This window comes from Lathamus discolor, chromosome 6, assembly GCF_037157495.1.
Source record: "Lathamus discolor isolate bLatDis1 chromosome 6, bLatDis1.hap1, whole genome shotgun sequence".
NCBI classification, from domain to species: domain Eukaryota; kingdom Metazoa; phylum Chordata; class Aves; order Psittaciformes; family Psittacidae; genus Lathamus; species Lathamus discolor.
Genome location: NC_088889.1, coordinates 61,371,140 through 61,435,492, shown reverse-complemented (window position 1 = coordinate 61,435,492; position 64,353 = coordinate 61,371,140). Strand labels below are relative to the sequence as shown.

The 64,353-nt window shown below is 40.5% G+C and overlaps 1 protein-coding gene across 2 annotated transcripts; it reads right to left on the bottom strand.

Annotated features, from left to right (window-relative positions):
• Nucleotides 1–24,292: 24,292 nt before the first annotated feature.
• On the bottom strand, nt 24,293–59,422 carry EHF (ETS homologous factor). Of its 2 annotated transcripts, none has more exons than XM_065683150.1 (9): nt 59,308–59,422; nt 40,618–40,717; nt 37,890–38,135; nt 37,528–37,587; nt 35,039–35,107; nt 34,879–34,947; nt 31,805–31,864; nt 29,184–29,379; nt 24,293–27,783 (listed from the first exon to the last, which is right to left on the bottom strand). In XM_065683150.1, exons 2-9 carry the CDS (start codon nt 40,712–40,714, stop codon nt 27,684–27,686), a joined length of 897 nt encoding a protein of 298 aa, XP_065539222.1. In that variant the 5' UTR covers nt 40,715–40,717; nt 59,308–59,422; the 3' UTR covers nt 24,293–27,683. The 2 variants fall into 2 exon arrangements, with proteins under 2 accessions (XP_065539222.1, XP_065539221.1); XM_065683149.1 differs by having other exon boundaries at nt 59,313–59,422.
• Nucleotides 59,423–64,353: the final 4,931 nt, after the last annotated feature.

The window sequence follows — 64,353 nt, the reverse complement described above, 5'->3', positions numbered from 1 at the left end:
CAGTAAGGCCATATAATACAACTCAAAGCTTGTGCAATGCACGTCCTAAAGAGAGCTGCTCATTCAAACTCATCAGTAGAGGCTTGCTTGCTCCTCCACGAGCATGGCATGAACTCACTCTATTTTTCAGAAACAGTATCTGTATATATAAAAATAACCTGTGCACAGAAAAGCTACTAATAAAAAAAATAAAAGAATTATAGTAGTACCAACAAGGCAGGGCCTTAGTTTTTAAAGGATATGTGTACATAACAGAGGCAGCCACTACATCAAAAAAACAAAGTATAATCAAAGCATAAGACAACTTTGATAACTGACAGTCTTACTTGCGGACACCAAATGAATAAAGACACCTCCCTGTTCACTCCTCTCTTCTTCCTCCCAAGAAGGGAGGTTCTGCAGGCATGGTGCCTTGTTCGTATAGGACCTATTAGTACAGGGTCTAGCACAATTTCAACCCTCTTCTAATTGAGATCTGTAAGTAGTAAAATACAGATTAGTGTTGCTCCTAATTAAGTACATCTGTTTCCACACAGAGCACTTTTCTGTCAGCTTGAAGGAACACCCAGGACCGGCAAAACAGACGCCTTGAATTAGCACAGCAGTCATACGTGCTGACATGTGTAATGTAAGCAGATTGTCCCACTTTTCCACCCACTGAATTCCTGTTGCTAATCTAATTAATACCCTCTGGGTTTTTTCAGATAGTCACTTGGCCAGTGACAGAAAAGAGAAAATGCTTGGGTATCTCATGACGTGTACCTGCATTTTGTCTGACCCATCTCCTACACACTTTCTTTTGTTTCTTTCCTCCTTTATCTTTCTCCTTGCTGTTTACCCCTTGCAAACAGGGTGCCTCTGCTTCTTTGGAAGCAGCATATTGAGAAGTAAGTATTTGGAAGGAGTATCGAGATACAAAGAAGCTGTTTGAATTGGAAGCCCAGTCAGCGTATCTATCTCTCTCTTTTTGCTACATTTTTCAAGGTATTGCCGCTGTTCTCCTATGCCCCTTCACCTTTTGCATCACTTCTCCCACCTTCAATAGTACCTGCTTCTCACATTGCACATGAAGATCCAAATTCCACCTAACTCAGCTGGAACAAATAAAGAAATTGGGAAGACATTCCCAAAAGTTAAGTAAGGTCCACTAAGTGAATGTAGGAAATAAATCCAGTTACTGTACTTTAACCTGAATTTTGATTATTTCCATGGCAAGGAAACAGCCATAGTATGACTAAACAGATTTGTATGAAAACATAGCCCTCATATTATAAAGAGGTCTTTATTTAAAGAGGACTAGTTTAGCTGTGTATTTGCTTTTATGCAAACCTTACTCTACTAGAGCAGAATTATTTAACAGAAAGGCTTGAGAGATAAAACTTGAACTGTACCAAGCCAAATATTTCACAGAGCTCTTGTTATGTTGAAACAACTTAACATGCTGCTAGCAATAAATAAAATATTTGCATTCAGTCAGACAGAACAAAATTAAGACCAAGGACCTGAATTATTTATCATCATAGGTCTTTCTTAGACTAGAACAAAACCACTCCCTTTTTAGTTGCACCATGCTATTTTCTCTTTGGGAAGTCACTAGAGGGCATCGTCACCTACCCAATCTTGCTGTAGACCAGGTCAGAGCTTTCCTACCCTACCCTCCGAAAGCTTGCTTGTGAACAGGATGGGTACCTATGCTCTTGCCTGTAAGATTGCCATGTAGAGAGCACTGAAAACTCATCTTTCCAGTTGCTCCACAGCCCTAGCAGAGGGGAACCTGCAAGGCACCAGGAAAACGAACTACGCTGGATCACATCAGAGAGGTTACAAGAGTATTTGGCTCTCAGCACCCTTTAACATTTAACACACACAACCGGGGAGCCTGGAGTACTCCCATGGTTAGAGCTACCATCTGCTTTGTAACCACCCCTGCACAGCAGCTCCCTCTAAACTATCTCTTGGCACTATTGAACAGAGATGTCCATCAACTGATTGACACTCTTACTTCTTTGTAGGGTTGTCTGTAAAAAAGGTCACATAGCGACTTCTCAAAATTGCCAGGCAATTTGGGAACATGAATGCTGAATAGAGCACGAGAAGATGATTTGCTAGACTGAGGGCAAGAATAATCTCCCACAGATTCACTGTAAATGCATCTATTCTGCAACACTTGTACAATAACCTAGGTCTCATTTATACACTAACACTCGTACAGTAAGCATGACAGTGGAAAAGTCTGAGTGTTCCATGAACTATAAACAGAAGGGAGAAGGCCCAGCCACTGACTTGAGTATTTGCACACAACTGCTTTACTCCTATTCTTTATCCTGTTCTCTCTTGCTTCTCGTGCTTCCTAGAAAGTCCCGGGTGGGTCATCTCCATGGCTTCGTATTCATCACCATGAGCACAACAGGATTGCTTAATAACATCACTGCTTGGACAGCTTGGCTAGAGGTAAAATGTGCACATACAAACTGGGAGCTTCTGAGCCCTTGAATCTGATTACAGGAGAGTTTCCTCTCATGTTGCACTGCCTACATTTTCAGAATCAGTTTCTTCTGTGGGTGAAGAGCTGTAATGCCTTGAGAAAGGTCTTCATCCCTCAGAGGACATGGAAGGAAGCACCCCCTTTTTCAGGAAACAAGGGAGTTCATAGAGTCCATGGACAAATGACATGATGGCTTATTGCATACAAGATACACCTATGTCTCACCAGGGTCTTCCAAGAGCAGCTTTGGACCATCTCCAAAGCCTGGAGCAGTCAAAAAAGCACCTGAAGTTCCAGTGTTGGAAACACCTGTTATACAGGAACAGGTCTACAGGTCATAAAGAGTTTGTGGCATTTTGATTTTTACCTGGGGTTTTCCCTTCAAAGGGTAGGTACCTACAGCTGTTCTATTCAGGCTGACTCCCAAGTGTGTGCTTTAGTTTGGAGGGACTAAATAAGCAGAAGATGTATAGCATTCCTACCCTGCGCTATTAGCACTGTGTACCCACTATAACGTGCCAGAGCAGATTCATCATCTAGTTAGCAAAATTGGTCAAACGTTGAAAGCACAACAGGAACTGGAGGAGTAGAGCTGGAGGGGACATAGGTACTTATCGCTAAGAAGGTGGAGGGAAGGTAGGGAAGAGAAAGAAGGGGGAAACATTGGAGCTAAAGCCCAATTAAAGGGGTAATATATTTATCATTGGGGCATAAATGATCTTCTGAGATGCACTGTCTGAGACCTGGAAAAGATGACACTTTTGCATTAGAAAAATTGAAGGAACAGACTCATACGCTGTCATACAATTTTGGGTATCAGAAACACCAAACTCAGTTAAAAACCTCTGTGAAAATTTCATGGAACTTTTTGTGATGACAATCATTGATGGTTCCATGGAACACTAAGAAAAAAATCATTGTAGAGCAGAAGCTTACTTTTTCCTACATATACCTAATAATGAAGGTTTCCCTGGGCTTGAAAGAGTGGCTCCTGCCTTTCTGTGTACATACAATGGGAGGATACTTAGTGATTATTATTCACTAAAGCTCCTGTACAAGGCAAAGGTACAGAGTGAGTCACCTTAACAGAAACCCACCCATTCCCAGGCCTACAGCTCTTACTCACAAGCCAGCATTTAGATATGCAAATACCAACACATTGTTATCAGCAGCTTGTCCAATAACATTTCCTTTGTTTCATCAAAAAGGTGTATCAGTTTTGTACAGTTGGCAGTGAACATGCAAAGAGGAATTTCAAAAAGCAAGACCAGCCAGAACAGCAGCCTCTGCCAGTCTGATTGCAGGCATTGCTGATGTCAGATGATGCATCAGGAGCTTAAGGTGCTAATGACTTGTTGATGTGCTTGACATTATGCAGCTATCCCTTAGCAGGTATTTTCACGGTAGGTATTGTTTTTATAAATGTTGTATTACTCACAAGCTGGAAGTTTCAAGGGAAAATTTTGAAAGCAGGATGAAAGCTGGAGGGGGCAGGGAAGAAGTTTCAAGGGAAATCTTGTCTGAATCCTCACATATACTTAGTCAAATACACAGAAACAAAAAAAACCTTGTCCCTGGTCACAAGCTTGTTACAGAATCAGAAATATAGGACACCTGGCTTCATCTTCTCACCTACAGTCATTTGTTTATATTCATGTATACATATATATATAATGAGACATAGTCCTTGAACAGAAGTTGAAACATATTCAAAAAAAGAGGAGAGAATTTGAGGTAATAGATCTAACTAAATTATCATCCTGAAATCATCTGACTAGTTTATCTTCTCTGTTTTGGTTGGTGTTTCTTTTTTTGTCTGTCTTTCCTTTGGAGACAAGACAATTTTTAGAGCCTAATTAACATTTTACATGAAGATGCGCTCCTTTCATTTTGGAGAATTAATCACATTTAATCTGCAGACACTAGCCATTATAGCAAATCTGTCTGTCCATCGTGACAAATAGATTATGAGAAAATAAATGGAAAGTGACATTCACATTATCCTGAGAGTGGTTTTGGCAGCAATTGACTGGCTTTTCTAGTTACTACGACTTTAACCCATCATCACTTTTTCATTACAAATACCCAAGTAGTTGAGTGGGTTAGGTTGCCAAGTGGCTTTTCCAGGCATTTATTATGACAGTAATGTTGTTTATGTTTGAAGTTATCAAACCCCTTCTGAGTGAATTGCTTTCTTAAACACAGAGTATCGTGCTGTTAACTAGAGACAGGCTGCGTGGCATAGTTTTGGAGTCAAAGCTCTTTAGGCAGGGAGGAGTACAGATCCAGTTGCAAATGAGAGAATTCATTAGAGCATTTTGGGTTGCAATATCCAAGGAAATTTGTTTCAATAGTGAAGGTACTGGAAAAGATGACATATTCTTACAAGAGACTTTGCGTAAAACATGAAATATGTGTAACTATACGAGAAGGCAACTGAGCAAGAATACAAATGCAATGAAATACGGCCAAGAAAAAAAGGAAAGGGGGAACTACGAGTTCTTTCTAGATGAAAGGATTAAGAAGTATGAAAAGATTTCCATAAGCAAAGAAAAAAGACACAACTGTTGCAATTTGTAGAATTAATGCAGAAATAGGGCTACTTTAAAGAGCGTGTGTTCTAGGGTGATTGATATCAGCTAAATAAAGCTAATTAAAGATATAAAGGACTGGAGCAGTAAAACCAGGACTGAGCTATTCAACCAAGTGCGATAGCTTTGCATGACTGATTATTCATGAACTACTCCAAGGTAGTTAAGAAACATAAAATGTGATTAATAACCTCTAGAAAGAAAACAAGCTATTTATTAAGAAACCTAAATTTATGGTGCTCCTAAAACTAGTATAAATATTTGCATTCCATTCTTAAAACATCTTTAAAAATGAATACACCCATCCACATAGTGCACACATATATATACATACCTATATTTCCTAACTAGCAGTTAGAAAACAGACACCGATGTATGAAATCTAAACACATATTCCAAACGTATTTTGCAATTAGTTATAATTTCTACCAAATTCTTACCATGTATATTTATGCAGATCAACTCTAACAACTAAGTAATATTATATTAGCAGATCTTTAAAAATGAGAAATTATGTACAAAATTATTCCCTGATCAGGCTGAAAGCTCCTCTTCACAGATACGTAATTGAGTAGTACACTAAGTGATGACTGCAGAGTGTATTAACAACAATTCATTAACTCTTCACATGCAGTAATTGCAGCTCATTTACTCCATCAGTTAGCTGCTAATACTGCACTGTAAGTGGATATAAGTGGGGGTTTAACTCGAGGGGGGTTAACTACACTATGAACTACCAAGTCATTGCATAACATCTTGGAAGTCCCTAATTACAGCTCAGGATTCGATAATGAACCAAACAGCTATAATCCTGCAAAACAATTCATTAACAAAAAAAAACCAGAAAATAATTCTTTTTTATTTATTTGGGCACCACTTCAGGAAGAGAGGTAAGTGTTCATTTCCATGTAATTTGGGGGTTTTGTTAAATCTTTTATTTTTCTTTTAATTTCCTCTATCCATTCTAAGCATGACTATTTATCTTGGTTTGCTGGTTGTTTTGCATTGAAGAGGTACAGTATGAAAATACATGTAATTATAAAAAGTCATGCCATTATAAGCACTCTTTATTGTAAGCTTTAAAGTAACATGAAACAAACACTAAGGAATAGCAATTCAATAGGTTCTGTAATAGCAATATCAAAGGTTCTGTAATAATGTTGCTTGACTATCAAATGCTTTCATGGATATTGCTACAGTTGCCAGTTTATTTGCAGTTGAACTATTCAAGTGTTATGTAGAAGTAATTTTCCTGGAATTTCCAGATGAATCAAACACTAAATGTAACAGACTAGCTTAAACATGGATATTGCAGCTTTTCTTTCAGGATAAAAGCACAGCATAACTTCTGCAGGATCTGTTTCGGAATTGTCCCATTGTATTTAGGCTTTCCTTCATCCTATGTTGCTCGCATTTTATTGCAGAAGGAAGAGATATTTTTAAAGTATGAAAGCACCAAAAAAAAAAAAAAAAAGAAATAAAATCCAAAACCCAACCCAACCAGCTAACCAAATGAAACCAAACCCCAACAGTCTAAAACACCTTCACATTCACTTCTACAATTATTTTCCATCTTTTTTCCCTCCAGTATTTTATGAATAATCTACAGCACTATTTCTGACATTCTTGGATTTGTTCTGATTGCAGCTACAAAGTTCCCAGAAGCAAATAGAAGTTTATATATAAAAATTCTTTATGTCAGATGGGTATAGAAGTTACTTTTCAAGACACAGTGGTCCTTTATATGATTGCGGCTATGTCTAACTCCACTGCAGTCTTGCCTACTTTTCTTTGCCACCAATTAGCAGCTGCAGTTAAAGGAAAAGGACAGATTTTGCAAGGACTCTTCTATGGGGAGTTCAGCTTTCTCTCCTTTCCCTGGCTAAAGTTTTTGTTTCTCTTACTACAGCCTGGTGATAAGTAGTCATAATAAAGGCATATATTCTCATTTTCCTCCTGGAAATTCTGCAGAATAATGTCATGGCTAACTGCTCTGTAATAACTAAAAAAAAACCTATGAGCTCTGCTACAGCAACATTATTCTTTTAAATTCAGTAGGATGGATTACAACATGCAAAAGGACTCATGCACAACTTGAAAAGTTTTCTACTGGACTTTGCAGGATTTCATCCCTTCATCTTTTCAACACAACTTATCCACAATGCTTAAACACAGTTTTGAATCCCTAAACATACTAACAGTTGTACAACAGTGTCAGCAAAATAAAGGCAGACCTACTTCCAGAAAAACATGCATAGTTATGCAAAACAAATTAATGGTATGCTCATATCATTAGATGTGGAATAAACTTGTGGAGGTTGTCTAAACTGCATGTCTATGAAGCATCTAGAGACTAATATAACCAATTCCAGAGCCACTAACCTCACGTGGTATCTGTTATTCGGACAACTGAACTTCCCGTGTACTGAGCACCTGCTCTGAATTATCCTCCAAACCGGCTTTGTTTCAAGAGGCCTTTGTAATAGCAGAACAATTAGCCTCAGTCTTTTCATACTGCAACATTGTCAGCTCAAGAGAGGAAGATAAACAATGCAAATGATGACTGGAGGACTCGGGGAATTTAATAAGCAGAAATACCACATGCAAACTCTGGTGGGTAGAGAGATTCCTCTAATATGTATGAGTGTTGGTTTTAGAGCAAGATGGAGTGATCTCATTGGCATAAATTATTGCCTAAGTGTGGAACATTCCTCTTTGACCTGCTAGATTTGGACAGCAGGTTCATGGGCTGACATGCAACGCTGACCCTGAAGCTATTCTGCGAATACTGAGAAACACTCTGGAAACAGCCAAATGGTCCTGTTTTTAGCTGGAGTCAAGGCATTCAGGCTGTATGATGCAAGCACTTGTGCTGCACGATAAAAAGTGTTTTTGGCATCTAATATACTCATTGTCTGGTTCACATAGGCATTCACTGCTATTGCTGTTGTGGCTAATAGTAGTAGTGCTAATATCCAGAGTAGCAGCTGACAATTTCAGCAGGGACTGAGCTTTGTGGAAAAAAAATCAAAAGCCACAATCAGCCTAAAAGAAGTTACACTAGATGTAAAATCTAAAATGTGTAATTTGAAATTGTATTTAGTGACAGCTGAGGGGGTCATGAATCACTACTACACACTGCCAAGTTTCAAGGCAGAGTAACACAAACCAAAAGTGAAAGACCGATTTGTGTGCATATATCAGCCAATGAGAGCATTGGAAGCAGATACTCTGCCTCATTGGCATCCCTAGTTGCATTTTTATTATTACTGTTTTGTTTCAACTTGAAATTAAATCTGAAAAGTTACAAAAAAGGAAAAAGAAAAAAAAAAAGAAAAAGGATTTTTTTCTAGAAATAAATGAATGCATAATGCTTGTACAGCTGAGAAAGACGGTTTTTTCCTTATAAACTACTTGCCAAAATACATTTTGCAGTGAAATTATTCTTCCTCCCATTCTACCTTCCCTTCTTTCATTAAAATCACACTGAAATAACATTCTTAATCCCCAAGAAGCATCAATATTTTTGTTGCAAAGTGTTGCACAACTTGTGGTATGGACTAATGCCATGCATTAACCATGAAGCAAGGTTTGACGTAGCTAAAGAACATCAAGTACAATACCGCATTTTATCAAAATCAAACAGCAGAACAATGCACACAAGGCTCTTGCAAATATACCAGACCCATCAGATTTCAATCTGATAAAGTCAATACAGGGAAGAAATATAGGGTACAGTCTGTCCTCGTTAACAGAGAAATAGGCCCAGCAGTTCCATTCTCCCTCTGCAGCACTGCTCTTAACCCAACAGGCTTGGGGACCAGCCTCTTCTGCTGGAATATCGTAGTTTGAAGACCTGTGCTCCTTTCACCCTCAGAAATGCCATAAAAGGGACTTACCCAACTTCTCCCCCAGGCAGAAGGACCACACAGCATCTTGGTTTTTTGGGAGTGCCTCCCGGGAGACCTTCAACATGGGACTGACTTGTCCCCAGCTCTCCTGGCAGCTGAGAGAGAGGCACACACACACGGATAAGCAGCTATCAGAGGCTTAACATCCACCATATGGTTTAACATGGTTTAATGTGTCCCTTCCAATGAGGAAGAAATGTATTAAAGAAGAATGCAGGGTGCACCACAGGGAGAGCAGCCATAGAGGTCTGGCCATCAGTGTTGAAACGAGGCAGCTCACCAGTGCTGCAGCCATCCCTCATCTTCCTGCATGGGTGTCAGCACCAGGAGCACCATAGACACTGGATGCACCCCAAGGACAAGATCAGGCAGCACAGTGCAGATGGACCCCAACTGCTTTCACCAGGCTGGCAGGTCTGGCTGTGGTTGTACAGAGCACTACATGGACTAATTGACCCAGAGGTTTAGCCCACTTCCCAGGCAGGTTTGGCGGTTGGCCACACACTCCCAGATCAAATGCCACCCATACCTGAGCAGGCTAAATGAAAGCTACCTCTGGGGAATCTGCATGCCCAGATGACATATTCTGTTATGACATGGGGTGTCGACACTGACAAGTTAGTGGAGTCCATGTAGCTTTCATTGTCCCATTACAGGGACAAAGGACCTGATCAGAGTGCAAGCCAGTCCAAACACCAGAAATAACATAGAATCACAGAATAGTTTGTGTTGCAAGGGACCTAAAGCTCATCTAGTCTCAACCCCCTGCCATGGACAGGGCACCTTCCACTAGACCAGGTTGCTCCAAGCCCCGTCCAACCTGGCCTTAAACACTGCCAGGGATGGGGCAGCCACAGCTTCTCTGGGCAACCTGTGCCAGGGCCTCACCACCCTCACAGGGAAAAATTTCTTCCTAATATCTCAATTTCCCCTCTGTCAGGTTAAAGCCATTCCCCCTTGTCCTGTCACTACAGGCCCTTGTCAAAAGACCCTCTCCACATTTCTTGTCACCCCTTTAGGCACTGGAAGCTGCTCTAAGGTCTCCCTGGAGCCTTCTCTTCTCCAGGCTGAACAAGCCCAGCTCTCTCAGCCTGTCTCCAGAGCAGAGCTGCTCCAGCCCTCGGAGCATCTTCATGGCCTCCACTGGACTTGCTCCAAAAGCTCCACGTCCCTCTTGTGTTGTTGCCCCCCAGCGCTGGATACAGGACTGCAGGGGGGGTTCTCTCCAGAGCAGAGGGGGAGAATCCCCTCCCTTGACCTGCTGGTCACGCTGCTGGTGATGCAGCCCCGCACATGGGTGGTTTCTGGGCTGCAAGCACACGCTGCTGGGGGGAGCTTCTTGTCACTTAACACCCCCAAGTTCTTCTCCTCAGGGCTGCTCTCAAAACATCACTCTTAGAGCAGTGATCCATCTAACGATGTAAGAGATGAACCCTGATAATTAGGGAGCTACAACAACCTTGGGCAGCAAGCGTAAAACCACCTGTGAGATGTTTTTGCTGCACTGGGCACTGCACACAGACAGTTCTGCAGAGAGGCTGTGCCAGGTTTGTGTCTAGCCTGCTTCCAGCACCCAGCCTGGCTGCTCATGATGACCCAGGGCACCCCAGCACTGCACCCTGCCCTGAGCTGCAGCCAAGCTGAACCTGCTGGCTCTGACACAGAACCTTGGCACATCACAATGCTTTTCTAAAAACACTTTGACTGGCATCATCAGGTTCCTCACATTTTCCACTCATCTGGGGGGAGATGTGTGTGATGCATGCTGTGGAAGGGCCGCCAGGCTACATGAGTCCCTTCAGTGGAAACCACTGGGTTTAGGTTACATTCCCGAGAGTCCCACATCTTCACGGTTTGCATTCTGGTGTGTGCCTCCAGTGCAGGACCCACGTTGCTGAAGTCAGTAGTCTATTTGTGAAGTGAAACAGAAGTGCTGTGAGAAATTATGTTTGGTGATTGCTCTTTCTTACATCTTTAAAATGCTCTTCATGTACCTTTGAGGATTTCTGTAATGTTTTTGGCAAGAGTAAGATATGCAAAACTTTTTTTCTGCTCTATTTCATTAATTAGTAATATCTAACTCTGCAGCCTCGTATATTTAAATCCACATCCATAGCATAACTTGTGGTCAAGATGCCAACCGTTCTTCCACATACATTTAATTTGCCTGGATGAAATGCTGATTCAAGTGGACTTCATAAAGAAGTAAATCGTTTAAGCATGGAAATGAAGCTGTTGCGTGTGAGAGATCTTCTCCAGTCATCTCATTAGTGCAGTTTAATCTCCACATCTTTTCGTTGGTCTGATTAGGCATATCCTGGTTCCTATTAGGCATCAGGAAGAGAGCAAGTTACCCTTAGAAGATAGCAGTGAGGCTCAGTTCTTGCTTCCTGACACATTCAAATCCCACATAATTTCATGTGCCTGAGGATGACAGTAGCAGGTGCCAAGTCATTCTAGGTATCCAAAATCCTTTTTGCTGTGGTCTAGCAAGCTCAGTAAGACATATCTGTCTTGTTAACTCTTGGGTCACCTTCTCTCTTTTGATTTTGCCCTGAAATTCTCCAGACACCAAGGTAAGGAAAGGTTTGTTCTAGGTAGTAGGACCAACTCAGTAAGTACTAAGCAAATTAGTCATTAGAACTTACCTATAGTTGCTACAAACATATCTGGTCTGACACCAGAGCCAGCATGTTTTGCATAGGTCTTTTACTCCTCCTGGAGTGCTGTGCAGAGCGTGCTGCTTAACCATGAGCAGTTTGTCTACTGACACTCCCAACATAGGCATCACATATTCTGCTTATCCCAAACCTAATGGCAAACAAAAAGTTTTCATTGACTACAGAGGATCTTCAGATCATTAGTCTTAGTAGGCTGCAGCCAGTCTTTTGTTACTACCTCCCTAAATACCAAGGCTTAGAACTTTGATGCCAATGTATTTTCTTTGTCTCAGCAGTCATCAGAGTGGCTATGTCTCCTTTTCTTGTTGCTTTGTTGATAGCGATTATGGACATTCCGTGGCGGGTAAGATTTCTTCTTTTCTTTCTATCTACTTTGTAAGAACTCAGCTGAAGACTGAAACTAGGGAATGGAAGCATGTTGCAAAAGAGATGAACTATTCATGATATGTGAAAGGAAAAAGAAATAGCATGAATTCCTTTAACTTGTTCCATTTCTTTTGAAACTGTTTCTTCCACATATCTGCCTTCATATGAGACTCCTTTGTCTCCCACTGGTCAGCAACTAGAATGGGACTGGTGAAAAGTTTTAATTTTCCATGGGGAGGTAAAAGACAACTTGGCAGTTGATTGACTGGATTATGTGTCAAACCAAAAATGCCTATATCACTTTGTATTTTACAGGTTTTGTCATTATTTTTTTAATGACTATTATTCTGCTAAAATCTTGCACTATTCCTTTACCACAGTCCAGTTTACACAGAGCAACAAGTTTCCATGAGTTTTTTCATTTTGTTTTTTTGTTTTGCTTTTTTAAGAAAAACCCAAAACAAAGAAGAGATCTAAGATCATGCCAGTGCATCCCTCACCCAAAGGAAAGATCAGCTCAGCTGCACTTATGTAATTCCCCAAAGATATTTGGTGTAACTTGTTCTTACAGATGTCTACTGTTGGGATTCCTATCCATACTATCACAAATCTCTTGCGTACATCTAACCCGGATTTCATTTGCTATAGTTTAGGCTTGTTATTTCTCGTTTTGTCTATACTGGAAATAGGGAAAAGTTTATCTCCTTTCTTACAACTTTTTACGCATTTGAAGACTGTTAGCATCTTTCTGTAAAATAACCCCAATTTTCTAATCTTTCCTCATAAAACATGTTACTAGATCTCTGGCTCTTCTTGTTACAGTTCCAGGCTCCTGGTTTTGTTTTGTGTGGTTTGGGGTTTTTTAAAGTTCAGTGTCCGAAGCTGGACATGACATAGCCAGTCTCACTGCTGCTGAGTAGGCTGGAAGGTCAGTACTGTTATCTCACAGTTGTCACACCTATTATATTCTCATCTATTTTTTCACAACAGCATGGCACTGCCAACTCATGTTTAACCGGCAATGCTATGTTCCTTTTTTCTACAAACAAGCACCCAGTAAGTCATTCACCACCACGTATTTGTGTAACTGTTTCTGCAGCGTACTGAGCCATTGATCATGTTTTTGTCCGTCTGGAATGGCCTTTCACTTATTTCATCTGTAATGTGTCATCATCGTTTTGATGGCTGGCATGACCTGCAAACTCCGTAAATTGGTGTTCCAACCCCCTTGCCATAGGCAGGGACACCTCGGTGACATAAAATTGACAGGCCCAAAGTAGAGTTAAAGGTTTATGAACAAACAACTCCAAACACCACTACCTGAGCTGTCTCATCTGTGGATTATACCGTATCCCTTTGGCAAGCTATTATTGCTTTCTCTGTATTAGTGCAGAAAATAAAGGTGCATAATAAACCAGAAAAGCATTACTCTATATTATTTTCAAGGCATTACAGAAATGTTTTCAAACATATCACACTCAAGAAATAATTTACTGAGACAAGGAGTTGCAGCTAGATCTCTGACACATATACATTTCTCATAAGTCAGCTTTCTGCATGCAATGCTTCAGCTGCAATTACTTGAGGCCTTAAGAAAAATTGTGTCTGGAATACAGCATGGCATAGTGATAAATAAGGAGAGCCTCTGTCTGAAATGGGTGATAGAAACCACTGCAAGATCCCTGCAAGTGATGAAAACCAACACGGCACATTTTACATTCCCACACAAGTCCCTTCATAAGTAACTACGTAGCACTCCACAGAAGTATGAGCGTACTGCTCTGTTTATCAAAAGCAGGATCTATTTAGAAGAAACGTATTTACAATTACACTAAAGGAAAAAAGAATAAAGCTTCCAGTTCCATTATCTTAAGGCAACAGTTACATTATCTTAATGCATATAGCATGGGGAACAAGCAAGTGGAGTTAGAGGCGTGTGCACGCCTGAAGGGCTACAACCTCATTGGCATCACAGAGACGTGGTGGGACGCCTCCTATGACTGGAGTGTTAGAATGGAAGGATACAGACATTTCAGGAAGGAAAAGCAGGGGAGATGAGGAAGGGGTGTTGCTCTCTACGTCAATGACTAGCTGCAGTGCACAGAGCTCCACCTGGGGATGAATGAGAAGCCAGCTCAGAGTTTATGGGTCAGGATTAAAGGGAGGTTAGGCACAGGGGGCATGAGAGTGGGCTTCTGCTGCAGGCCTCACTATGATGTAGTGATAAGAGAAGGGGTAATGATTTAAAGTGGAAGAGGGAGAATTAGATTAGATATTAGGAAGAATTTCTTAACTGTGAGGGTGGCAAGGCACTGGCACTCAGGTTGGATAGAGCTTTGAGCAACCTGGTCTAGTGGAAGGTGTCCATGCCTGTGCAGGAAGGTTGGAACTTTTAAGGTCCCTTCCAACCCAAACCAGTCTGGGATTCTATGGTAACAACTGGAGAAAGAATAAATAAATAAATAAATAAATAAATAAATAAATAAATAAATAAATAAAAATCAGAGATTGCCAATGAGAAAATGAGAGGTCACATGCTGGAGTGATTAACACTTTTGGACTTCAGAGTTAAGATAATAGGCTTTCTCTGGGAAACAACTTACATATGATCACATGGGTACATTTTCACATACAGGTAATGATGCAGGTCATATTTATGATTTATGCTTTATTCCATTTGGCAGATAGAAAACAAGATACTCAAGAACATGTCCAAATACTAAAACTTTAACACTTTCAGCCCTATCCCTTTCCACTGCAAGGCACCCTCAGTACACTTGTCTGCTTTTTCAGCAGAGCGTGACAGGTACGTGAGGATGCAGATAGCTACCTCAGACTCTCTAGCTATAAAGAAGTCCACTTTCTGCTAACCCAGTATTTGGACCACAGATCTCTTACAACTTTGCACTTCTTATCTGGGGCTAGACTGAAAGGGTAATTGTAGCTATCTTGCTTCAACAACCCCTGCCAAATTTACTCAGCAAGAGTCATATTTTATTTCTTGACTATTCCTGAAAGTAAGTAACATCTCCTACTCCTCACAGAGCAGTTTCCATCTCCCCTTTTTTACCACCTGAGTCAGAGAAGCATTGCTACGACTCCACTCGACCGCTGTGCCCTTGTTTTTGGGAAGGCATGTATGCAGAACACATGCCTGACCCAGGCATCACACTTGAACGCAGACATATAGTTGCTCCTCACCATCAAGTAAAAGATGTGTCATTCTGCCTTGCTCCTTTGGACAGATTTGTAAACCCAAGGAATAATCTAACCCAAAGAAATCAATTGTCTGCGATCGAGCCTTTGCGGTGTTGTGATGATCCACTCCACTTGTGGTTTCTTCAGGTTTTCTTTCAACCAAGCCCTTTGAATGGACTGGGGAATGAGGTGTGGGAACTGACTGAGGAATGGAGCTGTGTGGGTTGATCGCACAGTATTTTATTTTATAATAATAGCTAGCATATCAGCTGAACACATACAGCCAAATCATAAAAGTTTGAGATGGAAAAAACATCTTAGGTCACACCTACCATATCCCTCTGCCAGTACCAGATTGTTATCTGCAGTTTATTTTGCATCTTGTTTTTTCATGGGTTAGGCGATTGCTCACTGCCTCTGAAAATCAGGCCCTACTGGTGCTTGGTGATTGGGCCTCAAACACTTCCCTCAGGAGGCATGAGGTAATTGTTCTCAGATATTAATATGCAAATGCAGCATCTAGAGTTCAAAAGGACTAGATGCATCACGCTGCAATTTCAGTCATTAGACATAATGGTTTCTAATTCTGATTGTGCACTGCAGCAGGGTGAGCACAGCACAGCTTTGCAGCCCAAGCACCTCCAACTACACAACCAGCCCCTCAGAAGGACAAACTGCCCAGCCAAGTCCTTCCCAAAACTCATCTTCATGGTTTCTCCTATTCTTCATTATGTTCCACCACTTTTAACAGATCTCTTCTGCTTGGTGATATACTCCCTTATTCCACTCCCCCACCCAAACGCATATGTCGGTAGGTTTGATCCTCTTTCTTCCCTTACTCCCAGACCATACATACCGCCCAGGCAGCATGGATGTCGGAGTTGCAGAGATCCCTGTGACTCATGACCTCTTCACCATTCTGAGAGCACTCACCAGCGGGAAGCATTTTTCCCAAACTAGCGCCTTGTGTTACTAGCTCCTCAACAAACTCACCCTTGCCCCTTAGCAGAGAAAGCTTGCGGTCATCCCAGATTCCCATGCTTTGTGTTAAGAGGGGGGGCAGAGGGGACAATTCCCCAGTTTCACACTGCCATACTCACTGGTCCCTAGAGACCTGTGCTTTCATGGGCACACAAAAACATTCTTCAGGCCAGGGAAACATTGTGGCAAAAGTAAAACACAAAACTTACTGTACAAAATTCAAGGAAAGGTGTTGCTATATTTATCTACCGGTCCTCTCCATAAAGCAGGTGACCGCTTGATGTTTCACAAATTGGCTTATGCCCTTCTAACTGGAAATAGCTTCTGAAGAGATAGGAAGTTGTCTCTCTCTCCTGCTCTGACTACTGCAGGTTACTACCTTCTCCCTTGAGTTGAAACTGATTCTGTGACCCCAGGATGTGTAGATGAACAAAAAAACCTTAACCTCTCTCATTTCAGACTTCTTTTGGAATTGATCAACCAGCAAAGCCAGCCTATTCACCAGCATTGAGACCAACACAAAAGACACACAGCAACAAGGAAAGGAAGCCAGAGCTGTCCTTTCAGGGAGCATCTCGTATGCTTAAATAGGCTATGACTAAATTAAGCTGCAATCAAGCTTAAGGTATTTCACATGGCAGCTAAGCTGGGACATATGTTCCTCATAAGACTCCGCTTCCAGCCTTGCCGTCTTCCAAGCTGAGGAAAGGCTTGATGGTGTATGTACTTTTTGAGGTGGGGTTTCTGCTTAAAGGTTCTCTTCTTACAGATCCCCTGTAACTTGTCACCTTAACATTGAGCCAAAATACCAACATGTAATAATTCTCCCACAGTGTTGCTGGCTGTTACAGTGCAACTGGTGCTTGAAACGTGAAGAGGCTCTAAAAACGCTGATGGCCCTTGGGTGTAGCCACATAAAGTTATTATCTTGTGAAACCATTTATTAAAGGTGACAGCAAAGCTTATTAGCTGGCTTTGTTCTTAACTTGAGTATAAACAAATGGGTTATCCATGCATAGTGAATTAAATTCTTTCTGCACACCAGAAAAAAAAGGGGGTTTAAGCTCCAGCACACAACTTTTCATTGTATGTGCATTGAAAAATTGCACCTGATGGAAACCAAGATAAAAGGCAGGTCTCATTACAACTATTCAGAGACCAAACTTCATGGCACCAGAGCATACTTGGGATGAGATGGTGCTTGCTCAGATCCTGTGACACTGACAATGGGTCTTTGTATTCTGCCCCCTTAAATTTGATAGTACTGGGCTGCTCCTCACCAGTGTGAGCACACAGCCCAGCGTGTGAATTGCTTTCCTTCACTGACATAATGAGTTCAGGTTTTAGCGATCCAAAGTGTGATTATCAGCCTCAAAATTTATAGGAGTCCTCCAATCTTTCACATTTTAAGCACTGCCCACCCGGATCTCTGTTTCAATAGTAAAATAAACTAAATGCTCCATCTGACGTGTTGGCAGCAGCCAGCACTGGTGTGTATGAGTTGGGCTGACACAATAGGAGGTTTGCTCCCTCACCGACTCCAGCTTGGTCAGAGCTCTACAGAACTGCATCAGCTCGCAGAGCCATCAGGCATCCCCTGAGCCATGGGCACTGCCGTGGCTGGCTGGGGGCATAGCAGTGGGCAAGAGTCAAACTGTGCCTGGGGTAAATCTGGGGGCATGGAAGGGCAAAGTGTGTCCCTCTGCCAGTGGCAGCAAGGTAATAGATTAGATTAGCTTTATCATCTAACCCTGAATTTCCTTGAAAGCAAATATGACTTCTATTATCCCCTCAACCCCAAACCTACTGGAAAAGCAAAGCGTTGTCTATAAGCCATATGTGATCGCATGACAGCTGCTGAATATGCCATACATCCCTGTACATGGTGCCCTTCTTCATTAGATGCCTCCTGGCATGCCAATGATTTCAGCCTGAACATGCTGAAATGTTTCAGTCATGAACTATAAAATACTGAAAAATATTGGTTTGGCATGAATAACTGGTGAATCATCGGCATTTGTAATTGTTTGGGGGTATGGAGGTAGTCTTGGCTTATTTGTATTCTGGTTTCACATGAGAACATTGATATGAAACAGCAGTAATTGAATCTGATAAGCTCTGGTGAGCCTTCCCCCAGGAGAGGAGGTATGATTTAGAGAGAGATACAAGAGTACAGAGGGAACTCTGGAAGGATGCATGGAGACTTGCAGGTTGCCTCACATGGCAACTCATAGATTTTATATACTCCTAAAATGAGTGATCATCATTTCAGGCACAGCTAATTACCTAAGACATTATGATTGTATCTGCCATGAGAAGGATGAAATTCAAGGCGTTTCCTCCCCCCCTCCTTTTTTTTCTCAATTAATTGTCTGTCTGTTTAAGCTTTCTTTGAAAATACAGGGATCTTAGACAGCATAAGACTGCATTCTGTGAGTCTGGTGGCAAATGTTGTTTCTCCTTCTGCCAGTGTTTGTGCACAGGCTTAGTGGGATGACTGTGCTGAGGAGAAGTTCTGTAGTCCACAGGAAACAAGGCAATGTCACACCCATGTTGTGGTCCTCTGTTCTCTCCAAACTGAAATGGCTCAGTAAGAGAGCCCCTGATCTAAGATTTGGGTTGCACTTTTACATTTCCCTGACTTGCAAATTCACAGCCTATACCCATGTGAGCTAGGGCCAAAGGGGTAGGTTGGTCTTAGCCTATGAAAGCAGACTCAGAAGACCAAGGGGCTGATAGGCAAACTCTTTACATTCTCTTTAGGGAAAGAGCAGTTTCTGTTGGTACAGCCAGCAATGGTGTAACTGCCCCATTTGTGAAAAGGGAATGGGAGAAAAGGTTGAAGGCAGGAGCTGAGAAATAGTGAGCAAAGCTGGCAAAACTTGAAGAAGATGCAGTTCACTTTCCCAAAGCACTTCGTGATCTCACTTCATGAGCTGTGTCTCATCATCCTGAGAAAGCTGGGATTGTTCAGCCTGGAGAAGAGAAGGCTCCAGGGAGACCTCAGAGCAGCTTCCAGTGCCTAAAGGGGCCAACAGGAAATCTGGAGAGGGGCATTTAACAAGGGCCTGTAGTGACAGGACAAGGGGGAATAGTTTTAAACTGACAGAGGGGAGACTGAGATGAGATATTACAAAGAAATTCTTTACTGTGAGAGTGGTAAAGCACTTCTCCTTACCCGTTGATTGCTATGGAGCTGTCCTGAAGCCTTCTATAGAGAGCTGTGAAGCACAAGGATCTCCTTGTCACACAACACTGCAGGTCACTTACTGCCCAAAGTTTCCAAGATTCAGAAAGGAGATAAAAAAAGCAGCTTAAAAAGGCATTTGCTCCTCACTGAAATAGACTGAAATGAGGGAATCCTAGTGTGTACCTATACTTAGATAAAAATCTGGGATCAGTCAAGAAGTATCTGCCAATGGAAATAAAGTGATTTTCACAATGAGTGATATTTGCAATAAATAGTCTGCCTGCTAATCTCATTTTGTGGTCTGATTGACTTAATATTGATCTACGTCACTGGAAGAAGAATCTATCTCAGGTTCTAGACCGGCACAAAACTGCAGACTCAGATAAAAATAAAGATACAAATGCAGACAGAAACAAACACAAGACAGAAACAGAATGTTGAACACGAGTTGACAAGTAGCTATGAAGCATTCTTGCTTCTGCAGGGCCAAAAATTACTGCATATGCATAAACCTTCTTTGTAAAAGCACAGGGCAAAACCCAATGTGTTGCTCTTGCGCTGGCCTTGCAGGCCATCTCTAGAAACAGAAACTGTACTTCCGGCACAGGCTGTCTCCCTGTTCCTTGATAAGATTTGAGGGGCAGTGCTGAGATTTTTGTAGATTGTGTGATTCAATGGAACATGTTAGATCAAATGCTCTGCACCAAACAGATATTAAGGGCACGCATCAGGGATGACAGTGTAATGTGGTGGAGGTCTTGTGACAGAAAGGAAGGTAAACAAGGTAGCAGCAATGATCCATCAGGGTGTAAAATTCATGGCGCAGATCCTTAATTAGTTTAATTTTAATGAAAAAATAAATTTGCTTATGTCAGATCTGCTGCTAACAGTAGCACTTAAAGCAAAATATAATTCCAATTGCCAGATGCAGGTGATTTTTACCCAGAAATTTTCATTTATAGGGTTCTCCTTGAAAAACCTCAAACCCGAACAAACTTTTCAGTGACGGTCAGCTGAATGCTAAGCTACCGATACCAATATAGTTAGTGTGGCGTTTTCATAGATTCTTGCGCTTTGTGCTTAAAGTTGCTCACAACTCCACGTTTATCTTTGTAACTCCTAAAACTGGGTAAGTCACCGGAGAAGTACTGAAGTGTCACGAGCATTCCTTTTGGAGCTTCCTTGGACGATTTGTCTGCTTTTGGAGCTTCTCACCAGGTTTGAATTTATATCACTGGCACTGAATAGTTTGCTTAACCGATCTTCAGTCTAATCTTATTAATGTAACAGTTTCTGAAAGAGATTTGGTCAAGCCAGTTCCTGTGGGAACATCCCATCCAGCAGGGTATGTCTACCTGCATATGTCCCAAACATATGTGTCTACTTTACAGAGAAATATATTCAACAGCTGCTGTCAGTAACTAAAATTTCACTGTGTCTCCATCTGCTCGATAGGATATAGAAAATACTTTTTAAAGGGTGACTCCATCTATTAAATTAGAATCACTGCTGATGCAATGACTATAATTTAAAAGGCAGTAATACAATTATAAAAGGAAGATTACTACACAACCTTTCCTCTAAAGTCAAAAATAAAATGGTGAAAGAAAAAAAAGGTCCTGATTTATTTTGTGTTGATTATTTTCCTGCTATGTTGGAAATCTGCCTGGTTTTCAGTAACAAAATTTGCCAATGAGAGCTTTTGAACATGAAAATACTCTTGTAAAATGAATCTTGGCATTAGGCTTTTCCTGCAGAAATAATACAGGGTTACTGAAATTAAAATGTAGATGTAAATACTTGAGCCTGTTTCAAATCTCTCACAGAAACAACCAGCCCTTTTAAACCACACTTAGCTATTCAACAGCCTCATCTCAAGAGAAATAATACCGCACGGTACGTTAACTGACTGGGGCAGATGCACCAGAAACTCAGCTGTAGAAAAAGAAACATTTGCGATCTTAAAAATAATTTTATTTTTCCTTTTCATTTTAGTGACATCACACAGACTAAATTTATCCCCAGCCTCATACAAAGCGCCTTATTCCCAGGAGCAGTATGTATGTTGAATAAGGAATTAAAAAGCATAGGAAGAAGAAGCTGTAGTTTGCCTATTTGTTTTGCAATACCTGCTACAATATCACAGAGCATCCAGCTCCCTTCTTCATTCCCTGTGTTGAGACTGAATCTTACTGCTGAAAATTCAAAACTAGATGAAAGCAGAGGAGGATGTCACACCATTCTGAAGACAGAGGGGAGAAATTCTTCAGCAGAAATAGTGCTTCAGTCACTTTACTTTCATAATTAAATATTTTTTAGGCTCACAAGATTATGCAATGCACATAGGCATATTGCCCTTAATTTCTTGTCCTCCTTACAGTTATAATTAGACTTGTAAACACTAATTTATGTATAACTTTTTGCAACCAGCCTCTGATGGAAATACTATAAATAGACTGACTTGGATGGCATCAAGTTTTTTGGTGCATACAGACTTTGCATTTCCATTGCTGTTCGGTGCAGTAAGACCTGGCCATCTACTTGTTCTCTTTCTCCTGGTGTCGCTGGGGTTTTATTCTCTATTATTTTCTTTGACATTTCCAGCTGAAAATGTTTTGTGAAGGTGCTAAACTTCTGGAGAAAAGCAGTAGAAGCAATTGTCACAAGAAATTCTTGGCTGGCACAAAGCTCGGGACTTTGACTGCATTATGCAAAGCTCTATCGGCAAGGGAGCAAATGCTGAAAACCCTGATAGATAATCTATCTTTCAAATTATTCTAATTCTATCACTTACACTTCTTGGAAGCTATCAGTATTGGTAACTTTTAATCGCTCATCTTTCTGCAGTGCCAGATTTCACTCATTTGAAGAAATTCACACTTGTCCTTGATGCAGACATGCCCTCAAATTTCTATGAATCAGGTTTAAATGTAGGTTGGTAGACTGTTTACAGTATTCCTCTTACTTATTCTCAGTTTACAAAAAATTTGCAAGCTCTGAATTTGGCCTTGAATTTTCATTTCATATGGCTCTAGAATGCAGCTGAAAGCTGAAGTTTTCCTTCATTTTAAGTCACAACAAAAGAAGAGTTTGGAGGGGTTTGAGCATGTGTTTGTTTGCATGTTTCCAAAAAATATTCTTATTTGTCATTTTCTCAAATACTTGCCTCAGCTTGCTTCAAACAAAAGGCCTGGTTGGTTATTTACTGGGAAACCAGCGGTGTTCTTGTTTAAAATTCAGCCTGAATTTGCTTGAAATCTGGTTTCAATTCCTCTTGAAAACTTCCTTGGACCTCTCAGGTTTTCGAACTATGACCACTATTTCAGGGCACAGGCCTGGTTTTGCACGCTAAATGTGGGGGGTGTACCTGTGTTTAAAACTGAAACAAGTTCTCCTGTTTAGGTAGACAATACGCTGGAGTCTCTCTGGGTCCAAATATAGAATGATTCAATATAGTCCTAGCACTTAGAGCCACCATCCTTATTGACATCCCCGTATACAATTTCAAATGCAGTGGAATCACTTGCTTAAAATTATAGCACACTTGCAGATTATAGAGCATGACAATGTGATTTGTCCCATTGCAATGTAGTTTGTGGTTCGCAATTCAAGCCCAACTTCAGACGTGCTGGCAGAGCAACAGGTACTGCTGTCACAGCAGGCACACCACACTGCCCCACACTACCAACCAGCTTGGGATATCCAGAGAGGCAGGGCTACAGCTTGGATCATTGCAGGCCCATTCACTGCACTCTCGCACTGTACTAATGCAATCACAGCCCCCACCCTAGTGTAAATGCCATGTGTGTTCACTGGATTTCTATTAAGTATAGGGCTTTTCACTCTTTTCCTCAAGCTGCAGACCATATCAGGAGAGATGTTCATAGAATCCCAGACTAGTTTGGGTTGGAAGGGACCTTAAAGCTCATCTGGTTCCAACCCCCTGCCATGGGCAGGGCACCTTCCACTAGACCAGGTTGCTCCAAGCCCCGTCCAACCTGGCCTTGAACACTGCCAGGGATGGGGCAGCCACAGCTTCTCTGGGCAACCTGTGCCAGGGCCTCACCACCCTCGCTTCTTCCTAATATCCAACCTAAATCTCCCCTCTGTCAGGTTAAAGCCATTCCCCCTTGTTCTGTCCCTACACGCCCTCGTCAAAAGTCCCTCTCCAAATTTCTTGTCATCCCCTTCAGGCACTGGAAGCTGCTCTAAGCTCTCCCTGGAGCCTTCTCTTCTCCAGGCTGCACAAACCCAGCTCTCTCAGCCTGTCTCCAGAGCAGAGCTGCTCCAGCCCTCGGATCATCTTTGTTGCCTCCTCTGGACTCGCTTCAACAGCTTCACATCCCTCTTGTTTTGGGGGCACCATAGCTGGACACAGGACTGCAGTGAGGATCTCACCAGAGTGGAGTAGAAGGACAGAATCCCTTCCCTTGACCTTTCTGAGTGTTCTTGTAGCCACCACTTAGATGGAAAAGTAACATGAAGGACAGGATTTCACAGTTTTAGCTGCTTTGATTCAGTAAAGGAAATGCTCAGGGTGAGTAATGGCATCCTTAATCAGCCTAGCCCTTGCACACACTTCAAAATACCTTAAAGTTAAATCAGTGCTGAAGTAAGACCTTTGTAAAGTTAGCAGCCAAACAAGAAATGCAATCTAGCTGTGTCGACATAATTGAGTATTCCAGCAAGGCCTGTGAGACATAAAACAGGTTTGGAAATCCAGTATCTTCACAACAAATGGGCTATGCAGCATATTAGTAAATTTAAGCTTTTGGATTTTGTGGTAGTTACATCAGTCATTTCAATGACATATTAAAATGTTTTCCAGTACAGAAAGAATTTGCATTAGTCACTTCCCAACTCAAGGCATAAATAGGTGAAGATAAATATGAATCAGAAAAGTTCTTTCATGTTTTATTTGAATTTATATCACATCCACAAAAATAGAAACATTCTTTAGAACCATTTTGTGATACATAGTCTCCGAGCTGAGATTTACAGTGGCAATAGTGAAATATCTAACTTGGATTTGTTTCCACACGTATGCATTGAAGATGATGTTGTGAGAAGCAAGCAGGAATTATGCAATGTGCTGCAGAAAGGAAGATGAAAATGTAACTGAACATTTTAATGTCTGGGTGGTTCACCAGCCTACATACAGTTTCTCAGGATGTTTTCAGAGTTAGTTGCTCTATTTTTGTGCAGAAAATATAAGTTTGAGAGTGCTCATGCCAACACGTTTAACATTGTGATTTGCATGTAACTATATAAATATAATATACTTTCCAATCTAGAGCTTTATACATATGAAAAATTATGGTACAATAAAAATCTATACACATGGTGCTACCAGTTCAGCAGCTGCTAACTCAAAGGATACATCTAAAAATATGATTGCTCAGCTTCTGAAATATAAAAGAGCAATCAGAAATGCTTTTTGTTTAAATAGTAGTTTACACAAACATTCATCTCTTCATTTTCTCCATTTGCTTAGGTCTGGTAAAAAACCCAAAAACCTCCCTTTGGCTGTTTGTATCTGTCCTTGGCAAGAACTGTAGTTTTGAAAAGTCCTTTGTGTTTGTCTTCGGCAAAGGTTAATATGTTTGTAAAACAGAGTAAATGTTGGCTGGCTTCTATTCCAACTTTGTGCTATTGTAATGCTGAATGACATATACCTAATCTGAAAAGTTCTGCAGAATGGGAATAGAAACTTGCACAATTTCCATGTGCTGAACGACGTGACAGTGGAAGACTGACATTTATACTGCGCCCAAAGTAAATCACCCTCTAGATTTATACAGTATGCTTCCAAATAAAGCTTTACCTTTCAAAACTTTTAAAAGCAGGTTTAGCTGCTGCTCTGTAACCAAGTGGTGACACGTGTCTATCACAAGTTCAATTTTTCTCCCCAGAAGTCTGGTGAGAGGTCTGGTAGAAAGCAGCTTTAAGAAGATATTGCAATCAGTTGCTGTAAGATGTATGTTCCTGAGATAAGGTACAACAGTATTGTGGATTTTTGATGGTACCAATGATTTCAGATTTCGCCCAAGGTGTGGAGGGGGGTGGTGGGGTGTGAAGAGCATGGAGCAAAGGGCTGCAAACAACCATGGGGTGGGGGGAATGAACAGTCTTTAAAGCAGAGAGAAGGTGCTCTCCTTGTCTGCTGTCCTGGTTCTTGTTATATGCACTACAAAATGATGGTAAAGGAAGTGGAATGTAGCTAATCAATCTAAAAAAAAGGAAATTCTTGAGTTGCACAAAAGCAAGCACAGTCAGTCCAGAAAAAAAGAAAAACAAGAGAGAGAGATAGACTGAGAGAAGAAATGCTTTGAAGTACAGAGGCTCATTATTTGATTTGTAAATAAGATGAACCTCTCTCCACCCAGGTTATGAAAAGAAAAAAATGTCGTGTTTGGCTAATTGATGGTGACAGCTCTGGCAAACACGGTGTAGGAGGTGGTGTTATTGTTTGACATGCCCTACATGCGTAGATAACAAGTTAGGCTCTCATGTTTGCCTATACATTGTCTCTAAGCACATTTGATACCCTTTATATTGATAATTCTGTTGTCTCTTGGTTTCATCTCTTTCCTTTTAAGACAAAAAATGGAATATCCTACAACTTCCAGCTGCACCTTGCAGTATTTCAAGATAATATGGATTCAAATCCAGGGGATGCCTGTGGAAATGGGTATTGGATGGACTTAATATTCTTAATTGGCTGCTTTTTTTGTTGTTGTTGTTGTTTGGTTTTTTTTCCTGGACTTCTCAGCCTCTGTTCTGTTTTCCAAGTTCCCCATCCCTGAAAAAGTGGGTTGGAATTGATCTTGGTTTCACCCCTGTTAAAATCACCAAGAAAATTCTGTTTCTCAACTCCCACATCTCATGTCCTCAGTGACCTAGTGAAGTGCTGCCTCCTCTAGCTTTCATTTCCCCATGTTCTACATGTCCTTGGTACCAGCAGGAAGCATTTGTGACTTGGATAAAAAAAAAGCTGCCAGTGAACATTCAGTCTCCACATGGGACTGCTAGAGATGAGCCCAAAATACTGACCCAGATCTGAATGTCCCCAAAATCTCAGTGTCTTTATGTTGGTGGGATTTCCTCAAGCTAAGAATCCCAAGCACAGTTGACAAATACAAATACAATATACAGTTAGACTTGAGAAAAGTAGGGAAACTGATATTTTACATGCAATAGAGCTATGCATTTATCAAAGGATTTTTGAAACTATCTGTCCAAGTGAGACTTGACCTGCCAGGAGGACCATATGACTTGAAGGAACTGGGGAGACTCTCTCTCATGCCATGGGATTAATATAAGTTCTGCTTGCCCACCTCCTCACTGTTCATATTGCATGGATGTGAATGCTTTAATTAGGTGTATAAGAAGGTGGAAGGAGTATTAATATTTTTGCTGGGAAACTGGTGTCTTTTAGTACGTTTGCCCAGTCAGAAAACAGTCATCTTCCTTCAATAGCTTCTGGTCCTGAGATTGACTCTTTTCCTGCAGTTCACCTCAAAGATGTTAGTTAAAAACAAATAACCCTTTTCCTGGGATGAGCTGAATGCCCTTTGGAGGTTAGGGAGGATACTCAGTACCAGGTAAGCTCAGGTCCTAAACTTCTGCCTACAAAAGAAGGTCCCAGTGGAGGAAGTAGGATGGGTTCTCCAAATAAATGCTGACAGTCACATTGCAGCACCACTGTTCTCAGTGGCTAGGATAAGCTAGCTGAAGGGAAACCCACCATCTGATTCAACAAAAGCAACTAGAAGCCAGCAAAACACTCAGAAATCAGAAGGGAGGAACAAGTAATATCGGCCAACGGAAGCTATATACCAGCTGACTATGGAAGAAGACTACTTGGCTCAGAGATGCTGTACTGTTTCCTCCACTTACAGTTGCCTTCCAAAGTAGGTTATCATACTCCCTAAATGCCCTAGTATTTAGCTCCTTCCCTTTCTTTGCATGAGTCGTAAATCACATTATGCCTGTATGATTAAGAAAAAAAAAAAAAAAGAAAAAAAAGAGAAAAACTTCACAAGAAGGGAAAAATAATCATAATTCTATAATGTTAACTTATATCACAGAAAACTGTGTACATTTTTTCCCCATACAGGACATACTTCAAATAAAATAATTTTAACACCAATAATGATAATGTTCCTTCTTCCCGACAGAAGTAGAATTGGTTTTTCACCCTAGTTTGGTACATAAATATAAGAAAATAGTCTTTGAATATTTACATCCAGGTGTTTTAAATGTTATTTCTTAACATATTTAATTCTCATTTTCTCTCCAGCCACGGGCATTCTTTCCAAATTTATACACTAATCTCCGACCATCCACACGCTCCAGGATTTCTCTTTTATAATAGTATCTGTTGAAATAAAAACATAGAGAAAGATTCAACATTACATTCACCTATGGTCCTAAATGGCCATTGCCAACTAGGCAATCCCTCAGCTAGCTGAAAAGTCTTTATTTTCTATTGATACATATAATAGGTAAGATTATCATAACAGAAAGAGAAGAAAAAATTGATGTTTTCTTTTTACTTTATATTAGTTATCTTCTGAGTTGGAATTTCACTATATTTCAGGTCATAGCTGTCATGGTTGAAGTGCAGTCAGTAACTCAGACCCACGCGGCCCGCTCGCTCACTTCCCCCCTTCCTCCCCAACCCCACTCCCGGAGGGATGGGGAGGAGAATCAAAAGAATGTAACTCCCACGGGTTGAGATAAGAGCAGTCCAGTAACTAAGGTATAACACAAATCACTACTGCTACCACCAATGATAATAATAAGGAAAATAACAAGGGAAGAGAATACAACCGCTCACCACCCGCCAACCGATACCCAGCCTGACCGAGCAGTGCACTAGCCCTTCTGGGTAACTCTCAGTTTACATCCTGGGCATGACGTGCTGTGGTACGGAATACCCCCTTGGCTAGTTTGGGTCAGGTGTCCTGTCTCTGCTTCCTTCTGGCTTCCCCTCCTCCCTGGCAGAGCATGAGGCTCAGAAAGTCCTTGGTCAGAGTAAACATTTGAGCAGTAACTAAAAACATCGGTGTTATCAGCGCTGTTCCCAGGCCGAAAGTCAAAACCACAGCGCTGCACCAGCTACTAAGAAGGACTAAAACTGACTGCTACTGCTGAACCCAGGACAATAGCATATAGCTATATTTCTTACACATACTCATGAGATTTCATGGGGGTTTTCTCCAGATAAGTCAGGACCTGAAATCTGACTAGGGGAGAATGTCAACTTCCACTTAAAAATACATTTTGAACTTTTATAGAGTGTGGAAAAATGCTCAAAATGTTAAAGCAGAGAGCAAAGAAAATCCTCGCACAGATCTTGTAAAACTATTTTAAGGTAATGGACGGTGGTCTGTGTAAACAGTGATGGAAATAACAAGGTCTCCAGCCATTACTGGGCCATTTAAGCCTTCACAGTTTAGCAGCATGTGAACTTTCTGCTTGCTACATCCATGTTTCCTTCCTACACTTGTTGTTTGGGTGGAGAGCAAGAGAATATATATTATATACATAACACATATGTATGTTATATATATTATAGCATAAAGAAACATGAGGGGAAAGATAAGACACAGAAGAACATAATGTTACAAACTCAAAATTACTGGGAAACACTCAGTTGTCAAAGAAAGCAATTGGTGCTGCTGAAAATTCATTTTCTAAAATAAGTCAACCAAATTCTCCATTCAGGTAGTGTCTCTACATGCCCCAGTCTTCTGCAGCAACATCTCTGCTCACCTCATAGCCCGGCTGAGTTTCTCGTAAGTCATGCTGCTGTTGTTTTTCTTCTTTCCCCAGAGCTGAGCCACAGCTTCAGATTTTAAAAATCTGAAGACACCTTCTGACCGATCTTCCCACTTGATTAATCCTGGGTTTTTCTCAGGATTGAGAAGAATATCTCGAATGAATTCCCAAAGGTGAGTTCCTCTAGGGTCTGCAAGAGGAAAGGGGGCAAGAGGAAGGAGTATCTAGAGGCTTCCAGCACATGCTTGCCATTTTTATGTCACGTTCGTACAGCATGTAGCCTACAGATGGTCACCGCTTGGTAGGGACAGGCCATAGTCTTGGAGCGCAGGACCCCTACCTCAGAGATAGATAGCCAAATAACACTGACAGCCTTTACACTGAGGTTGGAGGTAAGTGTCAGCCTGCGGCAATTTGAGCCCCGTGGTGCAGATAGGATCCCCAACAACCAGGAGAAGTAGCATCCAAACCACTCCCGCTTCCTTCTGCCTTTGGCACTGTTTCTGCCCTGGAGATAACACGTTTAAGTCTCCCCTTCATCTCATTTGCCCATTTTTCCTGATATTCTTCTACAGCATGTCATATAACCTGATATCATCATGTGGTATGTGAAAGAGCCAAGATAGATAAACTTTTTAGAAGACAGACAGAAGGCATAGGAGGTGAAATGCTGCTTGACATCAATGAGTATTAGTCCCACATCTCTTAGATAGGCTTAAAGAAGTAAGAAGGTGTAGAATAGATAGAGGGATAGGGACAAAACTGGCCAGCCAATATTGCATGAAAAAGGGTTTAAAAAAGTTTGACAATGATATTAGAAAAGGCAAAACCAGATCTCTAAGTCCTGCACGTAGACCTCCCAGTTTAAGTGCAAATTTCTCCCACAGTTTCTGTAGAAATGGCACCAGAAAGCCCAGGTCAAAAAGAAAAATATTAAATAAATCAAACAAGTCAGATGTAGTAGTTTATGAATGAAGAATAACAAACATAGTGATGAGGTGGGCCAGAAAGATAGCAGGCGTTTGGTCTGACTTCAAAAATGTGCAAGGGTATTTAGACCAAATTAAGAAGGAAACAAGCTAGTCAAAGACGTGAAGGTAAATAGAAAATGGTATACAGTGCAACATCAATTAGACCACTCTGTTTCTTTGTTAAAATTGTTCTCTAGAGCCAACAGCTTGTGGTGGACCTACTCTATCTGGACATGTGTAACATAATCAACAGATCATGACACAGAGCAGTAATGATGAAACTGGAAATTATTAGGCCATCATGGCAAGGTGACCTTTTCCGTATGACAAGGCTGTGATTGAGTTCTTGGAATCATAGACTATCTCAAATCGGAAGGGATTCATAAAGATTATAGAGTCCAACATCCCACTCCACACAGGACTACCTAAAACTAAACCATATGACTAACAGCGTCGTCCAAACACTCCTTGAACTCTGAGGGGCTTGGTGCTCTGACTACCTCCTTGGGGAGATTGTTCCAGTGACTGTCCACCCTCTCAGTGAAGACTTTTCCCAATGTCCAATCTGAGCTTCCCCTGATGCAGCTTCATTCTATTTCCTTGTGTCCTGCCACTGGTCAGCAGAGAGATACCAGCACCTGCCCTTCCACTGCCCTCCCTGAGGAAGCTGTAGACTACAATGAGGTCACTTCTTGGCCTTCTTTTCTCTAAGCTGCACAAACCAAGTGACCACAGATCTTCACAGGTCTATCTTCAGACGAGTCCTACTAAATCCTTTCATTAGCAACCCTGACATACAAACACACACACACAAAACACACAAAAAGAGGCAAGATATCTGTCTGCAGAGGAAAAGTTTGGGATTTCTGGCTGGGCAAAGTCACAGAGCAGGGTAAGAAGAGGAGTCAGGAAGAGACATATAATCTGCAGACCAAACTGACGCAGGATGAAACCAATTAGTACAAAACGCAGCAAAGGTCCAATATTAACATTTTCTGACACAGATAAATGTTGCAGGATGCAAAAGACATACACAAGATATTTTCAGCATTAAAATCTCAGCAAAGTACATAATAAAACTATGTCCAGAAATCACAGTTACAGTAACATGTCTTCAGAATCAGGTTGAATCAAAGCTAGCAGATGAGGCGAGTGGAACGACTGTCAGATCAGAGGGGAAGAAAGCGGCAGGATTGAGGGGCAAGTGCTTGCTTGTTATGACATGCACAAGAACTTCTGCAAGAAGACTCTAAGCAGGGTCTCTGGGACATGATGCACCCGGCAGGCATAGACACGAGCATGGCCATGCGCACACAGACCTTCCTGATTTAGTCCTGGGTCTCCTTCATCATTCTTTTACTCTAGTCCACCAGCCCAACTCAGCACAGGGCAGAGGCAACTGGTTTCTGGTTGCTTCCTCATAAGCCCTTACTGATAAAAATTTGAAAAGCATAACAATACCGATGCAAAAATCATGATAAGCAAACAGTACTAGAAACGGATCGTTGGACAATTCAGTTACAGTAACAATCTAACCACTTTTGCTTTTGAAATGCACCTTTTTCCCTCCTGAAGGAGATTTGCTTTCAGTGTGTTTCTCTTCCTCCAGCCAATCAAACATTATAAACACAGATATCGACTTACTGTGCTTCTTGGTGTGGGACTTCGGTATATGATCTTGTGATTTTTTCGCATCTGAAGACTCTGCAGGGAAGGAAAATGAAACCTATTTGTAAGTTTGATTAAAGGCTTTCCGTTGACTCGCAGGTTGAAAGAAATACAACCACAAAAAAAGAACAAATATCTCTTTTAAAGATAATCACTTTTCAGAAGGTAATCTAAGTGAAAAGGAAGGGAGAGAGTTTTGTTTTCTGTACTATATGTTAATCAGCACACTTCATAAAGAGACCGTTGATGAATAAAGAATGAATCCAGAGGTAAACATTTGGCTTTTGAAACCCAAATTTGATTAACAAATACCTCACCTTATGTTATGTGTGTGAGAGAGAAAAATAAGACGATCACGTCTATAAAAGGAATCCTGAATTGTCCCATTATGTCTTAGTCTTTGCAGAAGCATGTATCTTTGGGGGCTTATTTGTTTCTGAAGTGGTGATCTAATGTAAAATGTATGCACTGGTACCAATGCACAGAACACCTACCTGGCTAAAACATAATGAACTGGCAAAGCATTGTTGTTTGGGGGTGGAGGCAGGATGGGGGAACAGGGCTGCACTGGTGGGAGTTTTTGGCAGCCGGACATGCATATATTGTTTCATGGCTCGGAGCCATAGGAACAAGCCATTTCTCATCAATAGTACTTTATCACCTGCAGCCAGACAGAGGAGGAGTAGGGTTTCTGGCACAAGCACTTCTACAGAAATGAAGGGGAAAAAAAAGTTCCGCCTGTTCATGACTGTAACCTACCTCGCAGTCTGCACGTTCAACCCTCCTGCCCTCAAACCACCACAGCCTGGCTCTGCTCTTGTCATTAATGAATAGCTTTCATCTGATCGCTCCAAGTCTCCCAAAATCTGTGGGATAGTCCTGAGAGGGAGCCTGTTCTGTGTTTGCTTTTCAGCATACTTTGTGCCTGAATTCCGTGAAGTGAAGCTTAAGGTCCCACGCATGTTTTCCCAGCTCCTATGAATGCATGATTATCATACTTTTCATGGAAACTGGGAATTTGCATGGGAAAATGACTCACAGGAAACATCCATTTGCATAGAAACTTGTTGGATTTGCACAAGCAACTGCAAAGACTGCATGTGAAAAGGTAGATGCAAAGCTATTCACACACTCACTTTATTCATACATAACTGGAAACATAAACTGAACAACAGGTCAGTGAGGATAAGCCTAATCTCCATTATTCTGAGCCTGACACAATTACTGTCCTTGACCCTCAAGCAGCAAACGCACTCTGAGTCATTTTGCCTGCCTACTCTCAAAGAGCAGGGAATAGCCTGAACCTCACTCAGCTTGGAGGGGGAAAGCAAAATGAGGTTTATTTTATTGCCTTTCCTCAGATTATAATTCCCCTGATGTTATCAAAATCTGTGGAACCCCCAAGCAGGACCAGTCCTTTATTTGCCCTCTTATATAAATCTATCTCATTTTAAAACCCTACAATTCACTTGCAAATGTTTGTTATGCTCCACTTAGCTGGAGATTTATTCTTGGAAGTTCAGTTGCCTTCTGCCTAGTTGGTGATTTATTCTGGATTTCAGCTGTGTAAATAGCCTCCCGCTCTGCCTCCGCTCCTACGTGGAGACCAGTTTCAAACATGCCATGTTAGGAGGCTGGGGCCTGACAGATGAAAAGAGTTACGATGCAGTTTCAACAAAGCTGTCTTGCAAAACTTTTGACAAAAGGTTGCACAGTATTTGCATATGATTCAGGAATGAGCCATTTTTTTTTACGGGATATACAAATTCAGTTTTTACAGGAGGCTGTGCCCTTGGCGTGCCACCCTAGCTCTAGGCTTAAGCAGTCACCAGGTAAACACACGGTGCTAAGATCTTGACAGGTCCCCAGTCCTGTCGGAGAGCTCCAAAATCCTCCTAGCCATCTTGTGAGAGTGGGTGGAGGTGGCAGGGAAAGCAAACAGAGTGCTTGAGGTATTTTAAGGCTTGGTGGTTTTCGTCTTCTGGTCAGGTTTTCTCTTTTCTTATTTCATTCATTTTTCAATTCATGGCTGAGTGTGCTGGTTTAAACCATAGGTCACTTGGCAAGTCTGGCTGTTGCTGGGAGGCCAGTGGATGCAACAAACAGGCAGGCACAGAGGCTGTGCTGCAGAGGCATAGGTCTGCCCCCAGCATAGAGGGAGAACTTAGGAGGCTGTATCTATCGTAGCATGCTTGCCTTTCTCATCCTCCCATGATTCCCACTGCTTTCTCTCTCAGGTCTGCTCATTCAGCCTTCAAAGGAGGACCTGCCTTCCGCTGGGCACTATGGCAAACAGGTTTGCTCTTTCTCTTGCCCTTTGGCAGGCAGATTGTATCTCTGCCTCGTGGAAGCACAGTGCATGGGTGAAGGGGCATGGGGTGCCTGCCCTGCTCTCCACTGAGACAAGCACCAGCAGGAATCCCTTCTGCTGGTGCAGCTGGGCAGAGAGCTTGCTGCCAGTCCTATGGCTCCCCAAACCCAGCCCCAAACCTACCACTCTACCAAGCATGAACCACTTGCTCTCTAGGGAAACACAGCCACTTCTGGGGAGGAACAGGGCACTCATTTACCCATACTCAGCTACACCACAGAAAAGTGTGGTGAGCTGGAACGTCTCATCTCTCTGATACTAGCACCTTCCCCTTTGACTCAGTCACTTTAAAAGACATGTGGAGATTGCAGATAATTTCATCTTCCTTTTTTTTTGACAGAGAAGCGTTTCTTTAAAGCAAGCTATTGCACAAATAATAGTTAAAAGAACTATCAGAATCAGTATTCACAGAATCACAGACTGATTTGTGTTGGAAGGGACCTTAAAGCTCATTTAGTTCCAACCCCTGCCAGAGGCAGGGACAGCTTCCACTAGACCAGGATGATCAAAGCCACGTCCAGCCTGGCCTTGAACATTGCCAGGGATGGGGCATTGCTTAATTTAAAATTACTGGAGGCTCAGATTCAATCCTACAGCAGAAGACGACACAGACTATTACATGTTGGTAGCTCTGGGACAAGTGACAAAACAATTAACAATATAATTACAAGTTCCTTACCAGGAGGCTGGTGACTAGGTGTCGTCATAGAAATCTGAGAACGACAGAATGTTTTACTGTCCAGTAGTTCTGGGAATTAAAGAGAAGACATTTAAAGTAATAGCCTCAGACAACAATAAAACTATCTCAGAAATACATGAGGTATTGTGATGTTAGTTACCTACTGTGCTACCATAGCCACTGTCATACAGGTAATTCTCTTCTTTCCAGGACACCATTAACGACGGATCTGAAGGTAAAGGGCCAAAATGAAAATCACTAGAAGAACTTTTTTTTAGCACAGAGGTGAATATTGAGCACTGAGAAAATAACAAATGTTCAAAAACAAAGCTGTGAAGGGAAGAAAGAAGTGAAGGGGCTGTGCAAGAAATTATTTCTTTTCACTCAAATTATGGATGGGTTTTTTGCATATTCAGGCAAATTTACTTACACCAAGCACTGACTTTTTGAAATAATGTAGTAGGCTCTTCCTTTTAATCATAGAATCACAGGATGTTTTGTGTTGGAAAGGACCTTAAGGTCATCTAGTTCCAAACCCCTTGCCATGTCATTTGTACCTGCCCCTGAAGGGGGTATCTTATGCCAGATCAACTCGAATTCTACCTAGTTCAGCCCCTGGTGGTTATGACAGTGCTTTGGTCCCCTAGAGATGAAAGTGCTCTCAAATATCTAGTAAACAAGAGGATGCTTAACATGAGTATTTATTTCTATAATGGTAGAATTCAAAAGTCCTCTCTGAAACAGAGCTTCATGTATAAGCACACAGGGAGAAACATCAAAGCCCAATACTAGAAGAAGGGCCATTTTACTCCAGGCCCTTCATGTCCCCATCCTTAACCTAAAAACTACCTTCATGATTAAAGAAGAAAATTTTTTATGACCTTCTGGTCAGATGGATCAATGTAAGCAGAACTGAAGTACTGTCTTCATGACCCCTACATTAGTCGGGAAATCATTCTCTTCGCAGTGCATTTTTTGAGATCAGAAGCCTTAAAAATCTCTTTTTCATTTGAATCCAGGTCAGAAAGGATGAGATAGAAGGTTCAAATCTAGGTTTTACTTAATTTTTTTCATGTCCATACAAATGAAATAAAAGAAAAAACAAAAATGAGTTATAGCTAAATCATCGTGTTTGGCTGAATTACCTCTTATGACATAGGAATTTAGCAGGCATGCGAAGTAATAGCTGCATGTTTGGGCACCCAGAGCTTGCGTTCCTATAATAGCACACACCCTGTGCTTGCTTTGACACCTGATCTGCCTAATGCTGCCTCTGAAGGCAGGCCTAACCTAGCCAGAACATGGGCAGACAGCCTGTGGTCCCATTTGTCCATTTTCAGTACCCGTGTCTTTGCAACTGCAACAGTCTACTTGAATGAGACCAGCTTCCCCTCTAAACCCCCGCCCCTATCCCTGCTGCCCCACAAGGAGTCCCTTACTCAGCAGCCCAAATCCTTCCCATGCAGGAACTAAACCCACTCCCACTGCCCGTAACTGGCATTGCCGGAGCCCCACCATGCCACTCTTGATCAGCGCAGCTTGAAGAACCATCCTTTAGTCGTGGGCTCTGACCTTTCTGGGCTGTGTACTGCACTGTGTACCTCTAGTGGGAGGAGGAACTGGTATAATACCAAGATCTTGTAAGTCAGGACTTAAAGGATTACTTTAGTTTTCGATATGGCAAGCACCAAGGCTGGTGCAGGCACATCACCTTCATGGGCACAAGCAAGGAGTGGATTGCAGATTGCAGTGCTTGCCCACTGCAGGGGGAAGATTAATAGTGTCCTGTCCAGGAAGGCTCAGCTCCTCTGCATTAGGTGAATACATACACTGGCAGGACTTGTCAGAGACATTGCACACTACAAATATGTATTCTTTCTGACAGCAGGTACTAAAATGTGGCTCATGAATACACCCACATATAAAGAGACCAGGACTAGTGGGGTAGAGAATGTCTGAATACAGACAGAGGTGCTCTGGCAAATGAACCAGGAAAATAGTTGTGACTGAAGAGGAGGATTGAAACAAGCTGAAGTTCCTTTTCTCGGTGAAACAAAGCCCTGGGAGGAAAGGGATTTAGCTATGAACACACTGAGGGGGGGAAAAGACTGTAACAGGAGAAATGAAGATTTGTTCAAAGCAAAATGCTGCCTAGGTTTCAGTCTCACTGAAACGTGAAGAAATTAAAATAACCTCTTTTTTTTCTCTCTAAATTGCCTTGTTTGGAAATTTCCTCATGTTTCAAACATTAACAGCACTTCACGACAAATATTTTTATTTTCTTTTTTTTTTTAACTGAGAATACCGTGAAAACAGTTGCTCTGCAATCTGCTGAATGAAGTACAGAACAAAGTCCTCTCCAAAGCTGCACTTGCTGAGCATTGCAAACTATTTTCCAACTCTGAGCATCAGTATAGACTGCTGATACTGCAGAGGTCTCCCAGGAGAAGTGGCCACATGCAAACTAAGATACGGTGGTACTACCCAATACTTCAAAAAGTAGACGCTGACTACTATTTGTGTTACTTCTTTTATTCTGCATGATACACCTTGCATTTTATTTCACACCATTTTGATATGTCTCTCTTGTAGTGGAGGGTTTCCCATTTTAATCACCATCAAAAGACAAGTTACCCAACTGTTACTCACCTGTTTGCTCTGTCTTCACAATAACATTATGAGGTTGGTACATGTCACTTCCACACTGGCCTGCAAGAAAGCATATGGCAGATAGGCAGTATGACAAAGAGCACAGAAGGATCGAAAGTATTAGCTCCAAGCAGCAAGTGATACAGCTGATCCAGAGGGCTAATTGTGGAGTGGGAAACGTCTGTTTCCCCTGGTCCTTCAGACTTCTGCCTTCTCTCATATTAAGCAGTGAATGAGTTATAAGCAGTATGTCAAACACAGCAAATGAGATCTCCCAGGTAGGTGCCTGGGGAACTTAAGCAACTCTGAAGATCCCAGAATTCAGATCACCATCCGTGCATCTCTGCCTACTATCTATTTACCATTCCATTTTAGGTGCTGAAGGTTGCTATAAAGCAGTTGTCCTGCTGTCCCGGCTGCCTGAGTGAATTCTTGCAGGCTCATACTGCACAGGTGTTCCCCGTTGATATCAAACTCCTGGAAAGGTATGCAGTTGGCATCCAGTTGGTTGGTATCAAGGAGATGCTGCAGCCATTCCCAGACTTGAAACTTAGTCCAGTACTGCGGGTGTATTTCATGCCACTGTGTCCCATAGAAGCTGCTGGACACTGGAAAATAAAAAAAGTATTTACTGCCTCTGCTAACACCATGGGATTATGTCAACAACAAGAAAGGTCTATGTCTGAATTAAATGCCCTGGAAGCCCACGGATCTATATTGTTTTCTTAGTCCTTAACAGTAGCTCAGTAGCTATTGCTGGAGAAGGTGTTGGGTTGTTTGGGCTTGGGTTGTGGGGTTTTCTTTGCCTGTTTTCTTATTAAAACCTGAGAATTGTTATATTATACCTCTCAAGAGATTATGTAGGGATTTATTCATTAATGTTGGCTGAATACACTAAAATTGATGGAAGATATGTTACAGAAGTACTGTATCCTTATGATCCTTATGGGGGAAAATAATTTTAGTGCATCAGAAAAATGACGGAAAAGCCTTGCAAAATTCTCATAATGTGACGTGGAAATTTTCTTTGAGTAAGGACTAGATATGAATTGCAGGATTCAACCAAGGAAGGGTAAAAGCCAAGGCACTCCTATATTGCTTGCCAGTAAAAGCCTATCAGTATGGTCGGCAGCTTTATGATAGAGCTCTCATTCTGATGAATGTGTGTTATCGCTGTAGTCAGGTAAGGTGATTGCTGAATGCAGTTGTAAAAGTAATTTTTAGTTACAGAAGCTGCGTAATGTTCTCGTTAGGATGTCTGAATCTTCTCTTGGCAATCTTTGAATCTGCTCTCAGTTACCTGTATGTCATTGCATGACAATAATTTCTGTGCGCAAATGAAAGAAATTGTATGTGGAGGGTACGAGAATTATATATGAGCAAAGACAGGACTGCTTTAGTCTGCCCTCACTGGGGGAGTTCAGTGCAATTTATTCTTTGGGAAAGGAGGACAGCATAGTATGTCAGGCAGAGACAGCAGCATGATAAAATGCTCACAAGTGCATGGAGGTTTAATGATGAGGGAAAGGGAGCTTGAAGAGGTGGTTATTTACAGGAGGAAAGATTTCCATGGCCTAGCTCTACAGTAGCTCCGCTCCAGGATATGGCATCAGTTCCTTTTCCGCAAGAAAAAGACTACATACACAGCTGTGAGAAATGGTGGTAGCAGTGGATATTGCTAGAGGACCACAGGCAACAGAGTTGCTGTATTTTAGGAAACCACCTCCCAGCAGGCCCCACTAGACCTCATGTCCCTTCAGTTGAGATACAGGGTGCAGTGCTAGTTTCCAGTTAAACACAAAAAAAAGCCCCACAGTTACTTAGGTTTGTTTATCATTATTTGCCAGGAAGGTCTGTGTCAGTAACTTAGGGAGTTTGCAGGACTGTTTCTCATCCTCCTTTTGAAGGATTTGTGGAATGAGTGTCGAAAAGATTGAGTGCAGTATGTCAGAGAATAAAGATTTGATGGAGCTATCAGGTATTCCCTGAAAAAGAGGCTGATATTTATTCCCATCACTTCAGAAGGGTAAACGAACTTCAGAGGTCACTAGACTCCTAATGTAAAGGAGAGCCTTTAAGTGAAAGGAAAGGATAGCGAGATAAAAGTGGTGAATGACTGCAGAGGCTGGTCTGACCTTTTGGCTTCTTGTCCCCTTAAAACACAAGTGAATCCTAAGAATTTTCACACTGGAAACCTGAAAATAGACACCCCCCCAATTACCCTTCATGAAGTCATGTGCAAAGGGACACTCTGCCAGGACTTCTTTTCCCCACTAGTCTGTTAGAGACAGGTTGGCACATTTATTAAGTGCATGCTTATGTATTCCTGTGTATTTAGAAATTACACATAAAAAAGGAGTTTCATTCAGTAGGAACTTTCATTGTAAGTTTTGTTGCAGCATTATTTGGCTTAGAAGGACAACTGCAGTATATGTTTGTCTGCCTAGATTTTAAGTCTACCCTTCAACTGAGCGATTAAAAGAATTTTAATATTAAACTGTACATATATAGATATATGTCTATATCTGTATTTTTTATACTGAGGAAGAGAATATGTATGAACACATTTTTATATTTAGCCATATAATCAGAAAAAGCTAAGGAAAAAGAAGTTCTCAGATCACAAGCTATCTAGTGCTCTAATGCCAGTCTAATTAGTAAGCTATCATCTTGTCATTTGAGCTGAAAAAACAAATACAGTAAAGGAGTAAGAGGGCTATCCCCCTGGAAAAGCCAGAGGGGTGATTAGCATTGAAAACTAATGTTGGTTCAGAGAAGGTGTGAGGAGTAAAGATAAGGGAGAAAGAATTCTGTATGGAGGAGAAATTTTGGCACTTTCAGCACCACTAGATTAATTTTAAGAAAAAGAACCAGTAAAGAAATACACCATAAAATGGCCACTTTCAGAAACAATGTTGTGAGTTCAGCTTTTCACAAATGAAGAAACAAATGGAAATTTTTCTATCAGAATTGAAACCCCAGTAAACTAGCATTGCTGAAAAATAATACTTGTGCATGCTTGAAGGTGTAGAAACACCTTCCCTACCTCCCCCCAAAAACGATGGCTTAGAACATTCAAATTCCTCCTACCATTGCATGTGGAATATCCGTCTGTCCAGGAAGGCTGCTGGTGAAGTAGATTGCTGCTGGAATTGATACTCATTCTGCCAGCTCCTTCCAAAATCATGATCTGTAGGTGAATCAAACAGCTTGCTTAGTGAGTGGTGTCTAGTCCAAGAGGTAAATGGCAAACAACAAAAAAAAATCACTGAAGACGAAGTGAGGAAGCCAATTCCATTTGTAGAAGATACAATTGAAATCAAGAGCATGTTGCCACAACCCCTTTTCCACTGCCACAAAATCTCCTTATGATAAACATTACCATGATTGATTTGCATATGCAGGAAGCAAGTTTCTACAGCTGCCCATCCATAAATGAATAATCTGTAATCAGAAATGAAGCCGAATAAAAAGACAAGGCTCCTGACAAAGCAACACAGGAAGACTGCCAAGCATTGAGGAATTAAATACTAAATATTTTTTTTCTAATTTAAAGAGAAATGTGGTTTAAATATTTTTCTTTTTTTCTGGGTTGTTTTTTTTTTGGGGGGGGGGGGGGGGTTTGTGTGTGTGTGTTTTTTGGTTTTGGGTTTTTTTTTTTAGGAAAGGGAATATATTTTTCAATAATTGCAAATGAAACTATATAGTTGTCAACAACCCATGTCCAGAAACTCCCTCACACAGAAGGATGCACATGTTAATGCTACGGGGAGTTAATGTTACAGGAAATATCTTGTCAGCTGACCCAGTTTCTTATCTGATCTGTGTCAGCAGTGTCTATAACACTTCTCAGTAGCAAATATCACAGATCATACATTTCAAACCATTGAAAAACAGATGGCCAAAGATCTTATGGGACAACCATTGTAACAGAAACAGCACTTTGGAGTGACACCACCTCCAAGATAGCATTCATTTATATAAGTGACATAAACTTTCCTTTCTACTTAAATCTTAGCATTAGCAACATGAGTAAAACTGTCTTTGTTTTATTTATACTTCAAAAACCCCAACAAAATCCTTATATGATATTTTAGAAAAATGTCTCATATTTATCACATGCTTAATCATTCCAGTGAAGGTTTACAGAAGTCCCCAGTTACAGGTATTCTTGATATTTTACACTATCTTTCAGCGGTTTGAAGTTGCAAGATTAAAAAATGTACATTAGAACCATAGACATTCTTCAAGAGTTTGTGAATGGTATTTGTTAAATTTTACAAAGGCTTCAGATTGTTATTCTTATATTAATACACAGGGGAAAAACCAAAACAAAACAAAACAAAAATGCCCAAAACAAAACAAAAAACTTCAAAACAACACAAAACCCCCAAATGCTGTTTAAAAATATTCTAAATTGAAATCCAAAACATCTATAAAAACAGTGTGTTAGCTATCGGGGTGGCATCTGCATGCAGCCAAGACTTCACCTTTGAATTAAAAAGAGAATAAAATACAAAACAGGCATGTGAAAGTTAAAGTCACTGGTCTTGGCTGTTCACCCACTGTGGCCAATGAAATAAACTTCCATTGAGGGCGCAGCCTGGGTCCCTACAAGCTCAGACCACCAACCTTTTTTTGGCAGAAGAAAAGGACTCAATTGTAATACTCACTGCCTTGGTTTTAAAGAACAGCCTGAAAGTTACCTGGTTTGCTATTTAACTCTGTCAATTAAACTAAATTATGTAGCTTTTAAAAGTTACAAGTCTTTCTCTTCCCTTCCCCCTGTGTATATGTTTAGAGAGGGATAGGGGGAGAGACGGGTTACTAAGAACCTCTTAAAAAGCCTTAGGAAGTTTATCAGAGACTTCAGATCAAAAAATTGAAATTTGATATAAAGTGCATATTGTAATTTCTAAAAAAGAACTAAATTTACAAAACTAAGTTCCTAAAAGTGTTTTGCTAATTTACATTCCTTGTAAGGTACTAGCAATAGTATTTTACAATATAACCTAGTTCAGGGATTTTGTAGCTATGGAGAATGGCAAAATCAAACCATAGATGTCTTAACAGTTGCTTTCCACTCTTAATTCAAGCCAATCTGTGACACAGTGACTACCAGCAAGGAGAATTTAATTTTTCATAGCAGGTATGTGGGGGCATAAAATACTGACAGTTAAGAGAGATACCTATTGTTCCACTTTGGCCAAGTAAAAGATGACTATTAGTGGGTAAAATTTTTGCAGATTAGAAGAGAAGACATTTTTTAGTCCCATATTAGTGCCAAGTGACTTAGTATTGTAAGGGAGAAGGTGTAAGGAAGCATTTAAATTCATAATGCTGTTTATAAAGATGTTCAGCATATAACATGAATATAATTTATCTCACACACTTGATATATAATAAATTTTAAGCAATAATGCATGTTTGACAATTAATACACACAATTTTGAGGTTGCTGATGACATTATTTATTTAAGTTGGGTTTTAATCATTAAAACAAATAGGTATGTATGAATGAATGAAGTATTTATGATAAAGACATTATTACATATCAAACAGAGGTGAGATAGAATACCAGATATTCCGGGAAAACTATAAAAGTGGAGGATTAACAAAACGCCCTTAGGAATTCAGTTTGTTAAATTTACTTCTTTTTAAAAATTAAAATAACTACTAAATATTGAATTTCAACTTATTGATCTGAAGTCAATCAGAAGTTCAGAAGCCACCTCAGAATTTCAGGTACTGTGTTACATAGTTTTGTCTTCTGCAGCTTCTTTAGTTTCAGGAATTCTACATAATTTTCATGCCTGATACCTGTGCAAATAAAAATGTGTCTGGGAAAATGTGTGCATACAAACTGAAACGATTTCTGTGTTAAAGCTCCTATGTAATTTCGCCCCGATAATTCAGTTCAGGCAAACTCTCATTTTTCCATCTTTATAATTAATAGGGTGAATTTCCAAATCAAAATATCCTATGACAGTGATTCAGCAACTGAAGCTATGGATAGTTAAATAAACCAAATCATGTGTTTTGCACAGTTTTTCCACCTTAGCAGTAACCAAAACCAGTAAAAGTTAGAGAACTGAGAAGAAGCACTTGACAGCTTTTCCCTAAATTTGGATTTCATTTTTTTCCTTTACAATCTTCTTCCCTGTTATGGTCTATCAGATAGTTACTCTCTACAGTATTCCTAAACAACATTAACAGCATTTTCAGACAATGTGCATGGAACTTGCTTTATAAATTAATCAATCGGTACATCCCGATTTTGAAAGCTATATAAGTTATCTCAACCAGAATAACTTAATTAATTTCTAGTATCACCTATGGGAACAATTGTGCTTGAAAGGAAAAACTAGTAACATGACATTAATCACAGTAACAAGACTGGATTTAGCTTTAAGTAGCCTGGTCTAGTGGAAGGTGTCCCAGCCCATATATCAGGGGGTTGGAATGGGATAAGCTTTAAGGTCCCTTCCAACCCAAACCAGTCTGTGACTCTATGATGAACCCGAACTTTCCCAAAGTTCTGTGTATTATCCAAGGTACCATTTTTTTGGCAACTTGAAAATTGCCAAGTCACCTCCTTTATCTTAATGCAAGGGTGTTCCTTATTTGGAAATCATTCTAGCTCTTTTTTCAGGGGGAGTATAAAGTCCTACTAACATAACTTCCAAGCCTTTGCTCGGAAGCATACAGCATCACATTCAAGAATGTCTTCCCTATGAAAACTAAACTGTGATTTTCTCCATTTCATCCTGTATATGCCTTTCTTTGATACAAGTTCATGGAAGATTTATGCTTATAGCAGTGTCTCATTCCATACTTGGAAAGATTTTGAGTCAGGATATTGGAAGGGGCGTGGTCTCCATTACTTTAGGGCCAAATCCTCAAATTTCCCTTGTGTACAGACAAACCTGGTTAAAGGGTGTGAAGCCTCAAGGGGAAGGACACATAATATGTTCAATTTTTCTTTTAATCATATGCCATGTATCAAAGCGAATGGTGGAACTAATGAAGCCTGGTTTCCTATGAATGTGTATCTTGCGGTTGGATTCTCTAGTGTCTAGTAAGATGTGAGCGCTGATTGAAGTTTTTCCCACGGTTGGGGCATTCATAATATCTCATTGTCTCAAAGGAGTGAGCTCAAGCTTCACTCTTTCTTTCAGATGGAGTATTAATAGATTTTCCTGCCATACTTGGCAGCCAGTTTTCATTAATCCTGTAAGAACTTCATATCTTTGAGACTCCTACCCCCATATCAAATTTAATTAAAATTAGCGATGGGACGTAAAGATTGTCAGAGGCCAAAAGCAAAAGCCAACGCACAGACAGAATAACCACAAAAGCCTCATTTCCTCAGGAAACCATGTTATAAAGGGATTCTAGCTGAGCTGAGATTTCAGAAAACAATATAAATATATTGGGATCTGTCTCTTTACTAAGACGTGGTACATCATAAATGAAAGCACACATGAATATCATACATGTATATACACACATACATTTACATACACATATGCCTCTCTGTGTGTGCATTGCAGGTATCTGTACACACATTTCCATTGTTTTCCACTGAAGAGGAACTATCTCTGGAGTATAATCTTATTATTATTATAATCTTATCTGACTAGGAACATTGCACGGTTATGAGAGGAAGCAAACAACATTTTACTCAGTCAGCAAGGTTAAGTACAGTTGTGCACTGGTGTTCAACAATATTCTTTCTACAGAGAATCTTACAAGAAAGGACAAATGCATCAAAAAAAGTATCTTTTGCCCCCATTCATAGGCATGGTTGTCAAAAGGTGGTATTCAAAGACCAAACCCTGAAGGCCTCTCCTGCTGAAAGCTCTCACTGGAGTCAGGAATAGTTTTGCCTGAGCCACAACCCAGCAACTTGGCAGTCACAGGAGGTCATTTGCTCTGTTCTTTTTGTCTTCCTTGACCGCCTGACCACTCTGAGCAAACAGTGGTAATGGAAAGAGCAAGGAGCCATGGCCTGCCCGTGGAGCAAATCCAGTGTTGCAGAAAAACATATTTACAAATCCTTGAACCTTGAACACTGTACAGTGCACTCTATGCAAATTATTTTATTGCACTACAGGTGCGCTCTGAAAATAAATTACTCTGATCCCCATTTTCACATTCAACCCAATGAGTCTTAACATCCAGATAATGAGTTTCTCCTTTCTTTGAACCAGAATTTTTCAAGAACAGCTCACACTAAGCGACAAGAAAATGACAAACACAGTACGAAAGGTGAATAAGCAGTGCAGAGAAAACAAGTGAATCCTAAAGTACTACAACCAAAGTGATTGTTCTGACATTGATTTGTACAGTTGCTTATGTTACAACACTGAACTGAACTAAGGGTCTCATTAACTACAGATATGAGAGGGTGTGGAGCCCACAGGGGAAGAGGCCTAAAGCCTTCAGGTTTGTAGAGATATGTACTTTATGCAAAACACAACAAAAGATGTCTAAGGCAGAACTGACTGAAACTATTAAGCTATGACTCCACCCTTAAGCTATGCAAAGTCTAAGAGTGACTTCTAGCTGAGACAAGCTCAATGCAGCTCCTCCTGGCGTGTCCAAAAGGGTGGATCTTTTTTGGCATATTTACCTATGGGATCCTTCCCCATTTTTCCTCTTTTACCATCATGGATGAACTTCAAATGTAGATTTCACCTGGGCCTGTTTCCTTTGAAGTATGTTATGTACACAGTGAAGACACAATCCCTGCTTTTCAGGGCTTGGAGTTTATGGAACAAGTATCTACAGAGTATGTTAAATATTTTAGATCATTACTGCATCTTGGATTACAGTCAAGCACTTAAACATCAATCTAAAATAAATGATACTGTGTAATAACTGCAGCTGCAGAGGAACAAAATCTGGATTTTAATCTTTTCTTTAAAAAATCAGAAGACAACCAAGTGGGCTGAATTTTCAAGACACCAGAAGCAAGGGATATGTACAACAAAGCAGGTGGACCCGCTTTACACATATGGGTACTTCAGAAACATAAACGCATTGTACTTGTAATGTATATGATCAATTAGCTGCTTTGCATTCTAACCACCTATTTTACATCTTCAGTGACTGTAAGGGCGGGCACAAACTGAATATATGAATGTTGAGAGCCTGTTTGCATGTTAGCATGTGCTTTGGGTCTTCTGAGTTTTGTTTGGGTTTTTTTTTTAATTCTCATTTAGTGTGTATTGCTACCAGGGCTCCAGGGTCTTATTCTAAGCAGTGTTCCTATACATACAGTTATGGCTGACCCTATGATTGCCCTATGATCTCTATCTGTCTAATTTGCAAAGGTCTCAGGTTCATCCTTGGTGGCTGTGCCAGACCTCCAGATAAGATACCATCCCTGCCACAGCTTACTTTCAGATATGATGTTCCCTGCAGTATGTTAGAATCTCCTTTGGCCATGTAGATCCACATGTAGCCATCCCACACTTCCTTGGCTCTATCCCTTTGTTTTAGTGCCTCAAAAGCAGAGAGAAGCTTCGAAAGAAACAACTCATCTGCAGTCCAGTTCCCAGCAGGGGTCCACTTAAAGCTCAATTTTGGGCCACTTTGCTATGACACACGATGTACCATTTAGATGACAGCCTACACAGCCTGGCCTGACTGATGATAATCTCAAGACTCACCATTGATGTCACTGCAAACATACACCATAAATACTAGTTTCCAAACTTCTTGAAAGCTTTGAAGAAAGTTTGTAGCAAGAAGCACTATGGTAACACTCAATATTCGTTGCATAACATACAGAGTGTTCGACGTACTTCATTTTTAGCCCATCATGTGCACCTTTGGGACACAGTAACAAAATGTTCTCACTGAATCACACTGCGAGTGTGAAGTTCTAGGAATTATTTTTATTAAAAAAAAATTCTAAATAAACTCCAAAGCTCTTTGTATTCAGCATTCTGGGTCGGGGCTCTGGGACCAATCTTTTTCCATTATACACCTATCTGAACTGCACATTCCGATGCTTCTGTACTTTTGGCGTATACAGCTGTGGTTCATATGCATAAACCCCACCTTTGCATGTGCAAAACTGACTTTTGGTGAGCTTTCAGAGACTACATTCAGACCTTGATCATTTAATGTTGTGGGCTTTTGGAACGGAAGAGTTGGGTTTATTCTTTTGTTTTCTTTGAACCTTGTATATTAAATGTATACATGAAAGTAGACTGAAAGACCAGAAAAAGGAAGATGAATAGAAAAGGAGGATTTAACATTTACCTACATTACAGATAGGATCATGATAAACAAAATCAAATAAAGCTTGATTGGAATCTTTTATTCCTAAATACCTGATTTTCATGATGCACTACAAGGCAACTTTTGTAAGAGATATGTGGTAGTTGTTTTAACATGTTCATATGGACGCTTCAGAATCTTGCATATATATTTTAACTAAAGAGGAGCTTAGGTTGAAAAGTTAGGATCTAGATCTGTATCTAAGCTATACCTCTGCTCCAGGGTTTGGGTTTGGTTCTTATCTCTCTTTTAACGATGTAATTTAAAGACAAAACCATAGTTCAGTTTCCTTTCTGAGAGAGAACAAAGTTCACTTTATGAATGAAAAAAAAAATTACTTGATGATATGCAAAGTCTCATAGGTTGTTTTTTCTATGACCCCTTTTTTCATAATCAACAATCTTCATATGAACTAACTTCAATTTTCAAGGCAGTCATTAGTATAATGAAAATAAAAGGGAGAATTTTAAAAGAGGTTTTGTTTATTTGTTTGTTTGTTTTTCTAAATCAGAAGCAAGCAAAAGGCCAACTGTGAGCAGAGTCCCCAAGGCATAGATGTGTCTGACAGTCCTAACTGCCAAAGGTTGGTACTTCTGCAAATTCTACCTATAGTTATGTTACCTTAGCAGAGGAAACAGTGAACAGGAACCTGCCACTTAACAAGGATCCAGTGTTTCAGATCCATGTTCCTTGCCACATGACAGGCTAGATGTACCTCCTCTTGCCATGCCACTAGCTTGTGAATACGAAAAAGAGAATATCATCATTTATTTTACTGTCAGAAAGCTCATTCTATCTTGCAGATCTGTGCACAGATCTGTATGTTATTAGCGGAATTGCTAGTTGCAGTGCTAAGACTAAAGCGATTCAAGAAAAGGATTTATTTTTTTATTTCTATGTTGGTGTAATTTTTGCATTAACATATCCTCAGAATGTCTGAGAAAAGTGGTTGTACTTGCTAAAATATAGCAAAAGGCAGACTTATTTTTCAGAGTTGGTGCTGAAAAACATGGCTTTAACCAGCACATGGCACTCCTTTCATTACAGCGTGCACCACCTCAGCAAGTTCATGATAATTTGGGTCAGCCATTTTTCCTGAATATTTAGAAGTTATTTGCCATAGATTCATCAGTCTAGCCTCAGGGATACAGAGTCTTGGAAACACTATAATGGGAAAAATTGCCTTTGCTCTTTATTCTTTTTTCATCACTTAATACCACACCTCATGGAACAACTCCATACCTCCTTTCATGTCCTTCCTATCTCTCTGGTACATCCTTCCTCTAACCAGGAGCCAGCTCATCTCCCTAATCTCATTTTGCTAAACACCTTTCTTTTGCTTACAATACACTAAATATACAAATGGCCAAAAAGCACTCTAGATGGCCCTATAACTTGACAAGCCACATGTCTATAATTAGGCAAGAGCCTCATCAGCTAACAAAATATTACCGTCATGTTCTAACACCTTCTCCTTTTCCCTTGGCTCTGGTTCCCCAACCACTTCTCTCTACCTTCCATGACAGCTTCTCTTTGCATTACATTAAAGGCTAACAGCATATTGAGGGAACTGCTTTCCATACTGCTCATGTAGCCTGCCTGACTGTTCAGTTATTAGTGAATAATGACAATAATTACAATAATAACAATAATAGTTGTGTTTGTGTTCATGTTTGGCTCTTATTAGCTGTTGAAGTGTTTCTGACATAACAGCCACTCAGATACATGCTGCTGCAGAGGCCAGTATTTCATGAAGTTTATTTTAACCACTATCAATCACCAGCACCACTTCTCTTTTGTTATGGGACTAGTCTGGTTTTCAACAGTAACAACCACTAATTTGCCTACTTCCCAAATAAAAAGATCTGGGTTTTCTCTTTTCCTTTTTGTAAACTGTTTTACACATTTTGCTTTATAAAGGGCATCTGCCCTGAAACTGCAGGTTTCCTCTTCGGGGGTGGTTTCCAAGTGAGAACTAAACTGAGTAAGTAACACGGGACGGAGACCTAAACCAGGAAAGTGTCTTGGGCAAAATGCAAATTTTCCCCTTGGGACTACTATTTTCTATATGAATTGATTCCTTCAATCAACAAACTAATCGTGTTTCTTCATTAAATGCACGAGGGGAACAGCACAAATTAGCTAAGATGGGAAAGCTGGAAGTTGAGTGTAAAGTGGTTTATCATAAATTAGGTAGCTTGCTGGAGAACTAATCCAGTAGATAACAGTGTTTGTACTTATTGCAACCCAGTGCCTGACTAACCACAATCTGATCACACCCTTTTGCTGGCGTGATAGCAAAAGGATATTTCAAGAAGTAGAAAACAGAAGCAGCGCAGGGGTCATGGTGGGAAGGATTATTCTGTACAGCCAGTGGGGAAGGTTTATGTGGCTGATTATTAACTCCTCTGCCTGGGCCAGCCATGATTCCCAGTATGAAGCTGGGACTCACCGATCCCACCTGCATGACAGCTCTATTCAGGATGCCTGCACATCCTGCATTCGTCTCTGGATCATACCAAGTATCCCAAGGGAGACAGTGTCCCCAGGCAGGCAGCTGTCACTGAAAATAGTTCAATGGAGCTCACTGACCCTGTTTCAGAAACCTGCTCTCAGACCATTACTTTGACTAGTGTTCAGCCTTGCAAGTTTGTGTGCATTTAGTAAACATTTGTTTGGAGCCCAGTCATATATATGTATATATTCTTCACGCTGTATTTGTTGTGTAAAGAATAGGAGGTTGCAAGACCACTGTGGCATCTCACTCCACTGGCTGCACAAGAGCTGTCTGCTTCACCCCTGGGTGTAGCAGCAGGCTCACTTGCCCCACATACCCAGGACTTCGAGGAAGCCCTGAGCCTCCCAGAGCCGCATGGCACTGGGACAGTAGCTGGCATATGTGCTGTGGCTCCTTTATGCTCCCTGCCTTCATTTAAAGCAATCAGAAAAAGGGGAGAATGGAGTTTCTTTGCTCTGCAGCCACCTGCTATAGGTAAGGCAAAAAGCTGTGGGAAACAATGCCTTCCCGCTTTGTAAAAGCCATGTTCAGCTTCCTCCTCTCTCTCCTGCCTGTGGTTAGAGAAGCAACACTTCCGTGGCATTGCTCCTTCTCACCTGGCACAGCAAGAGCTGCCCATCCTGTTTCCATTGATTTCTCCAGTGGTTGCGTTAAACAATACAATGGAGTATTTATGTGTCAGTGTTAGGAGCAGGTTATTAAGTAAAACCCACCGTAAATAGAGCCGTTAATTCAGTTGCTGGCATGGCTCTCTGTTATCTTCTCAATACCTCCCAGAGGGTATTAGTCTTACCCTTTCGTTTGAGTTGGCAGCAGAGTTATTTTTTTGCACCTGCTGCTCTACTCCGATAACAACACAGGTCAGCTTTGATTTGTTGGAATATAAACAAAAGAGCAAAGCCAGGCATCTGCCTCAACAGCCTGGGCCGGTTTGACGATAGAGCTTTTCCCATTCGGTTTTGTACAAATGTACTCTTTCGATTCTTACGTGAACTCTCTCCTGCTTCATAAATAGACCGTTGCTACAGAGCAGCCTGGTGTCGGAGGAGAGCACAATACTGTACTTTTCCATCAACTGAATCCTCACCTGGTTACGGTAACATGCTGTTCCAAGACTTAAGTCAGACAAAGTGTCATACAAAATGCATAAAGAAAAATCAGCTCAAACACTGGTTTGAGAATTAGCAGAAAAAGGCAACAAATTAAGCGTAAGAAGTAAAGGATCTTTACTGAGAGGTAAAGAAAACCTGAAGCACTGGGAGGGTTTGTTTTCCCATATGAACCTCCACACACTCCAACTCTTAATCTACTATTATAAAAAATAAGCAAAATAGTGCAGTCCATGGGAAGTAGGAACTCAGCTGGGAACTGAGCTGCTTTTAAATTCTTCTGAAAATTTAGCCTGCAGGGCTCATCTACTATAAAAGCATCTGTGGTGATGGAAGAACTCCTGAATCACTGACAACCGCCAAGCAGAAGAGTCCACAGAGACAGCAAAGACACAAAGCACAGAAATGAAGGAAGGAACTAGTATTACCGCCTTATTACAACTAGAAAAATTGAGACACAAAGCTGAAATGATTTGCTGAAGTGATATATAGTCATATAACAAGTGAATAGATAAGTCAGTCCAATCCATATCTTCAAGCTCAAGCTCCATTGCTATCCATTATATCACATCTCCAGGAAAAATTTCAACATGCAGATGAGTTGGGAAGATCATGGAGGTTTTGAGGCCATAAAAAAGGTATTAAATAGGGAAAGAATTTTCTATAAGAAAGAGGCCTGTTTAGACTGAAACCAAGATTCTTCTATGCATCATGGCTATTATGCGCCTGAATGTTGTTAGCCAAAAAAAAAAATAATAATCTATTCATTCAATATATATTCAATAATATCAAAGCATTAAATATAAAGAAGTTGTCCTTGACCAATGTATGATCCTGAAAAAGCTAGAAATTCCTAAGTAGAGCTGGCTGAAACTCAGAATTTCTGTTCCATGGAACTATGGCTATTTCAAGGTGGGGGTTTAGGGGTTTGGGTTTGTTGGTTTTTCTTCTATACTTTCTTGGGGGTTTGTTTTGATTGGGGTTTTTTTGTAATCACAATGAAAGAAAGGAGTTTTGAAAAGCATGTTCCTAGGCAACAGAGAGGGAGGATCGCAGTCCCAATCAACAGACATGTAAAAACCTATATTCAAGTTGTCCCAGTAACAAAACTACAACTCAGCCTGTTTTGCAGAATTGTTTGTAAAAGACAGAAAGCATTGAATACCAAGCTAAGATATCACTGCAAACAGCCTGCACTGTCACCACAGAGCAGCTGCACTGGAAGCAATAAACTAAACCAGTCTAAAATGGCCGTTGTGCGCGTCGTCACCAGGAAACCTTCTCCAGATCCTCACCACAGTAATCCTGAAATGCAGCCTCTGCGGGCTACCAGATTTGACCATCTCAAATGCCACCTAGGATCTGAAGTCTGCAGTCCTGTTCCTTCTCTTTCACTGGTTGCTGCTATTCCTTCTCTTCCTCTTTTCTTTCACTTTTTCTCTTTTTCTAATTTTTGTGTCATTTTTTAAATCTCTTTCAGTTTTTGCCTTCTACTTAGGCTTACTGACCTTGCCAAGGAAGCCCTTTTTACCACCACCATAAGCCTGTAACCAGAAAACCAGACAAAAGTATCATCTTCAATTATCTATCTATCTGTGGCACAATACTGCCAGATCTTACAGCAAGTTGATAGTTTGTGACTGGTCTCTAGGATGGAGGCTAGAGGAGTCAGAAACAGGGCAAAAAGCTTGCTTCCCCTCAGTTCTTTTTATTCCTCTGTACAGCTATATATCTCACTTAGTCCTCAAGGTAACTGGAACAGGTTCCACCAACAAAACCAATAAAAATATTTCCGGACTATTTCAAACAACTTTTTCATCAAAAGGAGATTTATTACCATGTGAATTATACCATCTTTAACATTGTTTTAGGAAGGGAGTGCTAGCAGTGTCGTATCAGCTATTTTAAGATGCCAAGGAGGTTTTTTTCTTCTTCTTTTTATCTTTAATGATTAAATCTTCATAGGATTTTTAATATTGAAGATGTGTCATAGCATATGATAGTCTGATACCTTTGTTCTTCATGACCCAAAGCCCTGCTAGCCTTTGCAATGTATAGTAGCACATGTTCCTGCAAGAAAAACTACCACGACACAGAACAAAACCAGGGCTCTTTTCCTTTTATTTCTTTCTTCTTTTTTTCTTTTTTTTTAATTCTTTTTTAATCACTGCAGGACAAGGCTGATCACTCATTTATACCTACCAACAAAACACACATCTATACCAAATACAGCTTTACATTTTAAAGGATTAAATTTAAGGATTAAGGAGGAGTTATTCAGATAAGCAAATAAAATTGGTTGAAATTGGGGCAAATATTTGAATTCTTATTTTTAAAAGCAAAGCAAAAAAGCCCATGCAGGAGCTAAAGGATGGGCATGTGCATTTGCTTAGTGCAGCACGTATGTGTGAGTGTATGCGCATCAGGAGTTGCTACAGGCAGACTAAGAAAACTTTACTGGTTTGACTACAATTTGACTATAATCCAAAAACATGCAATCATCTGAGATTTTTAAAAAGGAAGAGAAGTTTCTACCTATTCTTACAGAGCGTTACAGTTCCATCAAAAAAAAAGTCTTAGGGAGGGTGACTTATAAGTCATTAAAAGAAGAAAAAATGATTTCATTTTGTACATCCTGCTTTCGATAAGTCTGTAAGGATACCTCACTCATCTAATCACTTATTAATTCAGCTTTCTAAAGCTTTTTCATCTTCCTCTCTCATGGCAGCTGCCTGGGAATATTACCAGTCTGTTTTATGTGAGCAGTGTGTTAGATCCCACTGCAAGCGATGAGAACAGCACCCTTGAATGTGTCAGAATTCAGCTCCCTGATAAAGCCCCTCCATAGTCATGCCAATCTATGAGACAATTGGTTAACCAAGCATACTTTGAAAGTGCATCATCAAGATGCAAGCTTCTAAACTGTTGCATAATAATAATTATATGTTTCAGTAAAAATCATTAAGAAAGTTTTGGGGTAATCATTACTTCATGGACATAGTCTGATTCCTGACCATAGCATCTTGGGCAGTTTTAAACGGGTTGTTAATTATATAGCAATATAAATTGGTTACCTGCTCACTGCTAGATGAAAGAAGACCAAGAGCAGTATTAAAAAAAAAAAAAAAGAATAATTCTTCTGATTATGGCACTAGTAATTTAGACAATAAAGCATATTTTTACACATAGTTTCTTAATCCTTAATGACTTGTAGGGGCTCAGGAGACTATTCTGGCTACTATTTTGAGCTGACGAAACTTCTCAAGTGTTTATGTCCGTAACCTCTCCCTCCATAATACTTTTTTCATAAAAGGAACTTTTATTCTACTTGTTTTCATATCCTTCAAGAAGAATGACTTTCTTTTCACCACTGCAGAGCAATTCGCTTTTATTGCCCCATCTTATTGATCTATGACTGGTGATTATCCAGCCCCAGAGAGCTGTTTTTTCTACTAATTCTCACACTCTTTCCTGTGGAGCATATTTCACAAGATCAGCAGAAGAACAGGTAACAATACCCATGTGCAATGTCAGCTTTTGGAAAGGGAGCCTTTGAGGGCTCTTCCTCAGACGGAGACACACAAAATGCCAAATGCCAGTTGATTGCTCCACTGGCTACATGACTCCATGTTTACTCATTCTCACCTGTCTACAGACCAAAGACAAATGTCCCAAGTATTTTAGGCATTCAGTGAGCGAACTGGTACAAGCTGCATCCCCAGTAGAGTTCAAAGGAGCTCACACACTAAGACTCATGATGACTTCCACAGAAACAAAATTCCTCCTTATTTTTCCATATGCCAGCTGTGTGAACAAATCCTTTTCTGCTTACCTTTTCTTTCACCAGTGTTACTTACAAATTCCACCCTTGCCAAGTTTCCTTGAAAACTTACTGAAATAAATCCTTGGTTCACCAGGAGCCAAAATACACGTAAGATGCAAAGTGTGCTGAAGGCAGGGACAGGCAGAAAGCGAAACAGACATTTCTGGGTAGACATCTTGAAGCATCCTTAAGCACTAGGCTGGCTCAGCAGCTGAAGCCAGCACGTTTTGCTGAAGATGGTGTTGGACTTCACCAGTGCTCACAGGACACATTATTAGAGAGAAAACTCCATGAGTTTACGGTTTAAAGTTCAATAGTAACAAAAGCTGAGAGACTGGGCAGAGACTTTGCTTCACTAAACATCACAAACTATGCAAGCTACAAAAATTATTAGCATTTCTGTTCATTTCCTCATGTACAGCAAAGCCTTTATATTTGGTTCTACCACATCCTAACATCGTGTGTCATTAGCAATGACAACTGACAATTAAGTTTGTGACCCTTTTCTTTTTATGTGCTGCTTGCTGCAGGAACGCCTAGTCCTCAAAAAGAATACCTATTTTACCACCACAGGAAGGCGGATGAGAAAGAGAGCACTGCAAGACCACAGAAAAACCTATGAAGGGTGGTCATATTAACCATCAGAATAAGAAGGGGTCATTCATCTCTTTCCATAGCTTGGTCTTGGCACACTGACCAATTTTTAAGCCAGACAGGTCTGTCCTGTAGCACCCACTTTCCAACCTGTCTCTCTGTACAGTAGGTCATTACTCCAGTTCACAGAGATGGTATTCATCGCTTTGCAGAAAAAGCTCAGACACTTGTCTGGGAACTGAATTTAAACAAGTGAACAGCAATAGATGGACTACATAACTGTAGAGTCCACAGAATAGATCCAGATTACACTGCAGTCAGTGAAAAGTTTGCCTGGGAGAAGACTGACTGGTTTGTACCTAAGACTAAGTTAGACGTGTGTATAAAGAGTGCAGAAGGGGTGAACAAGGTAGGGAAGGTAAGCACCGATTCTGGACAGATGTCAAGGCTCATGGACAATTCTCTGAGTTCACTGAGGCAATAAAATCATTAATCCTCTTCTGTGAGAATTGTACATAAATATTCTCTTCTTCAGCAGGTGTAGAATTTCATCCTCGCAGAGGTGGTTTTTTTGTGCAAACTGCTGTAAGACAGGCAACAGGTTAACACATCAGTCCTGTCTGGACACAGACGCACCTAAAGAAATCCTCCTTTTCCTTCTCTAATCTCTCTTCATCTGTGTCTCTGGATGATTTTTCTTTTTTAGTTTGATCTTTCTCCATTGCAATTTGTTACCTTGCACCTCCCAGACAGAACAAGTACTGATGTTAACAATAAAATTCATTGGTAATGGAAAAAATTAACGTAGTTCTGTGGGAGCCAAATGATTCAATTTTGTCTTTCTCTGACGTCTTATTGTCTGTTCCCACCAATGCTGAAATCTCACAACACCCTGAAAATATCTGTAGTAATACAAAATTACTATGGCAATACTATAGCATATTCTTTCAGGTGACAAGAGGGTCATAACATTACAACTTAAATAGACCACATTCTATTACCTGATCTCACCATGACTGGGGTAATATGTGTCGTCAGCTATAAATTGCTGTGAAGGGCTACCTAATTTGTGCCAGGGCAAACAAGGCATTATTCTGGTCAGATATGAGAGCTATAACTTGGGAAAAGCACATTTTGTTACCATCCTTATAGGTTTTACAAATCACACTAGGACTAGAAAAAAGTTAAAAACAAATACAAGCAAACGACATCAACTGTACTAACCATAACCTTGTCTTCGCAGGTAGGACCAACGCTCAAAGGTGAGAAGGGTGTCTGGAGGACAATGAAAGCTTTGGGCACACTTTATTAAGCCTGACCCTGAACTCCCCGTATATTGACCCACATTACCTTTGTGTTTGGCCCTGCTGTTCCTACAGCCTATGTCCAGTCCCAACATCCAAATTTCACAGCACATGTTGAAAAATTAGAGGAGACCAGTGACATGATTAAAGGATGGAAAAGCTTACAGTGGAACAGGTTGAGGTCCCAAGGGTTTTCACTGGTGTGCAAGTTAATGTAAGTTTTTCCATGACAGGAACTAGAGTATGGAACTTGGACTACCACGATTATCCAAGACCAGGCTGAGGAAAGACTTGTCCCCAGCTGCCTACACAAGGAACAGAAATTTGCCACCCAGGCGAACTGCACATATCCAAAGACAAAAAAAATCGGGTGGCCGAACGTTGAAGTTAGACCGCATCAGACTGAAAATGACGTAAAATATTTTTAGAGGAATGGTATTTAATTGCTCGAGCACTGAAAGTTCGGGTGAATTTCCCAGTGACTTGCGGACTTTTTTGGCTGCTTTTTAAGATCGGAAGTTTTGCAGAAGGTAAGCTCTACTTGAAGCCACCAAATTACACTCTGAAAAATTCTGGGAAGTCCTACGCTGTTACTGCAGCAATCACTTCTGGTTTTGAAAACTTTAAGCACCACAAATTAAACAGTCATTATGATATTTGTCAGTGAAACACCTTAATCCTGTTGTTTTTCTAGTTTTAATTGTGGCTGTTTTCTTTGGTTTCTGCCTTTGCATTAAATATAAAACTGCTGTATTTTCTGGCTCTGTCATTTCCTACAGTGCAAAACAGATATCAGAAAACTGATTTAAATATCTACCTGCAAATTTGCCATGAAAACAAAACTTAGGCAAGTGCATTTTTTTTACTACACCAAGGTTTTCACCACTTACAGGGAATACTCGTTCAAGATAGATATATTTAATACAGTCCTATTTGACACAAGTACAAATAAATAAATTCCCTAAATAAAACTTTTACCTCAAGGCTCATTTCTGTCATTATGAACTGGTTTCATTGTCTAAAGAATAGGGAAAAAAGGGTAATTGGATGTACTCAAGAAGAAAAGGTGACATATGATATTTTTAGGTGAAGCAATCTAAAAGCATATTACTGACAAAATTCTATAACTTTATAACCATATACACAAGAGTATTTCTCTAAAATGCGGTTTCATGTGGTGAAACGCAAACATCTATCACTAAGTCACATTACACATATTTTACAAAATCAACAAGGATTTTGAGAAACTTTTTCTTTACATTCACTTCTACAATTACTTTGAACAGCTGCGTCTATACCTTAAGGGACCAGTTCTGGTTCTATTAAAATAAAATTACCATTGGAAGAGAAACAAATTAAACAGGCAAAGACACTGCAGGCCTCTACTCACACTGTATTTACCTACCTAGTGCTTGAGCTGGGTTCTGTGCAGTGCTTTAGCTTAGAAAGGACTGAGATCGGGAGAAACCCCCTCACCACAGGAACTGCCAAGAAATTGCCTTGAGGATAAAACTGATCTAAGTTATAAATGTACTCTAGGATTATCTTCTTTTAATTTTCAATCGACGCAATTACCATCAACATCCTTATCACTAAAAGCGACAGAAACATATCACTGTAAAGTGTCTCCCAGTTTTTCTGACACCAGCACATCCAATGGTATTGAGGAGATCCACTTTCTCACCCCTTGCCTTTACTGAACAGATGACCACTCTGTGGACAAAAGCAGCAGATTTAGGACCCAGAATAATATTAGATAAGTCATAATAGAAAGGATCCTCCGTAAACTACAAGTAATCCTGACAAAGCCACAGGCTCAATTCAGTCTCAGTGACATCCTGGGTAAGTAAAGGCAGCAGATCTGGCCCCACTCAAACATAAACACAACAGAAATACACTAACAGAAGTAAGATACAAGTTCAAAATGGGAAATAGAAGTCTTTATTGTAATGTTAAAAAGCCTTTGATCAAATGAGCTTAGCTGCTGTTCCAAAGAGGGAAGAGAAGGGCTCAGCAGGGTGCCCATGAGTCCAGTAGATACTTCTCTTCCCCCCCCCCCCCTTTTTTTTTCTTTCATTTTCACTGGTGTTAATTTAAAGGAAGTATATTTAAAAAAAAAAAAAAAAAAAGCCCACACACCTTACCTCATTTAGCTGCAGGTTCTGGAGTGGAAATCCTTAACTGAGGCAATAGGGAACTTGTCTACAGACCAGTAGGTTGGGAAAACACAGAGGTACAAGGTTATGTCTCCTAAGGACTCCCAGGAGTGAAGATAAATGGATGTGATATTAATTTTAAAACATTTTGCTGAACACTCAGGCAGCCAATAGGGAAATTCCTTAGGTCACTTCCTGTTCGTTTGATTGGATCTGAACGACAACAGCGAAGATGAGGTTGGGAGCATTTGCATAAGGCCAGCTCAGTCCTCAGTATTCAAAGAGAACAGGTCTAACCGGGTTACACGCGTGGCTCCAGAACAAAAGAAAAACCTGGTAATGGATGAGGGATTGATTTCTTTGTAGTTGTTTTTTTAAGACCATCCCTTTCTTTTTTTTTTTAATGCAGGTTATTTCAGGTAGATAGGGAGATTATAATTAGAATGAGAAGTGAAAAGCAGGAATGCCCTAAATTACAATTAGTCTGGAAATAACATCAGGAGATGCACAGTATGGAATAACCTTGTGCTGGCAGGGAGGTGGACTGAGTGAACCAATATCACGGGCTCAATTCTTTCTTCCCTTTCATACCTTGAGCATCCTGCAAAATGCATCTCTGCAGGAGGGGGAGTCTTGTGCTCTTCCACCTTCTCTGGGTATCTGAGAGAAAGTGAAAACAAAATGAGGAAAAAAAATGATCCCTGTATGTGTACATGGGGTTGAGTATGAAAGCTTGGCTACATGCAGGTTAGCCAGACAGAAAAATGCCAGGCAGATGTGTGCTCAGTCTTACATTTCTCTATCTCTAACCTTTCTAATTCTGAAAGTTAAGATCAGCAGGGGAAAACTAAAACTTAAGGCAGCTGCTCCACAGCCCATGGAAGTCAGGCAAAATATTTTCCCTTGGTCCTCTAAGCACTGCATTAGAGGCCTTTCACTAATTCAGTTGTCAGTTCAATCATCAAGTAGGGTGAAGAGCAAGGAAAGGCTGTTTCGTCACAGAAGATCTCTGCTTGCAGGACAATTCTAAGAGTTTTGAATCTAAAGTTTTCCCTGACCATGTGTGAGTTACCCTCCAGCTAGCAACCATGAACCTGAGTAGCAAACACGATGTCTAAATCAAAATATGAATCCTCATCTGTCTCTCATTATTTTGCTAATCAGAAAAGGCACCTAACATGAACACAGCTAAAAATACAGTAAGGTTCAGGGGTCTCATTAAGTCATATGCATAAAACACAAGAAGTGCTGAATATTATTATACAGTGACTGTTCAGCAGTCTGTGTGAAGTTAATTTTTCAGTATTTGATCACTTTTGGTTCCAGGTCTTATCATAAATCTCCCTCCCAATGGATGCTGACAAGCATTCCTGTGCTAGATTTACCAAGCACAGGGAATGAATGTTCCTTCGACATCCAGAAATACTAGTAATTATTAATCGAGGCCCATTGTCAGTGTAGGGGAAACATTTCATACACGTTATTTATACCGAACCCGATTTCAAGATAAATAGTGGATCTCAGACTCAAGGAATGTCACCTTTGTTCCTAGTATCCACCCTAACACCAATTACATTAAAACCTGAGTTTCTTTTGTTCTCATAGATAAGGAGTATCCATGTCCAAGTGCTGTTTGGGAAGATCTCACTGATTTTCACCCAGGTTATAGTCAAATTCCACAGCTTCTCACCTTGATTCTCACCTAACAAAGAAAGTTGTTCTTGAGAAAGAAGACAAGCTGTACTTGTCCGTCTTGGAAAGCAGTATTGTCCTGTAGTTACAACAGCAAGGGTTAAGGATATCACTGAAAACAGCCAGGCAATTGTTTGGAATTTTCCTAAGTAGATCTATAAGATTTCTCCAAGCATTCATGTCACCCAGTCTAAGTATTTGCATACTAGTTCATGTCTTGGTGAGTATTTATACTAAAGCTTCCATAATCAAAATAATATTTTAGCCTCATATCAGCATGAATAATCAGTCCAGAGCAGGAGAACAGGAGAACAGGTCTACCCTCCTGAAAGCTAAGAAGTAAGCGAAGAATGAGAAGGCAATAAAGGACACTTCCTTTCCCAAGAAAGATATCTTTAACAAGGAACCCACCTGTTACATCATCCAGGTGAGCTAAACATGGATGATTAAAGAGTCACACTGAAGTACATCTCATTCTTTCACTGCAGGAGGATGTGACCACTGGATCTCAACATAGCTAGGGAAATCAGACTTTTCCTACTGCTAAACAAGCCAACAACAAAAGCAGCAGAAATTTGGTTCAAATGTGGTACTTAGACTGGTGTGTCACTTTCTGTTTGTGTGGCTGTGAACGTTTTCTGTCTCAGGTCCCAAGGGCAGAGACAGCTCTGGTTGCTAAGACCCAGAATACTTCCAGACAGACAAAAAAGCACATTGTACCAACAGGTCTGGGCAAGGTGAGGCTAACTTAGTCGGCACGCCAGCATGCATTATTTAGAAGTTGCTATTTTCAAAGGCAGGGTGCCACACAGGGTGGTGGCTCCCTAAATTTACTGCCCTGCCTGCCCAGCTATGCTGCCCCCATGCTCCCAAGTATGCTTATTGACACTTACATGTGGTTCAGCACTGAGAGGATTACGGGTGGCTTTCAGAGACAGGCAGACCTTTCCTCCTGCATATCCTTTTCTAGCACTGCAGCCACAAAATTAACATGATTTTGGTCCCCACACAATTTTAGGTGGCAGAGAAAACATGAAAACCTCTATAATTAGGAGCTAGGAGGCCACATTCACAGTATGGCAGAAGTGCCAGTGCAGATTCCCAGAATTAATTTAATTATAGCCATCAAGCATCGAGGAAATTATCTAAATCTGTCTAGATTCTTAAATTGGCGTCTGTTACTGTAGTGTCTGACACCTGATGAAAACAGAGAACAAATGTATGGTAATTTTGACTTCTCCATTAATATTAATCTCTGTTTCATTTGTTAAATTCCAGTGGAATATCAAAAGGGGAGTGTAAGAAGCTGATACGTAAGTTAGACATGCGAAGCACCCAGAGAATTCAGGGTATGATGTACCTGTTTTCATTCTGCTGCAGCAAAATCAGAAGTGATTCATAAAGTTTGTTGTAAAATAATATACTTTCTGTAAAGCCATCATTAGAGAAGCCAGAAGGAGCAGGACGGATGCTACTTTCAAGCTGTGTTTGAAGTTGTAGGCAAGCACCACGTACTGCTAAGGTTACCCACTACGCAGGCCTGCATGGCCTTGTAATTTTTTCCTTACAGTTTGACAAAATCGAGCCATTAGCTGTTTGGCTAAATTGAAATCTTCCATCAAGGGCATTCACTTTGCAACAAAATCTTGAATAACTGTAATACACAATAGTGTAAGTTTTTTCAACAAATTAAAGATGGGGGCGGGGGGTGGGGGGATGAGCGGAAAGCACTGTTCTTTCTATTAATAGTAACATATTTCCTGCCTTTTCCTTGGAAAGCTCAGGAACATTCGCATTTGAAGCAAGGACTGATTACAAGGGTGTGCTATTTATCATTCCCAATAAAATCCAACCAAAATTAGCCAGTCTAAAGCTCATTGACAAACCATTGTCCATGTACTGGATTCCACAACTGAGAGCTGCATTCCCTGCAGCTTCTTTCTGCACTGACTATTCCGCATTTCCTGTCTCAAAAGGGCTTTCCCAGCACCTAACATAGGCTATTTCTGTATGTCTACCCTCCTGAAAAGGCAAATTTTCCAGGAAGTCCCACATTTGGTCAAGCAGCTACTCTCTGTGCAACTAGAAACCATACACAAGAGAGAACCAGAAGGACATTATTAACATCGTGACAAGTTAGGAGATGCTGTACTTAGGACACAGGCAAGATGTCACACATTCGAAGAGAAGCTGGAGGAATACTACGCATCCAGGGAGTGGCCCCGAACTCTGTGTGCTGCACATGAATCAAACTTGCTCGGAAAACTTCTATTCATTTCCTCATGAATTTTTGTATAGGATTCATCCTCAAAGTATTTGAGGCATTATAGTAACACATTTATCATGTAAATAAACATTTAATATATGTACATTGGTGCATTACATTATATTAATGCATTAGCACTAATATTAAAGTATTAGCACCAACACTTTTATTTATCTTTATGCTTCCCTAGTGAAGTGAGAAAGTAATAATCCATTATCCCTATTTTACATGGGGAATCCTGAAAAGATCAAGATAAAGGTGTTTAATAACTCAAGGTACCCATTGCAAGATGCCTAAGCACCACGTATTTAGAGCACTTCGTATTCTGTAGTTATGTAAAGCACTGAAAGCACAGCTCCCATTCACTTCCATTTCAGATCTTAGCACTTAAAGAGTTCTGTAAATCAGACTCCTTTCTCCAAGAAAAAAGGAAAAAATAGATTATTTTCTTTTTTTAAGATATGAACAAATGGTGGCATCAGTCTATAAGAATAGACTAAGCATTTTGTCTGGGTTTTTCCAAACATATTCAATCTCATCAAAATATAGCTCTGCTGGTCACCATCCGAATAAATTATAAGTAAAGGTAGTAATGATGAGGAGGCATAAATAATTGTAAATAAATTATAAGTAAAGGTAGTAATGATTATAAATTATAAGTAAAGGTAGTAATGATGAGGAGGTAGGCAATGGTCGCAAGAGACTATCAGTCTGGCATACAATTCTATGATGGTTCAATTTCTAAACCAATAGAGTGCATGTTAATATTTCTTTAGCTTCCTCACACACATCCCAGTCACCAGACAGACCTTAACTTGCTATAAACTTGAAGCAATGAACTGGAAGCAGTCGAGTAACAAGCCCTTTCATTCTGTACTCTGTCCTGCAAATCCAGATACGCCTCAAAAGAGGTAGCGGACAACCTGAAGAACAAAGGGATAACAAAGGCGAAAATCTTTGCAGGATCACTGCAAAACTGGCCACAATTTAACAGAGTGATTCACAGAAGAAAACTACAGACACCTCCACTGGCAAACAGAATGAGGATAGGGTAGAAACCAAATAAAATTA

Bases quoted from the DNA above. Each gene is read 5' to 3' on its own strand.
- EHF (XM_065683150.1), bottom strand. From the start codon at position 40,714: ATGATTTTGGAAGGAGCTGGCAGAATGAGTATCAATTCCAGCAGCAAT. The intron at 37,588-37,889 runs GTAAATAGATAG...GCTTTCTTGCAG, and splicing joins TCAGCACCTAAAATGGAATG to GCCAGTGTGGAAGTGACATG. The intron at 27,784-29,183 runs GTGAGCAGAGAT...TTATTTCAACAG, and splicing joins AAACTCAGCCGGGCTATGAG to ATACTATTATAAAAGAGAAA.